Source organism: Ceratosolen solmsi, unplaced genomic scaffold (assembly GCF_000503995.2).
Source record: "Ceratosolen solmsi marchali unplaced genomic scaffold, CerSol_1.0 scaffold53, whole genome shotgun sequence".
Taxonomy (NCBI): domain Eukaryota; kingdom Metazoa; phylum Arthropoda; class Insecta; order Hymenoptera; family Agaonidae; genus Ceratosolen; species Ceratosolen solmsi.
Window position 1 is genome coordinate 1903737 of NW_011948441.1, and position 72089 is coordinate 1975825.

Here is a 72089-nt window from a genome sequence, read left to right on the forward strand (position 1 = left end):
GCATTTTTGTCTATATTCGATTGATGTTATTGTAATGTATAACACTTTTTTCTCAGTTGCATTTGCCCATTATTCCAATCAATTATGACGTAATAATGATATTATAATAGTCAAATGGGTATGAAGACCCTTTTATTGAAAATTTAACATTCAATCCAAGTTTTCTCAATAGTATAAATTTTTTAAGTGTAAATTGATGTTTCTCATCGCTCAATAGATATTTTCAGTTAGTTTTTAAAAGCGTATGCATTGTATTGGCAAATAATTTACATTTTGCATCTTACATACATTTAATTGATTTAATAAAATATTGCTATAAAATATGAATCATTAAATATATTTGGATTGTAAAAGTACTTATATGCAATTGATCATATTGTAATTATATTGAATTTTAAATATACTTTACTGCACAGTCAAATAATTTTTCAAAACTATCAATAAACAGTTAATTTTCCCATCAAGATTGCTTTAGATTAGATATTTTTATAATTATAAAATAAATTAGATATTTTATCTGGCGTAATTATCAACGATCTAATATAATAATAATAATAATAGTAGTAGTAGTAGTAGTAGTAGTACTACTACTATAGTACTATACATAATAATAGAAATCACGGATTTTTTTTATATAGCTGAGAGATATTTTTAATAGATTAATATTTGCAAATTTTACTTGACATTATAAACAAGACGAATAAATTCAGAAATAAAATAATAGAAATAATAGGTAGTGACGAGAAGCGCTATTATCTTAAACATAATTATATTAAGGTGATACGTTGAAGTATTTGGCATTAAAATATTTTTATCGAACAATAAATGGATTAACTTAATAATAATGACAATAAATATAGATAGCAATAAGTAACTAGTAGCAATAAGTCGCTTTCAGAATGATTTAATATCTTGATACATCGTAAATGATGTTATTTTTGTACATGTCCCTTTTATCTAACCAATAAATGTTTAAATGTTTGTTGTATATCGATAATTTAGCGTCCAATAATGGTTCTATAATATTACATAGCCTATATATAAATATATCGTTGGCATACAATTATTATACGATTTTTTGATTGAATTTGTTTAAAGTTGTTTTGTCACACCCTCGATAAATGGCAATTATACCATTATCGTGTAAAATTTATTATTGTGGTCGCAACATCTTCTAAACCTTTTTGATCGTTAATGTTTAAAATTTTAAGCAATTGTAACAAAATTTTATTATTTCAAATATGAATATGCGTGATTGCATATTAGTATGAAAATTATTTACTCATTACTTGATTACAGGACTTGCAATTTGAAGATGAAAAATGAATGGAGGTTTCAATAGTATGGCCTCGAAGTCCGATAACTCAGCATCAATGGACGACCCAAATGACGGTGAGATATTCAGTTTAAATTTCATTATATTTTTTTTAATTGTATTTATACCCGTGACTCGTACCTTTTTATGAATTTAAAAGCTATTTGTTACATAGAGTTATAATGAAGAAGCTGAGTGATCTGTTTATTATTTTTTAGTTTGTACAGATTCGGTTAACAGTAACGTTATATTAATTAATAAATTAATCGCCGCCGACTTGAGACAAGTATATAATAATTATATTATTAAGATTATAATTGAGTAGAACGGTAATTATGAGTAATTATAGGTAATTTAACTTGAACGATTCGTAAGATTAGTTTGAATTGTTTACTGGTTAAACACTTAGCTATATTTCATAGAATTTTATTATTATTATAATTATTTTTACTTTGCTGTTTTAAATTCTACAGCTAATTGAATGGATTTGAAAAATATTGGAACATATTTCAAAATTATAATTTAAAGAAGCAAATGTTTCGAAGTAAGAATTTTAAATTACTCATTGCAAGCAGTCGTAGTGTTTATAACTATTACGATACTTGGATAGTAATTTATAGGATATAATGATGAAAATAGGATTTACAATAACATACAGGTACTAGTCTATTAATTCTATAATTAATAACCATTACGGTAACTGTATATTTTTTTAATTTTACAAAGTTACATAAAATATTGCACATTAGAAAAAAGAAAATACAATATTGTCGACCTATCTCTAAATTGTTAGCCAAGTTTGACAAATCTACTAATTTTAAACATTTAATTCTTTTGATGCGAATCTGGTAGTAGAATGTTGAATTACTTTATTTCGACCATATTAAAACATTTAAAATCTTTTTACTTTTTGTAAAATTCATTTGCATATTTTTCCTCATACTCCAATTGTCTTAAATTAAATTTTAATTTATCCATAGTCTAAGATTGTCGTACTTTTATAAAACTATAATCTCATTTATTTTATTCCAATTTTAGTTATATACTATTTTTATCTCAATCACCGTAATTTATTTAATCATTGAAGTGCAAAGATAATCCTATGTTGTCTTGCAATTACAAGTTTCATGCAACTCTTTAGCATTTTACTTTTTTTGTTTAAACTTCTTTTTCTCCTTTACGATCATATCTATATACAAATATTCTTTATACGTTCATTATAAATTGTAGCCTTTAAAGTACGTAATTAGTAACTAATATTACTGAGATTTATCATTGAAATTTTAAATTCTAAATTACTCTACATCACTGTAAAATTTTATGATCGTGATAAAGATAGTGAAATATTTACAGACATTTATATTATTAATAATTCTAACCAAATTTTATGTTTATATTTTCACAAACTAACTTTAATCATTAAATGATCATACCTTCTATTTTCTTTCAGTTATCTTTAAACAATTACCATTCCAATTGTGGTTCTTTTACTATTTTGTACGAAGTATAAATTATTCGAGTACGTTAGTATTGAATTTATACGCTTTTATAATGCTGTCTCATTTTTCTTTTGATAACAGAATGATATTCTACATGTAATGTGAACAAGAGAAAAGATAACATATCGTTGTATTTGAATCTGTAATGTTTAAATTAAATTTTTATTTATATTATATACAATTCAATTGCATCTTTCAATACTTGTATCGTAATTGTGTCTTATAGTAATTATTGTTAAATTATTAAATTATTGGTATTTTATTATTATTGGTTATACTAATATTTTATAATATATCAATGTGATGCATCATATTTTTGTTGCTTATTATGTCGAATAATGTTTTTAAGTATGCATACGGATATGCATTTTACGTATAAAATATTACATAAAACTGTAATATGTGAAAAGTAGTGAAAGGATATTCTAATTTAATCTCTAATTCATTTTTATTTCAATAATATTAATCCATCGTGTGAAAAAATATTTTATTTAATAGCAAATAGTCGTTGATTCACGAAGTTAGTTATTTTTTACTTTTATAATTTTAACGAATATTTTAATTAAATTAGGCTCTTATTTATTCAGTTCATCTTTATATATAATTGCTATACTTAATGACTCGATGAATCGTATTTGAAAATAGTTTTTTCATTTACTAAAGATATCTTTATACGATAAAAAGCCATGACTGCAGTTTATTGCTATCGTTTTATAATTAATGTCCGTACTTACATTTATCTTTTGAAATTGTTTTTCTTTGCATTGCTATTTAACTGATTATTATTGTTTTAAATCTACTCCATAGCCAAGTGATTGTCATCGACATCGAATTTTTAATAAAATGATACTTCATTACTGTCTATTCTCTTCTATTATCGAAGCTGATTATTTAAGTATAACGTCACTTTATGCATTACTTTTTTAAAAAGCTATTGTCATTTTTAATACTCTCTTAAAGTATGAGGTGCTTCTTCAATCTGATCATATATTTCCTATATCTAGAACCTAATCTCACATTTACATTATACATTGACGTTTATTCAGATTTATGTATCAATATACTGCTATTGTTACGTTGCACTTCTGGTTGCCATTAAAAATATATTCGAATCGAAAAATGTATATTAAAAAATTCACCTTTAACATATTATTTGTAGTTTAAAATATTATCTTTATATTTATGTTTAATTTCTTTTCGTAATGTCACCATTATTATAAATGCAGTTATCTCGTGCATATCTTCGTATTTAAAACCTATAACATTTCTAACATTTTTCTAGTTGGTAAGATAGAGATAGATAGATCGAGAGGGTGAGAGAGAGAGAGAGAGAGAGAGAGAGAGAGAGAAAGAGAGAAAGAAACTTTGATATACTTTCACGTTGGGTTTTATATCCGAGCTCACGTAAACTTTCATTTCCCATTCTCACTCTGAATCTCTTCATTGACATCCTGAAAAGTCATTTTCTATTTAAATTTTCATCACGGAATCATCCAAAGTCGTAGCGATTGTTTAATATACGAAAAATGTATTAAATAATTATTTAAGTTTCTTGAAAGAATAAGTGATTTATTTGGTTTTCGCAGAAATATATTATAATAATATTCACATACACTTAAAATTAGCATTTTAAATAAACGAAGATCAATTATTTAAAAAAAAATGCTTTTAAGTACCTTGCGCCTCCTTACCTAACCACAGAGTTGAGATCATAATCTTCAACGTCTCGAAAAAGCATGTAAATTCAAATTACGCGAAGGAAGTCTCACGCATACATCGTAACGGACTCCCATTGCATCACAATTTTATATTTTCGTGTGTGCACATTGGTAGTTCGGATAGTTAACAAATTCTGAACAGAACTTTCTTTAATCTTCGACATTATATTTCATTTTATTAGAAAACTTGTTCCTCTAAGCTATTGTAATTCGCTTCACCTTCGGTAGAGAGACAATTTCAAGGCACACTCGTTCCCGTGGACAAATGTGTACCTGCTTCGTAGGAGCTTCCCAAAGTGCACCCATCTTTTCAAGTAACATTCTACGTGCCCGACTCGGTATCTCTATTTTTATGGTTCTAGTGTCCCGCAGGGCTCTTATCCTACCGGCGGCGGTTACTTTACCTCTCGAATAATTCATGTGAGCGGACCCCAAGCTAGCCCACCTAGATGACACCTACGTCTGTCGCTACCCATGATTTCTTATCTGTTGGCGTTCGTGCTGTGAGGCAAAAAGCTGCCGATCCCTCGTGTATTTTGAAATGCTATTACAATGTTTATTATTCGAACGATCGAACATCGATTGTTTTTTTTTTTTTTTTTTTTTTTTTTTTTTTTTTTTCTTTCTTTTTTTTTTTATTCCGAGGAAAGAAGAATAAATCGAGTCATCAGGCTTTGAAGTTGTCGATCAGACTCTTTATGTTTAGAATGCACGGGTTAATATTATAAATGTTTTTCTACTCCATTTAACAAAATTTATCTGTGTTTTTAGTAAAATAGGAAAATTTATTTTACTAATAGGGTAAATAGCATAAGTTATTTATAATATAATAATTTGGTAAAACATGATATTGCATTTTTAAAGCTCTTTGTAAATCAAGAGATAAACAAGTGCTTATAAGAATATGATTACTGACATTAATTACATAGCGGATGATATCAAAATATCGTTATTTAATTAATGAAACAAGAGCGGCGTTAACTTTAGATATTTCAATATACATCACATATTGTGACTAATGGTAAATTTTAAACATTTTATAAAATTTTTTTTAAATCTATTCACTTAGTTTTATATTAAAGACATTTATAAAATCGTTACAAAGGATATTATTCAAGACCCTAATTATAATTTTATATTGCAGATTTGCGTGAACGATAGCTCAATTTTATTTTCCATAAATCGATGTAGTCTTGTAGGTTTGCCCATTGCCTTAACATTTCACGACATCACAAAAAAAAAAAAAAAAACTAATGAATTAAATATTAAAAAGAAAAGGATATTATCGATTTGCAAATTTTGCTAATTTTTTTCATTTTATCAATCACGAAAGAAACTATTGGTAATGCCACTTTATTTCTAAACAGTGGACATCGTGAACCAGGTGGTCATGAGTACGCTGGACGGCTCCGAGAGCTCTCCCCAGCAGCAGCAGCAGCAGCAGCAGCAGCAGCAACAACAACAGCAACAACAGCAACAACAACAGCATCGAGTGCCGCCCACGTACGTGTATAGCACAAGCTCGGAACAGAACGGACGGAGTCATGAGGACGGAGAGCATCGAAGGATGGACCACGGGCATCGGGAATACCATCATCAGGCCACCGAGGACCAGCTCGGGCCGTTGCCCGTCAATTGGGAGAAGGCATACACCGAGTCTGGCGAAGCTTATTTCATTGAGTGCGTTCTTACGATTTTCTAGCTTTATGCGTTTTTGTTTTTCTCGCTAAATAGAATACGTCCGACTTATTAAGATAATTTGAGATTCCTTCGAAAATAACGAGGCGCCATCTATTTATCAAACTGTCTTGTCGAGTGTGGTGCAGGTGCACTCAAACGTCAATAAGCTTACAGACTCGTGAAATATCATGTGATTGTCAATTCATCTTTACGAATCGTTGTTATTATTATTAATTGGCTGTTTACGGCATGTGTTTAACCAATCTTATATTACTACCTTCGACGTAGATTTTAAGATAAGCTCCGACCTTGAACAACGAGGACCGGACGTATTATTGAAAAATTGATGATATTGCTCGGCTCTTTAATTAAACAGATCCTTATAAGCCAATTCTTATCCCACTTAATTGAAATAAAACTTTTTTAAAATCGATCCCAACCCCGTACGGTCACCTATAAGCACGCGCATAAAAAATTCAATTCGTCATGATATACTCGGGATCGAGGTAGCGAGATTTGCAAGATGTATGCAGAGACGATGCATTTATGACGAGTAACAAAAGGACGTTAAACGCATGCCCCGATAGTCACAACACTGGGACTTCGCATTGGCTGGACCCCCGGCTCTCCAAATTTCAAAAACGCTCCCTCGAGGAGTGTCTTGACGATGAGCTGCCTTACGGCTGGGAGAAGATCGATGACAATCTCTACGGAACGTACTTCATCGATCACGTTAACAGGCGCACTCAGTACGAGAATCCAGTGCTGCAGGCTAAACGCGCGCAGCAGTCAATGGTTCGTATTATCATGCCACCCCAATGTCTTTGACTCGAGTAGCGGAGATGAATTTCGCGAAAAGCAGCAATGCTACTCTTATTATTTCAAGAGCATAGCCCACTTGAGCAAATTCTTTTGGCGTAATGGAACTTGCGCGCTACATCTCAAATTTATCCCCGGCCTATTATTATTGAAGCTCGCAATATTTTACAACTCTATATACAATATAAATCAATATTTAACATGGCAATCGAAACCCGAGTATTTAGCATCGATACGATTTAATTGATCTCATAATACTTGGTAAAAATGATAATCATTGTGTCTGAGAGGACAGTGGGAATGGACAATCGATTAATTATTGGTGACAAATTGTATAATTATTGGTAAATTTATTTAGTCATTTTTCAAATTTCATTATTAAGTTACGGAACTGCCTTTATCTTAATTTCAATTGTGCAATCCGATGATCGGGTTGGCTAAATGTAACTCTCATAAAAGTTCCAAAATAAAAGCAATTCGTAGCAATTGTCCTCGGTATTTTTCATCGTGATTGAACTTACTTGTCATTGAAAACAAGAACTCACAACGAACCCAATTAATTTCTCGCAATTAATAGACTTCCTTAGGCGAACGCAATAAGAGTCCGAGTTTCACGAGGAATCCGGATGCGCTGAAAGGACAGCGGATAAGGACGAGCCTGATTAAGAGCTCGAGGGGTCTCGGCTTCACGATCGTGGGTGGCGATGACAGCGTCCAAGAGTTCCTGCAGATAAAAAGCGTCGTGCCCAACGGACCCGCCTGGATCGACGGCAAACTTCTTACAGGTATAAATTTCTTTGCCCGCCTCGAGCGCTTGCGCCGTTATGGCTTAACGAGATTCTATTTTCCTCGGCAGGTGACGTGCTGGTATACGTGAACGACATATGCGTGCTGGGCTTCACTCACAACGAGATGGTTAACATATTCAAGTCCATCGGCAGCGGTGAGACGGTCTCGCTCGAGGTCTGCCGAGGCTATCCCCTGCCCTTCGATCCCAACGATCCCAATACCGAAGTCGTCACCACCATAGCCGTGAACGCACCCGGTATTTGACGACGCCTGACAATTAACTCGGAGCTCATCGCAAGTGCCAAACAGTCACCTAATGCTTAATTTGCCTTACAGACATCCTAGCCGAGGAGTCAAGCCTGTACATGGATCTTGAGCGTTCGGGGATGCGCGCGGGCGAGCGATTCGATTTCCTCGATTCATCGTTCCTGCCAGTACACTCGGCACAGAATGGCGAAAGTCTCGTTACAACAGCCTCTGTTAATTCCATGCCCGATCTCTGCATATCGGAGAAGCTCAACGCGAATGGCACGATCAAGAGGCCAAGCAGTACCGACATACTCTTATCAAACACCCTCGTCGAGCATTCCTCCCAGTAAGATTAGTTAATATACCGATCGTTCCTCCTTCGACGTCACTTTCAATTCGATAATTTTTCTGATTGTTTGATTCATTTGTTTTGATTTTTTTGTTTGTTTGTTTTTTTTTGTTTTTGTTTTGTTTTTGTTTTTGTTTTTGTTTTTGTTTTTGTTTTTGTTTTGTCCACTTTGGGAATCATAGATAAGACATCTATACTTTAATAAATTGACAATAATTATTCTTAAGCATTAAATGTCAAAGTGACTGTTAAGATTATGTACCGTGCATGTCGGTGTAACTTTACCGAGGCAATCCGAGATAAATGAACACGTAGATTAATGGCGAATGTAATTTTTACATTTATACCTTGGAGGTTATTTTGTAAATAAGCTCAATATTTAATTAACTTAATAAATAAGATAATATTCATTGTAGTATTCACGACACCGCTCACTCGCCAGTACCTTCAAAACCGCCTGAATTTCTTAGTATACCGATAATTAAAGGTATCACCGGCTTTGGCTTTACGATAGCAGATTCTGCGCACGGACAAAAAGTTAAGAAAATTCTAGATCACGACAGGTGCAAGAATCTCATGGAGGGTGACATTCTGGTGAACATCAACGACGTTAATGTTAGGAATATGTGTCATCCAGAAGTTGTACAGGTATGATTTTCGGACAAACGATAGATTTTTATGGAATAAAAATATGATGTATAAAGTCAATACTGATCTAGCAGCATATTTTTAATCATTCGCTAAATATAACGAGGTCAGAAGAATTTGGTCATTTATATTGAAAACTTAATGCGACAGGTATTAAAAGATTGTTGCCGTGATCAGGAGGCATTGATTTACGTGCAGCGCTCGTTTGGCAAGTGCCCGAAATCGCCCCTTCAGGACAAGAATTGTCACAAGGATGACAAGGAAAAGACGGCGTTCGATTTGTTTCGTAGTAAGACGCCAACCGCGGACATATACAGTACTCAGACGAAAACGGTTGTACCCCAACGGCCAAAGACGCCTCTCATCGACACGCGCATCAAGCCGAGGTCGCCACCTCCACCCGCAGCCCAACAGCAGTCCAACATCGACCATGAAAACGAGCTGCAGAATGTTCTCGATAATCGATACAAGTATAACCATGATTTTAATCACGGGATTTATGATTACTCGGAGATGCCTTACAAGCCCAACATCTCTCATCTTACTGAGAACTTCAACACCATGAATCTCAGGGGTGAGAACATTATACTTCCTTTTTTTCTTCTTATTCATTCGATCGCTTAAAGCGATTCCTTATCTAAAATTGAAGCTTATTCATCAATGAAGTACATATAAGTATCATATCAATATTTAAGATTGCCAAAAAATGCATCTTTATTTATTTTTTTTTCTTTTGCATTCTTTTTGTTTTATTTTATTTTACTTTTAATTAACATATATTTTTCTGCAATTAAACTTAATATTAACAGTTTCATTTAATAAAAAATGGACAAGTAATGTTTTTTTTTTAACGTTAAGATTTTGAAGCATAATTATCGAAATAATTCATTTTTTGCAACGAAGGGCTGGATATGGAAGAGACGCTGCGCGATGCAATGAAGCGTGAAGAATGGCTCGCCGCCAACAACGAGAAGCTTAACTATAGTAGCGAGATGTACTCGATAGATGTATCGCAGCAACAGCAGCAGCAACAACAACAACAACAGCAGCAGCAGCAGCAGCAACAACAACAGCAACTGATGCAGCTGCACCTTTCCAAGCAAAACGGCATACATCAAGCTGGGGACTACTATAAGGACATCTACACGGTGCAGTCACCCGCATTTGATGGCGAACAAGCCGACTACTCGTCTTTTAGCGCTATGATCGGTCAAGAGCAGAACGTCGACACAGGCGAAATCTGGGATAAGAGGAAGGAGAGCACGAGTTTTGAACACGAGCAGCCGCACTCGAGCTCTACCGTACCTGGGTGAGTGAATATAAACTCCCAGCTTTCGATTGTTTTTTTATATATATATATATTTCATAATTCAGACAAATCAATAAAAAAAAGCTCGAATTTAAAAAATAATTATTTTATCCAGGCTTATAAGTGAAAGGGGTCGTGTAAGTTTTATCATGTATTTTATACGAAATAATATCAATTACGATACGTCATTTTATTTATATTTTAACAAATTTAATAAATCATTGATAGACAAGTTTGAACGATTATTAAAGTGAACATCCTAACTTCACTAAATTAATAAAGCAAATTCATTTCAAATTGAATATTTATATATTTATTTTTCCTTCTACAGATATCCACAATATGGTAGTGACGTTGGAAATGAATTGATCTGCCCGTCAATTCCGGACATCGAGTGGATCGAAACTTTGGTAACTCTTGTCAGACAAGATACTGGTTTTGGCTTTCGAATAGTTGGTGGCACCGAGGAAGGATCTCAGGTTAGTATCTCGCATTCGAGTATACACGTTTGTCACAGCTCCAATTGTTCTTACCTACATATATGTTTTAATTTCATTTAATATCAAATAAATCACTTTAATATCGTACTAATTTTCTCTAAATTGTTATAAAATACTATATTATTAGTCATTTATAAATCTTGTATTTATTTAACGTAAATTGAAATATGATTGAAAATGTAACCATTTAGTTAGCCAGTAATGGACGATAGTATTTCTACAGATCGTATTATATTCGCACAAATGTTTTTTCTTAGTACAATAAAATAATGGAATAAAAGAAATCGAATAATAGAGAATAATGTAGGGCTACATTTAATATTGGAAAATGCAATGTAGTAGGAATAAATAACGAAAGCGGGTGGGAAGCGGATAAAACGGTCGCGATCTCAATTTGCCGTGTGCATTTGCTTGGCCAGCAGGTTTCTGTAGGGCATATAGTCCCGGGCGGCGCGGCGGATCTCGATAGCCGCCTCAACACCGGCGATCTTATAATGTCTGTGGATGGCGAAAGTGTGATGAGCTCGTCTCACCATAGGGTAGTCCAGCTGATGATAGCTGCTGCCCAAAATGGCCGCGTCACCCTTGGCATACGCCGGCGCATCGCCACTCAGGACAACCATCACCATCACCATCACCACCATCATCATCATCAGATGCGCGACAACCTACAGTCTTCTACCTCTTCTTCTTACAGCTGTCGCCTCATCGGACATGCCCAATATCCTTACGAGGTTAGCTTCGATCCCTTGACTTTTTAAAGACGTAATTATCACGTAATTAAATTTATTTGAAATTTCATTACATTTTATTTGGATTTATCATTTATTGAGTGTCTTAAATTTTTTATCTAATACTCAAAATAGAATTTAGAATAGCATAGAATTATAGATTTCATAAACTATGCTGTACACTATATTATCCGTATCTTAAAATTACTTAAATAAAAAATAAACAGCTTACATCTATATGAGATTTTTCGTTAATTTTCTTATTATAATTGATAAACTAGACATGATGGAGTTAAAGTAATAGAAATGTAATGGATTGGAAATAAATCCTGTTCCCTAATTTTTAATAAAGACTGTGTTACTCGATCCCCTCTTATGTATGCATTTATAAATTAATTTAATTAATTTACTTGATTTTTGATTGTATGTTTTTTTTTATGTATTGATTTTTTTTATTTGCTTTAATGCGAACAATGATAGGTGACCGTAACAAGAATGGAGAACGAGGGCTTTGGCTTTGTAATAATTTCTTCAGTGAACAAATCCGGCTCGACGATCGGCCGTATAATCGAAGGCTCTCCAGCGGAGAGATGCGGTAAACTCAATGTCGGCGATCACATTCTCGCCGTTAATCACACAGACATTACCAACGCGTGCCACAAAGATATCGTTAATTTAATTAAGGATTCGGGATACTCCGTTACCCTCACCATCGGTTATCCTTTGGACGATTGCTGCAGTAATACCTCGTTATCTCAAAAGGTAGGAGATCGGATTTTGATAACACAGTCGAGCATATTATAAATCTTATATATTAAATTGTAAGGAAATTTGAATTTAAATTATCTTTTTAGTATATGAATGCTAAAAAATTTGTAAATATAATGTGGTCGGAAAGGCACGGAAATTCTTCTTCTTAAAACATAAATAATAATTATCTTGTTGCTTGTTGTCGTCATTACGACCTTATTATTTTTGTTTATTTTTTAGGATGAATTGCCAGGAGATGGAGATGGAGGACAGTATCATGCGGTAGAATTAACTAGAGGAACTCGTGGCTTTGGATTCAGCATCCGAGGTGGTCGGGAATTTCAAAACATGCCACTTTTTGTCTTGCAAATTGCTGAAAATGGGCCAGCGTCTATCGACAATAGATTAAGAGTAAGCGCCTTACGTATATGCATTTGTCGAAATCTAGGAACAAATTGAATAAATAAATTATATTCGAAACTTTATATTCTAGGTGGGTGATCAGATTATAGAAATCAATGGCATCAATACCAAAAACATGACTCATACAGAGGCAATTGAGATTATACGAAATGGAGGACCAACGGTTCGGCTATTAGTACGACGAGGCTGCCAAATGCCCTCAGTGGTAGGTCCCTCACACCTCTACGACATGAATATTTAAACCAGAATTAAACAAAAAACAAAACAACAACCTCAACAAAAATGAATAACAAAGCTAACACCAATAATTATATCATCCTCTCAGCATTATTTCGTCTCATCATCATTGTTTTCTTTTGTTTTTGTGAAATTTTCTTATGCTGATAAGGATATGAGCTGTCGTGTATAGATTTTTTTACGCAATGAGTCATAACATTGGTATGTTAACACCCATCTTAAAACTAGTCACGTTGCCCGGGGGCAATCGCTGGGAAACGTTTGTCTACCTATGATCTTCCTGGCACGCTCCATTCATCCGATATCTTTTTATTGCCATTCTACCTGTTCGATACCACAATGACAATGAGCATCGGATCCCCCCCCCCCCCCGAAATCTCAATCACGCACGTGAATATTCATGCGAAAATTAATAAGTTCATTATTTTTATAGCTAAACATTCAGAGTTCATAATTATTATCAGTCTTTTAAGTATAATAAAGCCAAACAACCACGCTGCTTCTCACTATGCGCCTACTGCATGCAAGGACGCGCGAATTACAAAACATTTCTTTAGCCCCGAGTGGCGCGAGCGTCTCTAGTGTGTTTAAAACCTTACCTCCTACCCACTTATGTCTCATTGTCGCGCGTTGAAATTAATAACGGTCTGTATGGAATTATTTGCCGAGGGATTTTTATAAGAAATTGATCCTGTGGCCCTCGACACCCACCCAACTTCATAGCTGACCGGAAAAAACGAAGTGAAACTATTTCGTATGCGTGTCAAAATCTAAAACGGGACATCATAGCTGTTTCTCGTATCGAGAAGTGTGACGTAGGAAGGCGGTGACCAAAAACCTGATATAAACCAGAAGATCTTAGTCGCTACTTTGAAAAGTCATTCTTCGTATAAAGCCCTTTTGGCTATCCGATGCAAGTATGAAAGATTAATCAATCGTCTTTGCCATCTCATCTCCGATTATAACCGGAATTCGGGGGACACGTTCGTGACAATAGTTTCATTTCTCGTTACATAACGCGAGAGCCTAAATATTTGTACAATTGTTTTATATTATTTTTTGTATTTCAATGTTGATTATATTAATTCGTTAATTACTTTTTTTTGACGCGTTGTGCAAAGTCTCCTTGCCTTAGGGGTTTATTTGGAGCGTACGGCCGTATTCATAATAGCATAACGCAAACGCCCCATCATGAATCTTGCACCAAAAATAAAGTATCGATGTTACGAAAACATTAAAAAAATATATATATATATATATATAAATGAAGCTAATCAATCAATAGACTGGAAAGAAAAAATAATATTATGCCCATTTTATCGTCATGAGCCTATTAACAGTTTGGCAATTAATCGCATGATATTTTAAAAACTAAAAATTTAATTAAATTGGTAAAGATTTAAAATAAAAAAATTCTGTTTTACATTAAAGTTTTTAACTGTATTTAGAATTGAGAAATAATTATTAACTAATTATATCTAATCTTGCCAGAACGAATTCTGTATTTAACGATGAATTACAAGTCAAACGACCAAGTACAAGTCAAACGACATTTGTGTTACGATTATTAATTCCGACTAACCGTGTGATAAGTAATGAAATATTGTGCCTTGCGCGTGTTTTGTTATATTAACATAGTTCTTGCGTCTCGTGCGTATGTGTGTTTTTTTTTTTTTTTTTTTTTTTTTTTTTTTTTTTTTTTTTTTTGAGTATATCAACTATAGGACAAGAGCTTATCCAGTGAAAAAGTTTCCTCGACAAGTGTCAGTTATTAAACAATGAATTTAAATTTAGATTAATGTTAAAAAAAAATTATCATCATATACTATTTAATATAATAATATAAATCTATGCAAACGCCCCACAATTATCTCTTACGTTATTTATGATTTAAGTTTCATTTAGTTAAGCTATTGAAGAAGTCGTTAAAATTTGCAAAGTTTTAATAAATACCTTATTAACTAATTCTGATTGAGGTCTCATAAAGATAGCATGTAATTCCCATGGAATTGCGCTGGATTCGCTTGGCATACGCGTGGTTTATCGATTATTTGCCCACTCGTTATCGATTTTCAAATTAACGTCCCATCGAATTTCAAAGAAAAAAAAAATAAAATTATATTCGATAAAAATTGTCCTAGTAATCATCTTTTTTCTCTCTCTTTCTTTTTCATTTTTTTTTTTGTCAGGGAAACTTTTTCCTACACTGTCCTAACAATTGAAAAGTACGAATCTCACTTTTTGAAGCTCGATGAAATTCAAATTTATAGAATTATGTCAGGCTCGACCAAATAAGCAATCGTTTGGATGATGTGAGCCCTACTCCGGGACCGCCGACATACGAGAGGCGTACGAAAAAAAATCGGCTTTCCCTGTCTCTAGACTGCTGTTGCTCATCAAGGGGCAGTCGTACGTAAAAAGGCCCGTAATAAATGGGAACGAACTACGGCCGCACGTGCATCACGCGTTGAAACGCTGAATTTATTGTAATTAACGGGCTGTGAATGTTTACGCGTGTGAATGACAAACGACGAAGTATTAGTGCTATTGGCATTAGTACCGATCCGATCCATAAATTAGAAGCAGTTGTCGAGCAATTTTACCTACCTTCGTTCCTTCCGTTGATTTTCTCTCTTACATATGCGTCACAGTGGAATATGTCGAAGTAAAGTGGTACTACGTATTAAGTATGTCAAAACTGAAGAAGCTCTATTCACATTCCTAAGCCTGATGTTGCCCCACGTATTTACGGGATAACGTAACATTAACTGCATTTATATATTCTGATTGATGGGATTTATAATTGTTATGCCCTGTTTATTACGTTAATACACGATTAGCGAGTGAATGAGAAATAGCGAAAGTAAACTCACGACTTGTACTACTATTAGCACATTCGAATAAAAATATACGTATATTGCTTTGTTAAATCAACGTTTTAACTGTTAAAAAAAATATTTAATAAATATTTTAATCATCTTGATTGTCGTGTTCTTTGATACAACAGTGCAGCTGAACGTGTTATTGGCTTAGATCCATGAACGATAGTCGCTTAATACACATATAATGTGTTTGGTTTGAATTCTTTGGTTAGATCGACCGTTAATATTCGCCAATAAACGAATACAAATATTAAAAAGATCGCCAATAATGGCGAATATATTAGTTTCTCTTGCGATATTTCCGATTCGTTCGCAGAATGTATAAGATGTTACGATTATACGTGGCCCATCTAATCGTCAATCATATTAGTATTAAATTTTACAAAGTACTAGTTCGGGCTTTTCGTTACGTCGTTACTGATGCCATAAAACCTTTGTTGCACGTTTAGATTGCATAATGTCAAATCAAGCTTGTGCAACAACAATAAAGTTGCCTTGATTGAGAATGTAAAAACCATTTTTGACGTTAAGAGAATGGCGCAGCCTGTAAACTCTTGGCAATCACAATTCTTGCACTAAATTTTTCAAGTCTAATTTACAAAGACTCTGACCAAAGCAAAGTTGCAAGATAGCATAGTAAATTTATACAAAGTTAAGATAACCAGTAGGGCCATGTCAAGCTTGTATATTTATGTAAAAAGGATCTTAAAAGATTTATGTACGGCATGAACGAACATCAATCATTTTACTAGTAAGCTCAAAGTACATTTTATTTTCAACTTCTTTGATATAGATGTTTCGCTTCGAAGATATTGATAAAATTATGCATATTTTTAATCGTAATATATCGGTTCGTGAATATGTTTTTTTGGACTTGCACATATCAAAGTCAAGTACCTTAAGTTTAATAAATTTCCCAAAATCAATTGGTTGATTTGATCTATTGACGAAGTCTTAAGAAACAATGTATATAAGATCAGTAATTTGAAATACATGATTCGTTAGACTTTTGGATTTGTATATGTTTTGTATTATCAATATTCTCCTGATTTTTAAAAAGCCCATTGAAGTAGGCTCATCTGTTTTAATAGATTTTCATTGAGACGAACTTGAAGATAAATTTTATAGTTCTCAAAGCCTATGTGTGTATATATATATATCTTACTATTATTGTTTTTCTTAGAAATATGAAATAAACTTCAGAAGGTAAAAGAAATGCCGGAGAGTGTAAAGTAATACGTAAAATAATTGAGCGTGAAAACACAAAATTTTATCTTTACAAGACTTTTAAATTACATTAATTGTTGTAGTCTGAGGATTTTTTTTAATCTCTCTGCGAGTTGTGAATTGATAATCCGAGACCGAGGCAATTATTTGATAAGTATTTAGTAATTTTACACGGCAATTATTAAAGATTATGATGAATCATGTTTTTATAACGACTTGAAGAGAGTCGAGTGCGTGTGCTAAAAGAAAATTGATACGTCGAAGCAACTTGATGTATACCGATGTATTCGCCTTTATAATATAATAAATTCGTTGATGCATTTACACGAAAGAGCTGCATTCTTTGAATTAATTAATGAGAGTGCTGTGTTTTTATACAAAAAGTGAATTTGAAGCGGAACTGAACGATAATAAAATGTTTTATATAGTTATGCAATAATGTATAAGTGTACATAATGGATGAATTAATGTCTAGATCTTGAAAATTAATTGAAAATAGTTAATAAATTTAAAATAGTCTTGTTTCTCTTGGGACACTTATTAGACCATCCCATTTTATAAAGTAAGATTCGAAATTAAAATGCCCTTTACGTATTTATTTAAATATAAAATAAAAATAACGTTTGAGAAATTTGTAAGAGAAAAATCGTTCAGTTCTAAAATGACCAAAGAATGCAGTCAATATTTACTTTGAATGCGACTGTTTTGATTATGGTAAAAAAGAATTTGATCGATTTATAGAAATAAATTTGAATATATAATGAAGGTATTAGAACCGTTTTGAATAATCGTTATAGAGGACAATTTATATTTTTATATGAGTAATAGAAAATGAAGAGCTTAAAATAAAGTGTGAAAATAATAATACAATATACCGAAAACTGTTGTATTTTTAGATCTCAATTATTGAAAGTATCATTCTTAAGAATAAGCAGCTAAAAATTAATTATTAAATTAGTCGAGGAGTTTTTATTATATTACTTTCTTACTGACGATTACATTTGTTAATGGGTGTCGAAATATTTTTATAAAATAAATCTTATGTAACAAATAAATGTAAATAAAAACATCTTTTATAACAAATAATTATTGTAAAATGCTTTATAGTATTAATGAGAAAGCATTTAATTTGACGATGAAATAAAATATATATATGAGTTAAAAATAATTGCTGATATTAATTCCGATCCAATCATATTGTCTTATTCCTTAATTATTATGTACTAAATTAAACAATAATACATAAAATATATTAAATTATCTTCTCATATAGATTTACGACAAAAAAAAATAAGACCTTTAAAAATAAATAATATAACGTTAAAGATAGTGCATACTGAGTTTCTATTTTATTGATTAGATTAGATTTCATTCAATTAAGTTATACCAACTCCTAAATGAATATCTGTATAATTATCTATTAATAATACTACTTAATTACATTTATCTTTTATCTGTTCAGTAAGTTTTTATAAAAATATTTTAAAACTATCATTTATTCCTACACACGTGTTTTATTTATTATTATATTCCTGCAGTATCAATCAATCTATAATTATTGTAGTAAATATGTCTTTATTATAAAATTTTTTAATTTTATATTTAATTAAATATTGTAATTTTTTAAGATTATATGCTAAAAAATATTGTATATCCAGTTTTAAATTATTGTATCTTAAATTACTATAATTGTCTTATATTCTACCTTTTTAACAAATAACGATCATCCAAACATACCGGGTAGACGTCCCATTGTACATCTTACACATCCAATTTGCATACATTATTGTTGAACTAAAGATTAATATTTAATTGCGTTATCCAATTTTTTTATTAAAACTGTAGTTACATAAGAAATCAATGAAATTTATATAAGCTATTTAAAATATATATATATATATTTATATATATTTATAGAAATTCAAAAGCTATTTAAAAAAGATTATAAAATTCTATTTTCATAGATTTTTAATTTATAGATTTTAATTTCAAGTTAGTTATAAAAATAATTTTTTAAATAAACTGAATCTTTGCAAATCTGTTTTTGAGCACTTTGACTATTCATTAAAATAAGAAATATGTTTTTAATCTTATAAGAATGTTGACTCGAAGGTGTACGTTAATTAATGTAAAGATAAACTTTATTTTTTAAATTTATTCTTCAAAATGAGAAACTTTCCAGGGTGAGGTTTAATATTTTATATCGAAAAATCACTAAAGTATTCTTTACACAACGATTTTTTATTGATTACATTATATTTTAAGTGAATGCTTAAACGTAAACATTTATTATATATAGTAATTTTCTTGATCTTAACAATTACAAACTTAATAATTTTTTAATTCCTCATAGAATTAGATTAGGCGTTGATAATGAAAAATTTAAACAGACTATTAAAAATGTATAATTAGTTTAAATACATTCAAGCAAGGATATCAAGTTGTGAAAAATTTGATGGTTTTTATACAAATAAATGCTAAATTGAATTGATTTTTTAAATACAATTTTATTTTGGTTCCTTTTGAATGAAACCGTTTTTTACAATTTTTATTTCTCGATGGTACTGCCTCTGACGGCAACATAGCGAACTATTATTATAATCATATAAGATTAGTGTGCGTTGTATGCAAGCAAGTTAATAATAACAGTTGCAATATTTGAAATTGTATTTATTATTCGTTATTTTGTAATTTGTTTTAAAAAAAAGAAAAAAGAAAATGGCTATCACGAAACTTATAGCTGAATTGGAACTTGATGACGAGTCTCGTCGTCAACAGAGTGACAAAGTTGCTGTAGAACGAGCCAAAAAGTATGAAAACCTATACAATGAACTGGTATATCTTAAAGGTGAAATAGCTAACATGCGATGAAAAACCTATAATATATTTTTAATTTGCATGTTTCTATTTTAGATGGATCTTCAAAATGTATGAATAGTATAATTAAAAATTTAGAGCAACTATTAGCTAATAAAAGTACTATTGAGACGATTTTTGATCAAACAGATGATCTCATTGGTTTACCAATACCTTATGAATATCATGTGTATGAATTAATTCAATTATTGAAATTTTATTTTACTGAAAATTTTATATATATTTTTAATATATTTTATAGAGCTGCTGTTGACCTCGTATCTAAAGTAACAGAATTTATAAATAATTCTACTAGTCATCTTAATACATCAAATTCGATTTTATCCAATGAAATACAGGAGAATATTGTAAGTATATTGGTAATCATTTGTATTGATGAAATGGTTAGCGCTACATAAATTTTATACTCATCGTATATCTATAGAAATATTTTTCAAAGATTTCTTTTTTAATATTTATTATGCATTTTATATATTCTAAATAATATAGATAAATGTTACCAACGGTGTTGCTGCTGATTTCAAAGAGTGTCATACAGAAGCTGCTCAAGCACAAGCACTTTATTTCAATACAATGGCATTAAAAAATTTGAAAGACATATCTAGCAGTAATTTTAAATAAATTTCTTTAATAATATATAAAAAAAATCTATAATTATCTGAAAAATTGAACAATGTTTTTAGGTAATGAAGAATTTAACAAGTTTGATTCGACGTATACAGAAGCTTTCGATTAGTTATTAAAATTTTATATGTTATTCAATTGTATATAAAGTAAATTTTTTCTAATGTTACAAAGTTTAATTTATTAAAAAGCTATATTTAAAAAATTAATACTATTATACAATTAATCTATATCAATACTTATTTATTATATTATAAAAAAATTTCTTTATTTTTATAATCCAATGTTTATTAAACTTGTAAATAAGAGAAACCTCATTAAGAATTTTTGTATAATCTTGTGAATAAATGTACAATAAAAATTGCGAAATACTTTATGAAAAATAAATTTTATAAAGTTATTTAATTGTAGTATATAGTTCATTATTGAATGCTCATAGCTCTAGCAGTAAAATATGGAATTATTGAGATTATTTACGTTGTTGTTTCTATTTCATTTTATATTCCATTGCTTCCATCTTTATAATATGTGAACCGTAGAACTTTCAGACTACCCGATATACATAAATAAATGTGTATACTAATGAAATTAAACACAATCTTTGAGGAAACTGTTTTTAAAACCATACATAATTTAAATGTGTTTATTATATATATATATATATATATATAATTAAAAACACAAAGTTATTAGATTTTTGTGAAAATACAGATACTTTATAACCAACTACCGTGAGAAACATTTAATTACATATTTAAAAATATTTGTATTTCAATTCATTGAAACACTAACAAATGAAAACAATGTGCTTTTGAAGATTCCTTAATATACATTTATTTTATTGTTGATATTCATACATTTTTATAGTATAATAACTATTAGTAAAATTTACATTTAATGTCGAATATTTTTTACACAATTTTAATGAAATTAATATTATCATCAGAAAAGCCATTTGAGTAGCGATATTAAAAATAAGTTCCGATTTAAATTTACTAAATAGAAATTTATAAGACACTCTGGAAAAGAAAAGTAATATTAAGCTGATTTCTTGTTAATGGCTTGACAAATGTAGTTTTTCTATCTACCAGTACTTTATTTGCCCACTATCTTTGTCCATTTAAAAGGGATTATACTAGATCCAATAATGATAATAACTTGTTTTGATAGTAACACGTATTTTGCTTTTTTTCAATTTGACCTTGCTATTCTGCTTTTTGCTTTAATATATTTCACATTGCCAGTATTTAATGTGATTTATTTCTAAGCAAGAAACATTTTTGAATAAAATAGTAAACAATCTGTTATCCTTTAGTTTAATACTTCGATTTAATAATATTTTCTTGTTATTTCATTGGCTATGATTACGCCAACTAATTCATTACGATAATAAAAAATATATTTGTTAATTTACTAATACTATATCAGATTTCAATGCAAATATTATTATTGTTTATTTTCTCAAAAAATTCCATTAATTATTCTGTTATTTAAATAATGGAAAAGACAAGATTAAATATAAATGAATTCACGTTTATACAGAAAATATAAGACCCGGATTATAAATAAATAAGATATTATTTGATTTTATTATATTTCCTTCATACTCTAAACCTTTTCAATTAAAATAATATTTTAATACCTTAAAATCAAGTATGTGTAAATAAGTGTTAGTCTCTTGTTATATTTATTTATCAAACATACAGACAGACAAACACTCTCTCTCTCTCTCTCTCTCTTCTTCTTCTTCTTCTTTTTCTTCTTCTTCTTCTTCTTCTCTCTGTAATTTATATAGACATTATAAATATTTTCCTAATAATAAAATTTTATTATTTTACTGGTCATAGAACTTTAATAGACTCAATTCCTTATAGTTTATGCCACTATTTTTCCATTAGTGTCGTATATCTACACTAGATACACTAAAATACACTATCATAAACAATAAAATTATATTCTTAATCATTATTATCAAATTATTTTCAAATTTATGCACATATTTTATATAAAGATTTCAATTAAAAAGAATAACGATATCCTTCAAAATATATTATGTAAGTTTAAAATAATTAATAGAAATTAATAAAAGTTTTAATATACATGTAATGTATCTTGACTTATAATGTTAGCCATTAAAACAAAGGAACACAATGCATTAAAAAAATGTTTATTAATAGACATATACTAAAAAAAACTGTAAGTAGTTTAAAAATCATTTTATTCCTATTATTATATAATAATTATAGATTGTGACTACCATAATGCTACAATAATTTAAAAATAAAAAAATTTTAAATATCAGATTATATTTGTATTATTTTAAATCCTCGTTTCTATATAATGACGAAAACTCATTTCTATAAAACGTAAAATTTATTAGGTGGAAATAATTTAATATATTAATTTAATATATTAATAATTTAATATGAAATATAATAGAAAGAAGATGTATGCTACAAAGTTATTTTTTCTTAACATTATGGAATTGAAATTTTGTGTGAATTAAAATGTATAAAAATAATTGTTACACAGTTTTTAAAAATAAGTATTTTATTTTCATAATACAAAGTATTTTTTTTACATAATTTAGTTTAGATAATATTTCATTAAAAAATTTTTGTAATAGTAGCGTTTAACTCATAAAAATATAACAATAATAGCAATCATAATTATTATATATTATTATATTGTATAATTACACAAAATTTTTATTTATAATTATTAAATACTATTTTAATAACAATAATAATTATTGTTATAATTATTATTATAGCGACAATAGTCATAATGATTGTATGTATGTTTATATAAATATAATTATATTTTGAAATAATTGTTGGTTAATTTCATGTAAAAAATGAAATCGAATTTATTAGTATATCATCTCCAAAAAAATCCATATCTCTTCAATATTATGATAAAATGCATTTTTATTTTACCTGATATTTTTTCACCTTTTATTAATATATAACGTTTCTATCTAATAATGCACAAAGGCGAATCTAAGGTCTCTTTGTATACTATAAAGAGTATTACATACAAAAATGCATAAGCGAATTAAGAATTTACCATTGGTATTATTTATTCAAAGCTTTCGCCTATCACCTTAAACATTATTGCTATAGATTGTGAAGTTATGTAGTATGACAAATAACTAAATATATGTAAAAATACTAGCTATTATTCTTTAAATATTTACGAGTACAACGCTGAACTTATTTATCAAAAAGTGAATGCGACAAATTTTCATTTTTAAATATTTATTATTCTATTCATTTATACTAGTCTTTAAACGGAAAGAAATCAATTTCGATTCATAGTTATATAATATTTCAAGTAAAAAACATTAATTGCTGTAAATTAAATTTGCATACACGCCGAACTGAAATTAATTGAAATATTAAGTTTATTAAAAAAATTTTCACAAAATTCTTGTGAAAAATTCGATATATTTATAAGTCAACAAAAAATGGCAAATAATAGAAAAACATTCGTTTCTCAGTTCCCTACTAAGGATCGCGACTCGTCATCATTCTACACCGAAACGCATATTAACATTTTAGTGTTTAAAGTAATGGGACTAGTTGCTTTTAAAAATCAAGACTTTAATTTTTTCAAAACTAGAATTGCATCTATCTGGTTTCATTTATCTTATAATTTTATAAATAGCGTTTACGTTTACTTGTTTGTACAAGATGCGTTTAACTATAAATATAATGTAGAATTGATTTCGGAAATGATTATTCTTTTATGTTATCAAATTCGTTTTATAATATTTTACTTACGTCGAGCTGAGCTGTCATCGTTAATAAGCTATTCTAAGAGTCTTTGGCAATATCTCCAACCATTTGAACAACAGTTTGTAATAAAATTCATCACTAAAATCAAAATTATGATTTCGATCTATTTAACCTTATGCGTAATGTTATACGGATGCTTCTTAATAGTGAATCAGCTGCTTCAATCTCCAGAAAACGGTTGGAATATTTAGTATATTAAAAAAAATTTAATAATAAATTCAAATTTAAATATTGATGGCACTTTTAAATGAGACAATTTTTTTTTTTTTAAATACATTTTTAAAATAATCTAAATTGTTTTGTACATGGTTATGCTTTTATTCTGAATTATGTTTTCCTCTTTTAGATTATAGTTATATATATATATATATATACATAATTAAGTTTGTATGTTACAATTAATATATTTTCTATAAGTGCATGTGAATGTCTTTTATAATTCATAAATTATAATGTCTATTTGTTTAAAATTGTATAGTAAGTTTATGAAATAAAATATACAAACGTGCATATTTTAAGAAGCAAAAGAATAGTGATTGAAAAATATGATGTGTTTATTAATACATGTAAAATGAAATACCTTCTTTTATAATAATTGATAAAATTCAGAAATAATTTTTCCTTTCGTGTAATATGCAAGACTGGAAAAATAATGTAATATTACGTAATATAGTACATTTTACATAAGAATGCTAGTGTTTAATAACATTTAATTAGCATTACAAGAAAAATCTAACAATAAGTATTGTAAAATATTATGAAACATGAATTTTCGAAATAATTTATAGCTTACAAATATATCATTTTAATAGATAATAATACAGTTATAAAAGAGCTGCCTTTTCACTTTTATGTGGATATTCAAAATACGTCATTGTTTAAAATTATGTACATTATACAATGCTTGATTGCACTTGGAGTTGGATTTACAAATTATGGCGTCGATACCATTGGCATTTTTTTAATCATGATGGCTTGTGGATATTTGAGAGTTCTTCAATATAGGTTACAAAATATTTCAATAACATATAACACTAAAAAAATAGGAACGAAAGATTTTGTGAAGAATATATTGGCATGTATCAAATTCCACCAATTAATACTTGAGTAAGATATCTCTTTTTATTAATTACATTATGTTCTTCGAATGTCTGAGCAAATTTTTTATAATTCTTATCAGACATAAAAGTTATAATAAATTATAACATAACAGTTTATTATAAATTAAAAATAAATAATAAAATAAGGTATTCTATTTTTATATGTTAATTTTAATATTAAAATGAATTAAATAAAACTGCGTTTAATTATTTCAATATATCTCCAATTTTTTTTATTATTTAGAATCGAATTTATACTTAATTAAATTTTGATTTTTATGCCTTTTTTAAATCATACATATAAATTATTGGTTTTTATTAAAAAAAAAAAAAAAAAAATGCAATAAACACCGTATTTGTTTAAAAGTGAAATATTCTATTATAATAAATAAATTTATTAATTTTAAATATTAATTTTAAATATAATCTTATTTTATTTCTGGTTGATTCAATTTTTTTTGTAATATAATAAAATATATAATCTTCTAAAACATTAATTATTTCTCTTGTAGTCTTCATATTCGAGTACTTGAAACGTATCTAATGACAGATCTAAAGATGGAATAATAGTTCTTGTTTTATTCTTAGAATTCAAACAAATGAGACAAAATTATTAAGAGCATAAAAATAAGTAGTAAAATTTATTTCATTTTTCTTATCTGTAAAATGATTTTCGAGTGATAATTAAAATTCATTTAAACTAAATCGTTATTTAAAATTTAAATGGTAGTAGAAAATTAAGATATGTTTACGTATATATAAAACATACATTAAGTAGTTATTTGAGCAAAAGAATTTTAAAGTTGAAAATTGTAAATAAAACTTTTAATATAATTTAGAAGTAAGTTTAATATAATTGTAAGTTGCATTCAATTAACTTAGCCGCTGAGAAACTATTTGAATAAAATTTATGTATTTTCTATGATAACATATCATTTATTTGTACAATTCATATATAAAACTAATAATATTATAAAACAAACAATAATTGTTTCTTTATTAATTTAGATACTGTAATAAAATACAAATTTTACTGAATCCAGTATTCGTAACGCAGTTAGTCGGTTCAACTTATATCATGTCTATAGTAGCATTAAATCTTATTGGGGTTAGTAAAAATGTCTATTTACAATAAAACATTTTCGTGAATAATACAAGTAAACATTGTTAATAACTTTAAAAAAAAAAAAAAATAAAAAAACAGGCAAAATCCACCAAATTTAAATGCGTAACGCTTCTTTTTTTACTCTTGATCCAGCTGTTATATCTTGAAAGCTCACCGCAGATACTTATAAATGAAGTGAGTCATTTAAAAATAAATTGTACAATTACTTGCGTACTTCGTCCAATATTATTCGTAGCAAATTCTTGGTCACGTCAATAATATTTAGCATTATTAACAGTAGAAAATACATTTAGTATTTAGTATATAATTTTTGTTTTACGTTGAAAACATATTATACAAAACAACTTTTTTTGTCAATTTTATATTTCATCGTAGCATCTCATTTACTTGCACTTGTTAAAAAAAAAAAAAAATATCTCATAAAATCTTATATAAAAAGAATATTTTGTGAAATTATATTTATTAGTTATTATTGATTACGATATATTGATGAATTGCTTCAATTATTATATATACTTCCATAAGAGACAACGATAAAAAATTTTTGTAACAATTTTCCATTGATTAGAATTCATTTTAATGCATTCGAATTATCTTATTCGTTTGGCGCATACGCATAATATTTATTCTATAACTAAAATATTTCAATAATCTAGTCTGTTACGCAGTACAAATTTCGTTTAATAATAAACATATATTAAGTATTTTAATTCACGTTTTTATTAAAAATAGGAACTTCATTCTTCCACTTTAGCTAATGAGATTACCTGCAGTTTTAGCTGCATTTTGTAGTTATATAATATTTTGAAATGCTTACTTGGATATTTATTATTAATGTTAACTGTTACTGCTCAATAAGTTTGATATAATTTCCGAAATAATTTTCAATATTATCGAATTTTCATACCACCCTAATTTTATTTCACCTTATTTTATTAATGTTTGTCTCTATTCATAAAACTGAATAAGTCAATTGGCAATCTGCATCAATGATAAAATTATCAAAGATATGAATTTCGATTTTCCATGGTGGGAAATTAAAGAATACACTTGCATTATCTAATGAGCTATATATTTCCGCACTTTATTAATTTGATTTCTCAATTTAAAGAATATTTCACATTTACTATTTTATATTACTATTCGAATAATTTTCAAACGGTCATTATCCCCAATTGTTTGCGAGCAATTTGAAACTGGAATAATAATGTTTGCAATCTACCAAGAAGCTGATTTAAAAATAAAACATATTCATGTTTATAAAAACGAAACACAAATATCTATTTACTTTTATAATGTATAGAAATTTAGTTGTAAAATCAATAATGTATGATAAAAGTAAACAGAAACCTACATTACTTGTAAATTCATGCATTTTGATAAATTTTTTCGGTGTCGCAAGAACATGTGAAAAATGCAACAAAATTTTAAATTAATTTAGATCGTTTAAACGGCACATGTATACATTTATTTTAACGTTGTTCTACAAAACTTCATTCTAGTACTTATCGTACATAAAATAACATCTATCAAGAAAACATTTAACACTTTCATTGAATTTAATATCGAACACATCGTAGAATTTTGCTTTTCTAAAACTTTGTACATCTCCACTATCTCTTTTTCATTATTAATTTACTTTAATTATTCAATAATTTATCTTTCATTTTTATTCTATTATGGACATTTTCAGTTCTTTCATTTTATTGCTGTACATAAAAAAAAAAAAAAAAAAAAAAAAACTTAAATAGATTATTAAATATCAGTATTTTAAATTTACTAACTATTGATATAAATTCATGGATGTTATTTCTAACTAAAGTGTATAATTTTCAATCGAATGTTCAACGAGCCTTGCAGAAATATCTTATAATGCATTTTAGTGTAAAGCCGTGGCGAATGAGACATTTATAATGCCACCATTCGGCTATAAGGATCGTCAAGCTAACGTACTGTTGTACATTTTACTAATGAGGACACAACATCCAGTTGAATTCAAGGCTGCTGGTTATTTTAAACTTTCCATGGAATCATTTGGTTTGGTACATTATTACATATATTAACATAAAAATAAGAATACATTAAACTACCAATATACTTCTTTTATTCAAATAACACATTTTTTTCTTCTTTTAGCTAATCAGCGACATTGTATCTTTCTTTGCTGTTTTTTACAATCTATAATTTTTACCACATTCTATTTTAATTCGATTGATTTGGTAATAACAAAATTTATTATATAAATTTTTTAAAATATAAAGTAATTTTTAACATCATTATAATCTTCGTTTTTTTTTTTTTTTTTTTTCTAATCCAAGTACTTTGTTGTGAGATTTTTCATCATTAAAATATAAATAAAAAAATTTTTTACTTTATTATTTACAAAGAAAAAAATATTATATACCATTTTTTGCTAAATTAAATTATTATGTGCATTTGTTGAATATAGATAATAAAAACAATTTAATATGTTTAATTATTTGTATGCATTATTTTCGAAGCCCCAAAAAAATATGATATAATTGGCTGGAGTATAGATTCATTCAATAGTCTTCCATGTAAGTGGTATAATGCATATAAGCACATCAATTATTGTAAGTTAATTTGGATAAGGTGAAAATCAGTGATTATACAACATATATTTGTATTATTTTTTTTTCAAGTTAAATTTAAATAAATATATTTGATTTTCTTGGACAATGGCTATATTATCTCCATTTCTCATCATTGTTAAAAAGTTATTTTGTAATTTTATATCGGTGTAAATAAATTATCGAATCTCTTTATTATTTGTATATAAATTAACGTAAATGATTGAGAATTAAATTTTTTTTTGTATTTAATAGTGAATAAGATTAAAATACATAATAATAAAAAATTTCTAAAGACTTAAATGTCAAAATTAATGAAAATATATTAATATTATTTCGTGATAATATTTATATGTTTATATTTTCTGTTTTCTGAATGGGACCATTGTTCTTGTAATAGGGCAAAAGAAAAACTAGAAAAATGTCTAATAGACGACATTATTTCAATATTCTTTACATATTTTCGACTAAAATTACTAAAATATATTGTAATAATTATATTTAAATAAAATACTAATACGACTGAATTATGATACGCTTTGAAATCTTTGTTTATTTTCTAGTTGGAATTTTTTTAATAATATTAAACTAATTTAAATAAAGTATATGTTTATAAATGCTCAAAGAGATTCTTTTTTTTTGCTAAATTACGAATTTTGGTAAAAATCATTTTTTTTTAGAGTATAATAGTATAAAAAAAAAATTATAAGATATATTATTGTATTATTATACAATCAAAACTTTGAAATATATAAGTTTTATATAATTTAAAAAGATGAAAAATTTCTTTAATTGCTTCTTCTATTAAGTATTGTTTTTTCATCAAAATTCTTCTGCTTATAATATAGTATATTATATTATATATGGACGTTTCTTAAAAGATTATGCATAAATATTTTATTGATACCGAAGGAGTTTTATGTTTACATTATTGATACGAAACAACATATTTAAAAATATATAAACATATTTTTAGATTAAATTAACATTGTTGAATATAATTAGGTTAAACAAAACCATAATGATTTGCAAAATGACAATAAATAACTTAAATAATAATTATTGGAGAAAATAATACGTATAAATATAACTTAAATTTTTTTGTCAGATCATTTAAATATCTATTTGTTATAAGGCATGCGATAAATAAATATTATTATAACGTTGCAACGTGTATATTGTTCAATATAATATCAGAAGTTGTAACAAATTTTATTTTGTTTTTAATATATAAATACAGTCGACGATCAATTAATATACAGTAGTTTAAAAACGTTAATCAAACACATTATACACATCATCAAAATAACTCTCCCTTTTCAAGCTCCAATAGTGGAAAGCTATGGCCTTTAACATTATCGTTGCACAAATTTTAACTTTTACAGTGTATTCAACAAAGGTTCGTTATTATTAAAAAATCATTAATAAAAATTTAGTTATAAAATTTCCGCTGTTTCACGATTTAGATACATCTTTTTTTCTTATATTTCTCTTACATTACTTATTCTTTGCATTTTCATTATTATTGAAACAATTTATTTGCAAATTTAAAAAATTAGAATTTAAAATCATACAATATATAGAGAAGATAATGAAGTGTGTTAGAGCTTTTTAAAATCTCTTTTCCATTCTAATTATCATTTTAAAATTATTACATTATAAAATAAATTATCTCAACCATGATTGATGGCATACTACACGTGACGTGTATTGTTATAATGTATTTAATAAAATACTTAATGTTTAATGATTTTCTTAAGCTTTTCAGAAAGCATAGTCAGATAAAATTTAATTTGATCCAAGCAGATCTTTCAAATACTCAATTCGGTATTATTTATTTATTTATTTGTTTTATTTGTTTTTTGATTTTTTGATTTTTTGAAAATCACACTATCTAAAACGAATACTGCTTTATTGTGCTAGCATGATGGCTTCGCATCTTCTCTTTCATAATTTTTTTCTCTCTGATATATTTACTGTCTAAATGATGTCTTTTTATAACAAGAATGTTTAATATACAGTTACCCATTCATGACTAGGTTAACAAATTCAAAAGGCGATACCCGCTTCGGAATAAGTCGTAAAAATCTTTTCAATTGAGTTAACGTAAGCCGCTGTCCTTAAATCCAGACCAAGGTTGAATTTCAATGCCGTCTTCATAATGGCCTGCAATTGAATCACAATTATTGTTAGCACGCACCAGGTACTACAAAAGCATTGAATTATATTTAGTATTTATATGAGAAAATACGAAATATAATATTAACATCAATTTTAGTATTTATAATAATTATATAGAAATTTAGATGAGTGTAGGAAATAATGTTATTTTAATAATATAAAATGGATTATCCGCTTCGAGAAGAATGATATGATGTTAAATTTGAATTTACAATCTTTTTAATCGTATACTCAGTGGTTTTAATAACGTGCGTTTTAAATAGCTAATGAATCGAGCATTTTAATGCGTTTTAGAATTAACATTATTAAAATAACTTTTTAACTAAAAAATTAAATCAACTCCTCTACCCAATAAACAATAGCATGAATGTTAAAATAATTCAATTATAAACAAAATTTGTTATTAGTAATTGAATATTTCTTAATTATTATAATCAATATTAGGAGGCAAATTTATTATGAATAACAGATTTCAAACGAATGTTTTCTTCTTCTTCTTCTATTTTTTTTTAATAATTAGTTAACATTATTAATCACAAGCATACCGTTTATTCTTTAATATATCGAAAAAAGCAATTGAGTAACTTTTAAATGAATTGAATTTGAAGGAGCTATTTATGAGCAAGACTTTGACAAATAAATAGATGTATTATTGAGGATATTTATATTTAGATAAGCGACGAAGTGTAATATTTATACATCTAATATATTTTCACATTTTCAACTTACTATTTATTTATTCATTTAATCGTTACTAATTAACATGAGTATGGCAATACAAAATTTTTTGTTACCATTATTATTTTTAATTAATTCTATCAATAATACTGTTCTTATATTCTTTTATAGAAATTGCTTTTATATTATTAATTTTTACTTATTAAAGTACTATTTTATCAAAGCTATTTCAATAAGAGTTACATTTTTCGAATTGGTAATTCAGTCATATATATATTAATATATATATCTATATAATATTAGATTTCGTATGGCAATTCTATTAAATGAATCTTTGAAAGCTTGACAAAAGCGTGCCATTGCACTTGTGCCTTTAAAGCATTAAAATAACACTTTAAATTGAAGCATAAACCGTAGTACGCGATCATCTAAAAAATTAATAATCAATTTCAAGAAAAGATAACGATTGTATTAAATGTACTTGGCATTTATGATTCTCACATTAAAGGCATGCGTACAAATAATATAATAATTATGTTGTTTACGATTAAAAGTTATGCATATGCTGTAATGGCTTAAATAAAAGATTTTAATGAAAAGATGAAGAGACATGTTACTAACCTTAAACTTAGATATCACAAAGTTCAAATTATTAATGAAAATTGCATTGAATACATTAACTTCAATGCTTTGAAGTTATAATAGTATTTTTATTAATAGAATTAGTAATTGCAAATAGATAGGGAAATTAATGTAATACAAGTATTCGTACTGTAAATTTTCAAATTAAAAAAACCTAATAGAGTAAAAAATCGTAATTTAAAAAAATATTAATTAAGAATAATATTAAAATATTGTGCCTTTAATATATTTTATTTCACTTACTCTAGCAGATCTTTCCATTGTATAGTCCAATCCGGAATGTACAATATCTTTTTCGGATGCACCAGAAATGCGTTTTTGAAAAGATTCAGATGGTGTAACTGGGATGCGTCCACCAACTCGCCCAAATCTGCGTTCTAGAGATTCCTGCACAGATTCTGTAACATAATTGGATAAATTGCCCTTATAATTGCTGTTTTAGACAGTTTGATTCAAGTAGTAGCTAAGTTAACGCAAGTAACAAATTATATTTTGAGTCGATATTATGAGAAAAGATTTTTTGTTAAAATTACATTTAATTCTATTTTATAGTTAATAAAAATTCCAAGGAAAAATGAATTGTTAATTAAAAAACTTCTATACGCTCATTTGAAAAGTATTAATTCGAAATGTGTTTATATACATATTTCTTACCCAGAAGGTGATAATTTGATTCTCTTTCGTATTTGAATGTTAAACGACCATAAGATACGTGATTAAGATCCTTTAGCCATTCGAAGAAGGAAACGGTTACACCACCAGCATTATTATACAGATCCGGAATAACAAGGATATTTTTTTCAATAAGAATTTTATCTGCCGCCGGCGTTGTTGGGCCATTAGCAGCCTCGGCGATAATCTTGGTCTAAAAATACGTAAGATACAACTCTTTTATTATATTAATTTCATAATTTATGATAATTATGTTGTAGTTTTGTAATAACTATTTATATATAAATACAAAATTATTTATATGAAAGTAAGCAATAGTTATTATGAAATTTCAATTTTCATAAATGAAGAAGTAAACGATATAACGGTAAATTATATTAATTTAAAATAAAAAAAAAAAATTAATTATTTTTAATAATTTTAATACAAATAATATTTTATATTAGTGATCAAATGTGCTACATTTATATTAATTACTTACTTTTAACTATTAAAAATTAGTAAAATATCTTCATTTAGGATGAATCGTACGTTACGGTAATTAAAAATTTTTCGGAAATATTTAAGCGATGTGAAGTACACTTTGCTTAAAGAAAATTTCTTAAGCATATATCAATATTAAATAATATAGTGCAAATTGTATAATTACATAAATACATTAGAAACTACTTTACTTAGAAAATAAAAATTCATGTTTTCTTTTTTATATGTAGTTTAACATTTTCACATTTTCCATCATTTTTAATCGAATTTCATTATATGTTATTTTTATACTTGTTTTTATACTAAAAAATAATAAGCTTATAACTCGCATACAAATTTCGTACCTAGTACTTTTGACAAGAGACTTCATTCGAGCTTCTCATAATAAAACTGTATAGTGGTAACAAATTTAGACCGATGGAAGATGAGTAAATAAGTTAATGAAAGAATAAAAATAGGAAAGGGAGTTAAACGCAGAAAGAAAATAAAAATGGATTCATTGTATTTATGTTTTAAAAAATGTTATGTAACGACACAAAATCATTCATTTCATCAATCAACAATTTCATTTTTCATAAGCATTTAGAAGTGTTTTTTTTATTTTGGATCTGTGTAAATATAAAAACACAAATCTAAAATATATATAATAAATATCGTATTATACTATATATAGTATAATAAATGTATAGAAATAAATTAGTAATTAAATATAGAAAAATAAAATGTCTTTATTAGTAGTATTGTAACTATTTACTTTTATCTAAAATACATTGCAAAGAACACATATTTTCAAACATTATTAATCAGAATGTAATAGGTATGATAATATTTCATGACAGGCAAGCTATACTCATAATACACAAACACACAACCATACACATTGAAATATAAATTTTTACAATTAATTATAAGTAAATTTATACTTTTATATAAAAATTTACAATAATATTATATACAAAAATAAAAATACGAAAAACAATATAATTAATTTTTTAGTAATTAAAACATGTTAAAAGCTTCATTAAAATTATTCTACATACTTCAAATTAACTAATTAATAATCCAAATTTAAATAAATACTTCGTTATTGAAATTTTATAGATTTTTAAGTTGTTGTAAGAAAAAAATTTATGGAATTTTTTTATGAAAAAAGATTATTGTTTATTAGTATTTTTCATTTATTATAATAGTAACATATTGAATATATTACTAGCGTTTTTGTATATTACTATATATATATATATAATTTATTTGGATTTCATCCGAATTTCATTATGAACATTATTAAAAAAAAAAAAATAAATAAATAAAAAAATATAACGAAAAAAAAATAAACTTACTTGAAGGCGACTGGCGTTTTCTTTCGTAATAACTTTTTCAACTGCTGCAGGAATAAAAATGTCACAAGGCTCATACATAAGATTCTCACCATTGTATGGCTTTGCATTAGGAAATCCAACAATGCTTCCATTATCGAGTCTATAATCTTCAAGTTGCTATAAAAAATAAGTTTATATTACAAAGTTATTAAAATTGTATTCGCTTTTTATCAACGTACGATTTTACGTACATAAATGAAAAATTTCAAATATTTCTAAATGATATATTTGATATCATATACTATATAATAAATATAACATGCTTGTACTAAAGTTTAAAAAAATCTTAGTTCAAAATTTACAGCGCTGATTATGTAGTTTACAGCGTTGTATTATCTGAAATTGCAATTTTTAACTAAGAGTAAAGCATTATAATTAATTTTACATTTTTCATTTGCAGATATATCCAATCGTACCTTCTTAAAAGTATAACAAATTAAAAAATATTTAAAATTTTTATTTTTATGCTTTTGTGTTACATAGTTGAATTGTTTATAGATTATTTATAAATAAAATCAGAATTTTATATAATAAATGAACGATTGGTTTTATCGCGTAACGTTTTTCTTTATATCTTAAAATCCAAATAAATATTTATGTTCTTAAATAAGTAAACGAGCGCGTCAATTTTTGTTAATAGAATGTTAATGATACAATACTTTACATAATCTTGAAGTTATATTTATGAAAAATTATACGGTACTAATTTTGGAAGTCTAAACCAGCTGTTCTAGATCATATTGAAGCCAAAGAAATTTTAAGTTATGATGTATGACTTAAAGCAGTTAGTCGATGCTTGTGCTGACTAAAGTACAAGACATTTATGAAATTAGTTTTGTAGTTAGTAAGTCATCCAAGGTAATTAATATAATGCTTTAATTATAAAAATTATTTATAATATTATAATTATAATTATTTAACAGTTGGATATTAATATTTTACTGTATTCACAATTGACATCCAAAGGAATGTCAAATGTTATCGATTATTCGATATAATCGATATAATTAATTAAAACTTTTTTTTATGTTTATTTTTTTAATTTTTTGTTTCTTTATTACGAAAAATCAAAGAAAGAGAGATCGCTCTGTATGTTTAAATGCGTGTATGTTTGTGTTGCGTGGTGGCAGCGTGCTTAGAAAAATTGTCCTAATTAACAATATATCGCCCTCATTTCTGTTTTTCTGAAGCTCTTGGCACACTGGTATTAAGGTACAACTTGCCATCGAAATATCCATCGTCACTGAGTCTAATTCTGTGCACAAGAGATGCATTATTCTAGTGAGCTTTATTCGCACGGATATCATATTAAAAATTCTTCGAGTTCATGTCTAGCGATAATTATGTATTCGATCATTTATTTATCAAAAATATATCGTATATTTATGCTATTCTACGTGATATCATAACACATTTTTTACTTTTACACGGGCAAATAATATTTCCAAGAATACATTTGTCATTGTTAATTATTGCTTATTTACGTTTATTTTTTAATGTTGACATTATTTCTTTATACATGTGCATTAAATAGATCGATACGCGGTAAATAGTAAATGTAATTTATGCACAATAAGAGGCGGAAAAATTATATTAAGCGGATATTCACTTATTAGCTTTTCCATGCATCTCTAATTACTTTGACGATGTAAGATGGAAGCGAGTGCTTATTTAAGTGTGTTAAGCAAAATGCATTCGACGTTATGGTGGTGGTGTAACTAAAAATGTTGCTGGATTGTTAAAAATTTAAGGGAAATGTATTTCGATAATTGAAAATTTCGTATAAGCTTTATAATATTCGACGATATATTACATTAAAAATAGATATTTTATATTATATAATTAAGACATAGGCGTAAAAAGTGATATTTACAAATTTGCTTCTAAAGTAACCTTGAATAACTGGAAAATTTCTAGTATATGATTAAAGAAATGTGTGCAACTTTATTAACGTTCTATCTAAGTACTATTTTTATTAAACAACTATGCGAATATGAAATAAAATACGCATTCTTTAAGATCCGGCATTCTAAAGTTAAAAATCGATCTATTTAATGTAATATTACAATATAAGTTTAAATTTGCAGGGATACCGATCATAAATTCATCATATTATTAGAATATTATGTAAGTAAAAAAATAAACTAAGTGCTAAGTTAAATTAACACTTTAACTGCATAATCGAGTCGTCAAGTAATGAATTATTGTCCGTTCATAATTCTTTAAATTATTAGTTTTATTATTCTAAGCTAGAGTAAATGATTAATTTATATCCAATTTGTTCGGAGATTCTTTTACCGATATTTATGCCCGATTTCATCAATTGTCTTGATTGTTTATCGTAAGTAGGTGAAGTATTTAAGTATGTTACAATTCAATGAATGTTGTCACTTATATTAAAAGGAGTGTCGGGTAGTCGCTGAAGTAAACGCGCACGTCTACGTCATGCGTACGGTATTATCAATTTAAATGGTGGTAAGTCGATTAAGCGTAACAGTATCCCGGCATTCTTAGAATGATTTTATGAAACATAAGTACATTTGAGTGAAAATGGTATTGAATGGGGCACATACGAAACCCATTCGCATGTGCGAAACCATCAATGTTATCATATTTACACTTGAGAGGTATGTGAAAAAAAAAACATACCTTAGGATCAATGCCGTCGGGATTGATGATGGAGCCATCGTGTTCGATAACGCCGATGCACGTAGCCCCAGCGCGATGCAAATAGCGCATTGTGTGGAGACCAACATTACCGAAGCCCTGCAGAATAAATGTTTTACCACCCCAGCCTGGTGTTGTACCTGTACATTTTACACGAGAAATGTTTCGTATATATAATTAACAGACTTACCGTCTTAAATTCCTTATGAATTAATGATATTCGACACTATATCTAATAATTTTATATATCTAATAGATATTAATATATATAATAGATCTAATATATCTAATAGATTTTAATGTTAATGAAAGAAAAAGAGAAAAAAAACTAAACAGTTATGACAAAAATATAAAAAAGAAGAAAAAAAAACAATCAATCTTGCTTACATTGAAAATCGTTACAATTCAATATTTTAAAATAAACTGTGCTAAGGTTAGCTAATTGATGGAGTACAGACCGATCATGCTCATGTAATTCGCCTCGTTGATGAAGTTCTCGATACCGTGGAAGACACCACGTCCAGTTGCTGAAACACGCCCGTGTATGCCACCCTGGTTGATCGGCTTACCGGTTACACAGGCGTGAGCATTGATGTCTAGGTGCCCGATCGTTTTCGCATACGTATCGGCGATCCACGACATTTCACGCTCTCCCGTGCCCATATCAGGAGCTGGTACATCAACTCCCGGTCCTACAATCATTGCTCTCCTTTAAAGTGTGGAGGAACACGGGCGCTAAATATCGATTTATGGGCTATTCAAATGAAAGTCTGTCTCGTTGCCTAATGGCGCGCGAAAATTCATGTTACAGACCTGAATGCGCTTCATTCATTACAAATCTTTAATCTTTCGAACTTGTAATTACTGATAATGCTAATTGCTTAGGACATACATATTTATGAGTTTGGCATAATGAGAAAATAGTATGATTTGTGAAAACTAGGAAAAAAAGAAATAGAAAGAAGTATAAAATTGACATAATTGCAAATTCATTTCGAAATATAAAAAAAAATAAATTAAATAAAAATAAATTTAAAAAAAGAAGAGGAAAAAAGAGGCATCATAAAATACGAAAACATTTTCAGAGAAATATATAGATGGAATAAATTCAATTTCATTAAAGTTACATTATTGATTTTAATGAAATGGAATATAGTAGAAATAGTAATAGTATCGGTGATTTATCGATTTTTATGTTTTGCAAACAAATTTTTACTTTGAACAGTTCGGAAAGTATGTCATGAGAAGTTATAATAATTGAGACAATAGGCCAATAAGTTTCATTATCATATTACGAATTAGTCGTTCAATTTATTTCGATTATATTCTTTTAAAATGATAATCAACACAAGCACGATTGTACACATACCTCAGACATAGAAATATTTAATATTTTTTGCTTATATAAATTACAGTAAATTAAAAATACAAAATCTTAGATAATCCACGTAATTCAGTATTCAGTATTGACATTAAAACACTACGAATACTATTAGAAGATACTGAAAAAGAAAGAGTTAAACAGTAGAATCTATTGACACCAATTTAACAAATTAAACCCATTAAATATACAATTCTTGAGATTAATTACTTCAAATCTTACAGTACATCATCCAAAATAATATCATAATGCTCGACAAAGTATTATGTTAAATATAAAAATGTAGGTATTCAGCGTATAAAATATACGAATAATTTCGATTTAATATATTATTAAAGACATAAAGCCAAAAGGCCAATAAATAATTAAGATTAAACACCAAAGTATGAAAAAGAACGCGAAAAGTGTTTTTTCTATTAATGCAAATCTCTTCATTAAGTTGGATATTATTTTTAAATCGTTTTCTAATCGATCATATTTTATACTTTTATATTGGGCAAAATTGAATATTTTTGTTAAAGAAGGAATAGTCCATTTCACGGCATCAAAATTTTTTCTAAGTAAGAATCAACATTACATTTAATAATAGCGTCAACTTACCGATAAATCCTTTTTTTGCAAGTTCGAGAGTAAATCTGCGAGTGATCTTCTCAAGCTCGTTGTCCGAGTATTCTTTAGGATTGATCTTAATACCTGCTTTAGCACCACCGAATGGGACGTCAACACAAGCACACTTAAAAGTCATGAGAGCGGCCAGAGCTTTAACTTCATCTCGACAAACATCCATCGAAAAACGGATACCTACAACATCGACAATTAAATTGAAAAATAACTTTTATTCGCCGCTATTATAACCATCATAAAGAACGTACTTTATCACATAAATATTCGAATTCATTATAAACAATATTCGTTACTCCAAATAATATTAAAAAATACATATATAAATTTATTATCAATAGTTTCGTCGTTCTATCTCTAAAATTCTTCTCTAAACTGTAGTTTATTGCAGCTACGAATTCGCATTTATTTGTCATTCTTTAGACTGACAACTTCTACTAGATCAATAATTGATATATATATATATATATATATATATATATATATATATATATAATGCCATAACTGATATTATGTGAAATTTTTATTAACTTAAAACATGGTTGCCCACACGTGTTAAATATCTAAATCTTATATTTATAAATGAAATTAATAATAGCTCATGAAATTTAATTATCAACTTCGAGGAATGCCTATACAATTAAATTTTTATACATTTATATAACTTCATCCCGTATTGAAATCTCATATCTTTAATTCGAATATACATTATGAAATAGCATTACGAATTTCTTAAGTAGCAGGAGCAAATTGTTGCTTATTAAATTATAAATGTGAAATATTGTTATATTTTAATCATTTATCAATGACAAATGCGTTCATATATAAAATATTATTATATAGAAAAAAGAACCTAATATACAATATATTTTTCCATGTTTGAACAAATAATTAATGATAAATGTTAAATATAATTATATATATTTTTTTTTAATTTCATCATTTCATAACGGTTCGAAAAAAGCTATTACTTCTTTTATATTTGTTTAATTTTTTCAATATTATTTATCAGATTCTTCTATAAAAAATAATTGTAAATTTCAAGGATTTAATTCAAGAATTTATAATAAATAAATTTCTTTTTTTATTTAATGGTTGTATCTTAAATTTATCTATGCAAAAATTCATATTAAATAAAGCTATATTTATTTATTTATTCTTATATTTATGAAAATTTAATTATATTTATTTAATTCATTAATATCGTAATTAAATTAATTCTATATAACAAAATGGAGTAATGACTTCGAATATATTATTACTTTATTGTGCTATTAGTGTATGCAAAGAATCTTATTATTTAGCAATGTTTTTGAAATATGTTTTTTAACTTTAAATAGTAGATTATGGCAATATAATGATTTAAGGTTTTATTAAATGATTTAAATAATATAAAGTTTTCTAAATACGATTTTTTTTAACGAAGCTATATATATTTAGTTAGGGAAACGAATGTATAAACTCAATATTTGAAATCCGATCGACGATTACCTCCGGTTTTATCCTTCTTCTTCTATGTTTTATGCAACTTTTTATATGCGTTAATTGTTAGTTTGATATATTTGCTATTATATAATTTACTTGAATTTTTTGAGTATAAACATGATATATTGAAAATAAAAGGCTATTTTGCCTTATATCAATTTGTGCTTGTTCAACGCGATTATAAGATATGCAAGATCTAGATTTGCAAGAGTTTTAAATCTATTACATATTCTTTATATATATATATATATATATATATATATATAAAGATCTATATTAAATATTATTTTTTTTTTTTTTTGTTAAACCACGTATCATAATTTTATAGAATGTTATACATTTAGTTTATTATTTTTATTTAACGAAGAATTGCTATTAAATGTTTGTTATAACAATTTCATTCAGATTATTCTTGAATAAACTACGTGTAAACCGCAAATCTATTAATCAGCAATAGCTTATTCAGTTTTATCGATTGTGTTCGTTATAACGTGTATTTTCGATCATATATTTCAGGGTTACATCTGTCTATATTATAAATGTGAATAAAAGTCAATTTGTATGAAATGTATAAATAGTAGATATACTATCAATTAATTAATATTTTATATAGACATTGATTTTTTTTGTCAAGACCGACAGAGTATACTAACTAGTTCCATATCAATATTCCATAATTGCACATGTTAAAATATTTCTAACAAATACAAACTCTGTCTGTGAGTATGTGAGTTACATATTGATCAGGCTCATTAAATAAATACCAATCGAAATTTAATAATCAAAACGCGTGTTTGCCTTTTGTTGTGGCACCTTTTACAATCTTACAATTATTATAAGGTAATATGCTACCCATAATATAATTACTTGAATTTGATACGAATTTAAAAATTAAAAAGTTCATATTTTATATAAACATCTGTAATAAATAACAATTTTATATTATATTATTCTTGAAAGCAATTATATATATATATATATATATATATATATTTTTTTTTTTTGTTTGTTTTATTTAATTAAACATTTCATTTGGAATAGTAAAGATGATAATTAGCTATTATATACGTGGCTTTATAATATTAATTATAAAATAATTGTTCTAAATTTGTAATGTTTTAATACGTTCGGATATCACATTACAATAGTTTAATACGTTAGACTAGTGTATTACATAGAATTAGAATTTCCTTATCTTTTAATAATTGATTCGAATAATTTATTAAAAAATTCATATTCTTTACACGTTTTTATTTATCGTATTTTAGGTGTCTATTCTTTACTCATTATATTTAAATTATAAAAATATTATGGTGATAATTTGGTTTATATCATAACTTATTAGACTATGGCCTCTAATACAGATATTGCATAATGACTAGTAATATTAATTGATGAACAAAATCAATTTAGTAAATTTAAGTGATTATAATTTCTACTTCTGTGATGGTATCATCTACATTTATAGTCGTTTAATCTATTCGTCAAATCATGAATTTAGTATAATATTTGGTGGTATATATTATTTTTTTTTTCATTCATAGGTATTATGTCATCTGCAGATATTCATCTTTATTTTCTTTTATACAATGATTAAGACATTTATTATTAAAATTGATCAAGTTCCAGCGTATAAAATGATAAATCGAAGTAAAGATGGTAATATATATATACAAATAATTCAATATCATTAAAAATAAAATAAAAAACTACATTATTCTTTTCCTCATACAATTATTACATCTATATTTTGCATGAATTGTATTTCACTTATGTCAATATTATTTCTCATAAGATATTTCAAGAGGATATATATATATATATATATATATATATATATATATGCTGTAGCTTTATTTCTCACAGCAATATTATAGCAAAAATAATTGTTAAGAATTGTTAATTATATAAATTCATTATATTAACAATAATTATTAGCACAAACATATTCAAATTTATTTGAATACTTAAAAATGCATTGAATTGTTTATCTTTATTCCATATTGATGTTTATGGTTCAATTGCATTTAAAGTATTTTTATCGAATAGCTTACAATTTCTGTTCCATTAATTTAGTATAACGAATAAAATGAATGTGCAATATATTTAAAATCATGGATTAATTTCATACTTCATTGAATGCATAAAATATTTATTACTAAATTTTTAAAGTTATTAATATCCATTTACCGAAAATGAAGCAACAACGATATCATAATAATAAGAACTATAAAAGATATTATTTTTAATATGATAATTTACTATATTTTTTATTTAATTTGTGAAATTATGTACCAAAGCAAATTATAGTATAATACCAGACAGTATTTTGAATAAAAAAAAAATCTACAAATCTTTATATCAGTTGAAAGTAAAAAAAAACGAATATATTAAATCGATTTCATTATAAGGTAAAATTAAATTGTGAAATCATTATAAAATAACTGAGTATCATCTGAATGCATTAAAAATTATTAATATTATTAAAGATGTTAAAAAATTATCATTACTGTTGCTGTTATACATAGACGTAGAATAATCAATAATTTTTTTGTTTTAAATACAAACGCATATTATCTATTGTATTATCATTACTAAAATTTATTTAAGAGCAATTGTTTTTTTTTTTTTTTAATTTATGGATTTTCTGTAACTATTAAAGTTTTATAAATATTATCTTCAAAGAAAATTTAACAATAATTTTTAAATGCCATTTTACCTCCTTTACATGGTGTTCGATGTGCTGAATGCTGAGCCCTGTAACCAGTGATCATCTCATAGTCACCAGAATCACGTCTTAAAGGAAAAGTCGTCTCAAGAATATGATCACAAGGCTGCATAAGCATGAGAATGCCTTTAACTTTTTTTTTACGTTCCTCAAGGCTCAATCTTGATCGCTTTCCCACATCTTCTACTAATTTATCTTCAACAATTTGACATGCTCGATGAAAGAAATATTCTATCATATCAAAAAATTTAGGGTTAGGGGCAGTAGGAATATCTTTAAGTCTGTCAGGAATCTTATGATCAGCATAATTTCGATTATTTTGCAGACGTATTATACTGGCTGATTGTATTAGTTCTTGATTGAGTTTTAATGTGGCTGCTGTTCGTGTAAGCCCTCTTATGTGAAACATTTTTACTTCTGTAAATAATTGGTTTTTTCTTCAGCTCCTATTTAATCTGTTATTAAATAAAGAATTAAAATTTTCTATTTCTCAAATTAAGTATTATCAGTTTGTCAATACATACTACGTGATTATAAATAATTATTTGAATTTAGCAATTATAAAATAAATAATAATATAAAAGGATTTTTCATTTGTCCAATTCTATTTTTATGATTATAAACATAAACTCAAAGTTAAGAGAAAAATTTATTGTAAAGAAATAACCATTTGAATATATAATATATAAGCGCACGCACGCGCGCGCGCGTGCACACACACACACACACACACACACAAATATCACCTTTATAATGCATATAAATATTACAGTAGTATATGACATTATTCATATAATATAATAATTGATATTATCTGAATTATAATTTAAATAATGAAAAAACATTTTATTCTATATTTGCAAATTTCTATAAAATCTACAACTAGTATTAAATAAGTAAAATATTTAAATTATTTATTATATTAATAATTATAATATGAAACTGAGATTAGAACTATTTTTAACAAGATAATGTCATAAATAATTATATAAAATTCTTTATCGTAGAATTATCTATTAAATCATGTAATAAATTTGTATAGAAAATATATTTCTTATTGTATATAAGATGGATTAAATTCAGATTAAAAGATTATAGAAATATGAATAGAAGAACGACAATTTATTAATACTATGCAATATACTTTGAATTTTACATGTACTAAGAGTAACAAGATAATAAACAAAAAAATTTTTTATTGTTACAAAATTCATTTAAAATTAAATACATTAAAAAAAAATTTAATTAAAATTAATTTATGATGTAATATTATATAGTGGTTAACATCATTTAGCCTCAGTATTCTAACAGTGTAGGTGATAAAAACCTCTAAAAAGTATGATAAACAGGATAAGAATTACGAAACTAAAGTTGACTATCTGAATTAATATTTCTATAACTTTGAAAAATAAGTTAATCAGTTCTTGTGTTTCCCTTCTGTAAATGGGCTAAATCTCTATTAAAAATACAAATCATTTACACTACGAAATCGATACGAAATAAAAATAAAAAAATATAAATGAGTGGTTTATAATAAACAATAAGCAATATTTGTATATATTTAATTCTGTAAGTAATATAACTCGGTGTTTCATCAACTGAAAATAAATAAAATTAATGATCCATTAATTAATAAATATTCAGACACTAGTAAATTGTTATATTACATTTGAGTATAAAGTTTTATAGTTTTTAACTTTTATGTAAAATAAAACTAACTATATATATATATATATATATATATATATATATATATATATATATATATATATACATACATATATAATACCTTATAATGAATTTAAATATGAATATTTTTAATTGAAAAATATTCAAAATATACCAAACTAAAAAATGGATTACTTCTTATTTCAATAAATACTATAAATAATAAAATATGATATATAAATTATGTTAAAATTTTTTAAAAATAAAGTAACAATATTTTTTAACTTAAATTTTGTTCACAATGCCTGTATTTAACAAACAAAATTATTAAATGTGCATCAATAACCATAACAATAGCAATAACAAAAATTACAAATTATTCGGTTACAAAAAACAACAAAAAAAAAAAAAAAACAAACAAACAAAAAATCAAAGATGAGAAGATAAAAAAATTAAAAAGAAGTAAATGCAATTAATATTAAATTAAATTTTACAATACGACCTTTTCGCTTTTTATTAGTCTAAATAAAAAGAACTTAATTATGTCAACTAAATTTCGAACAGAACCATAAAAAATTGCTCATTTACCTATGCGGCTTCTTCAACCTTTTTATGCAATGGAGCACAGGCTTCGGCACCTCTTATATTTCTTTTCTTTTTGTCGGTATCTACGCGCGTACTGACAGTACTGTAATGGAAAATATAAACCAGACCGCTGAAATGCGGAGAAAAAGACAAAAACTTCTTCTTTCTCTCTTTTGCCGAGTAAATAGTCTACAGTATTTAAGTTACTAAGTAAGCCAAACACGGATCTCCGAATTATAAGAGAGCACGATACAACGGCGAATGAAAATGATCGCCCAGGAACGTGCAAATTTGATGAAGAAAGGAAACTAAAAATTCTCTCGTTTAAGCTAAAGTAAATGCTGCCCTTGTAAACATTTGATGGGTGCGTGCGTCGTATGTTAATCGTTATGTGCCGTGTAAGGAATATAAGCTGTGTAGAAGTTTTATTCTACCGTCGTTGCAATATTACGCTTTCTATACTGATTTACCATAATAAACAAATATATATATATATATATATATATATATATATATATATCATATATGTGAAGGTTCCTAAATTATAAATACAATAACTTTTAGTGTAAAGTGTATAATTTAAATTTATAATTTTTGTTTTTAATTTCTGTGCAGCGACATAAATAATAAGCGGTTAATGGTTTAAAAATATGTAAAATAAAGAATTTTTATATATAATTGGTAAATGTAACGAATGAAAAATGTGTATAACTTATAAATCATTTACATTTTTACCAATTTCAGTCACTCTTATATATTTCAATTTGCGTGGTTTAACTTTTCATTCATTGGTTTTTGTTATACCGCCACTTACAAATAAGTGAACAAATGATTTATTTCATAAAAAATATTATATTTTCTACAAATACTAAAAAATATAATAAAAATACTATATAAAAAGTATAAGTTTTTATAAATAATTTATATTCTTATCGTGAGTGTATAAAATATTTGAAATATTATAAAAATTTTATATTTTCATTATTATTTTAACGATGGCTTGTAATTAAAATAATACTATTTCTAATAAAACTTATTTATAACCATATATTTTATTTGTTTGTAATATTTACTGTAATATTTATTTGTTAATTACGATCGATTATTAATTATTGATTTTAATAATCTTTTCAATATTTAGATTAAAAAATCATAATTAAAAATGTTGTTATAGTTTTATTAAAATTATTTTTTATTCATATTTTATTAGCGATATAGATCATTTTTTATTTGTTAATTAGTTAAAAATGACAAAATAGTATTTAAATAATTTTAAATTGAAATAGAATGTCAAAATTATAAAGAAAAAAATTTTATACAATAGATATTACATTTAATTATATGCTTATTTCTATTATAAAAAAGATATTCAGAAATTAAGCCTTATAATTATGATATCATTATGTATGATTTCTTCATATTATTTGTTCTAAAGGTATATCAATGCTGTATCCATAATAAGTAAATGAATTTTCTTTTAAAAAGGAAATGATACAATTACGAAAGATTACTTATTTTTTAATATTACGATTCATTTAAATCTTAGATAAATAAATAAATATATATATATATATATATATTAAGTTTTAATAAATAAATAATAAAACAATTTTTAATTTAAATGACCTATGTTTATTGAGACAGTTACATTATATTACTTTGTTGATATGAATATACACACAATCAATGGTTTTGTGATTTACATAGAAATTTAGTATAAAATTATATAAATTTATTTAAACTTTACTTTATTATTTGTAAGCTTTTTAGAATTTTCACGCATTCGTTACTCAATGATCGATACATAATACGATCGACTACATAATTTTATACTTTGAAAGTTTTTTATGAACTTCATTAATATCTACATTTTATATATAAGAAATATTCTTTACTTTCGTTATTAAATCTTTATATTTATTATATATAATTTATTATTTTATGCTTATTTATAATGTAATTTATTGGTGCTCAATGCAATTTAAATTATCTTTAATGATGGTTATCTTTAATATTGAATGGATCATATTAAAAATCTGTAAGTAATAAAAAATTATGTAAACCATATTCTACTCATTTTTAAAATATTTGTAGAAAAAAATTAATTATTTTAGTTGGTAATTTTGCATAACTGTGGTTGCTTAAAAAGTCAATCACATACTACATCCACAGCGATTATGTTATATATGATAGTTTTATTTCTCTAATTAAGTAGTAGGTAATAATATTTAATAATTAAATTACTATAAGTATTTAATAATAAATTTATGTTTTCAAGTAGTAATTAACGTGACTAACAAGGTATAATATTTTCTATTAGACAAGGCTATTTCATATTTTAATTTTCATTCTATTTTTTTTTTTATAAGTTTTATTGAAAAATATGAATTAAGGAACTATAATGAGCATACAAACGAGGAAGAAATATCTTCTTTAAACTTTATGAAGTCGTTTTGTATCTATCAAAAATAAAAATTAGCTATACATTATCATCGACAATTCTGTACAATAAACGTATTAGTATGTTCTTGAGATAATTAAAAAAAAAATTGATCTCAATCGAACTGAAATTGAAACGAATTCTATTGATTATTGACAAGGGCTTTCCTAGTGATTTGATGTGATCCACCGACTTATAAAACTCAATGCGAATTAAAATTAAAGTTTTTCGCGCTGTAGCTTGATGACCTAAAATCTTTTATCTCAACAAAGCTACAATTTATGCACATTCGAGCTAATGAGAGTAGACCTGCGCATGCCCGAAAGCTAGTTCCTCGTCTAACCGTTTTAACGTTCATGTCAAGTATCCAAACTTCAAAGCACTGCTTCTAAGGCTCCAAAGCTTCGAGCACTGCTTGATAATCGAGGCTTCAGAGGACTCCAAAATATAGACATTTGTTTATAATTCGTCGCTGATTGCCTGTTAGTTCAGTTGGATACAGTATTAAATACCGGAATAGTCGTCAAAGAAGTAGCAGTAACAACGTAAAGACAGGCGCTGATGCGTGTTTATACATTGTTTCTGTCTTTTCCCGATGGCGTCCAACGTGCTCGGTCTTCATGGTTCTGCCCTGTCGACAAGTTACGTCCACGAGCTCAACGAAACGTTCTGACCAGATGAAGATGAAACGCACAAAGCTCGACGTCATCAACGCGACCGTTGAATCCTATCTGAAGCGTCGACGCTACCAGGTTAGGCTCGTCGTTAAATCACAATCCCAAGCAATGCGCCGCAACGACAGCGGCAGTCTCGTACAACATAACCTCTAATGTTGTTTACGCCTTGTAAAGGATCTGAAGCGGCGCGATATTGATTTCTTAAGCAATTTTTCACTCGATGAACTTTTTTGAACTCGTGCATTCATCAACCATTTCTTTAGAAAATTCCATCATGGTTTTTGGATTTTAACTTATCGACGTAGATGCTACGGCAGTTCTCGCGTGTTTCCACTTATGTATATTTTAACCGGGAATGGATTTTAAACTGGTTAGTTGGCTGTAAAGATACTTTTTGTTTAATTTTTTAGAGAATTTTCACGTAAGGTACATTGTAAAATATTGTACACACGAAGCAGCTCTTAAATTTCAATACTTTTAATTAAATGTGATAATAGTATATATAGGTTATCCGAATGCAAAATTTATATTTATGAATGGAGCCTAGTTTTTGTAAGTTATTATAATTGTCAATAATTCGTCGATTGGAAGTTATAAACCTGAATTTTAGTCAAAATCAAAAACTGAAAGTACAGTTGCAATGTAATAAAATTTGTCGTTTATTCTACTTTTAAAAGCAAGGAATGCCTTTGATATAATTAAAGTTTAATACGATTCCAGACCAAACGCACCTAAATCTTTCTATTAATTAAAAATATTTAAACTTATCTGGAATCTTTATTATACAGACAAATATATCCAAATAATTTTTTTAGTACACGAGCGCTAATACTGTTTTTATTAATAATATTATTAAAAATAATTACTTGAATTTAGTAAATCTTTTATCAATTTTATTGTATTTTGATATTTATAAGAATAAATTAACAATTTTGAAGTAATTGACATTATTTAAATTATAATTGCTTAATTTACATTATTTTATTTGCCTTGGTTAGAATTCAAGGAGCAGAAACTTAAGTTAAATTGAAAATATTTTGTATTTTCTTGAAATAGCTTTCATTTATTAACCATTCATAAAAGTAAAATAAAAAATATAGGTTATAGTTTCTTTATAATTGTTTATATATATAAATATTTATTAATTCCAGGACATAGACATATTTAAGAAACCAGAAAAGACTTACTGTCGCAGTAGTGAGGAGATGACGTTGAGTGTTACAGCCGAGTGTAGTACTTCCAGAGATAATTCCATAGTTTTCAGTGCAATTTCTAACGATGTAACAGCAGCAGATCAAGCTTATCAAAAGTTAGTTGCTCCTTTATATTCTACTTTTATTATTAATTTAAAAGGTTATTATTGTAACAAAACTCTCATGAATTTTTCAGGCTAAAGCATTGTATAAATGGACTGTCAAGTGATAAACTTAAAATGGAATTAAAAAGTATTTTATATCCAGTGTTCTGTCACCTATATCTTGAAATGCTTCATGCTGGCAATCGGCAAGCAGCTGTGCAGTTTATGAAGAGTCATCAGGCAGACTTTAATTCTGATACAGAGAGGGATTTCTTGGAAGAACTATCGAGTGTCTTTTCTATACAAGATATTGAACTGCGACCTTTTGTTAATGCCTTTAGAACTAGAAAATATAAAGTTGATTTGTCAGATGAAGCCCATATTATCTTACAAAAATTCTTGACTAAGCATGGCCATGTTATTTTGATGCAGGTAAGATTAAAAAAATCTTGTTTAAATATGTTACTTATTTAAAGAAAATGGTACTTCCTTTAACATTTATAATGCACTTTATATTTTTTAAATTTACTAAATTTACTAAAATCCCCAATAATCGAAACATTCATTAAAATAATAAATTATTATATGTATTTTAAACTTAATGTGTAAAACATGTTAATTGTATTTATTTACAAATAATATTTATAAATAATAATTAAAAATATTTTACTTTTTGTTTTAACAGAGAGTATTGCCTAAATGTCACTTAATAACTCTAATTTCAAGTGTCAATCGATAAAAATCGCCATATTTAATGTTCAAAATTTGTGAATAGACTGCTAATATATAAATATATAATAAATATAAAATTCATTTTTATTATATACTATATATTTTGTTAGATACATTTTACTCCATAATTTTTCAAAGTAATATTTTATTTCAAATGAAACGCAAATTTTTAATAAATAACTATTGAGATCAAAACTCGATTAAAAAAGAAATTTGATAGTAATAATTTAAGCATAATCCATGTCCTGTACTCTGTTTGGCATTGCCAACAGTTTAAATTACTATATACTAAAAGCAATAAATTTGTTAATAATTATTTATCTTAATTCTTAGGTAATTAATACTCATGTTACGGTGATTAAAAACCTATCGGACCTGTACTCCGTGGTCGATGAAAACAAAGAGGAAAACGAGAAGAAAGGTGACATAACGATAAATGGCCACGTCGAGCAGCCCTGTGGCACCGGCGTTGATCGCGAGATGCGCGAGTTACAGGAAGCTATCAGATTGATGCGAAATAGTGCTCACCAACCGCTTCGGATATTCGCGGTTAATAATGCCATTGAAAAGTAATGAAACTTAATGGATTTTTTTTATATATAATGTCTAATAAATTTCTTTTAAGAATTTCTGGATTTACCTTTGTTTTATCGATTGCTCGCATGCGTTACTTTAAAAAGCATCATTTTTTTTCATTTTTTTTCATTTTTTTTTTTTTGTTTTCGTTAAGTTCTTTTTAAATGGTAACAGCAAAATTTGGAAAACAAATTTTATACAATTGCACAATGATAAAACGCTAAAAATAATTGTAGATAAAATTTATTTATTACATAATGGGCAACTAAACGTTGCTTTTTACTTTTACAGTAACCTAATATAACATAATGTATTCTCAATAAAATAAGCAAAGCAAATAAATCGTCTTTGAAAGTTTATTTAAAGAAATAACTAAGTTTTCAAAATAACATGATTTTTATTTTAAAGAAATTTTACATTACTTTAAAGTGCTAGTTGCGGTATTATTACATCGAGTATGGATAAATTAGCTGCAGGCTTCAGTACAGCAGAAATTAGACTTTGGGGTATCGGTGAAACAGTTCTTACAAGGCCAAGGTTTAGAAATCCGAGTATTAAATTGGCTTGTAATCATTCGTCCACGGTTGAAGCATTAGACGACGATGAAATGTAAGTTATTAAGTACATTTCTTTGTATTCATATTTATAAGATATTTAATAGATTAGAGACAGATGGAATGGTAAATTATCTTTCATATTCAATGGTAAATATTTCAATATATCAATTTTTATCTTAACTTACAAATTTGTTTACAATTAACACGTCCGGATTTACTCCTTACGTGGAATTTATCTTCTTTATTTTACAAAATATTTATTAAAAAAAATAGAAAATCGTAAATTCATTACTTGCTTTATAATGATCTATCAAAATTGTATTATTTATTTTAAAGAATTATTAGTTAGATCGATCGATTTAAAGGGTAAATATTATATAAATTATATATAAATATAAATATACATAAATATAAGTTATGTATAAATACTTAGTAATTAATTTCTAAATACGAAATGTCTTTAACATAATATTGCAGCGATGAAGCTGGTGCAGTTGTACTCAGAGGTCACTCGGATGTTATCCATGACATGAGATTTATTGCTGAGCCTGAGGTTCTTCTTTCGGTATCTAGCGACAGAGACATGAGAGCTTGGAGACTCAACGATTATACTTGTGCAGCTGTTTATAGGTGAATTATATATTTAAAAATATTGTTTATTTTAAATTTTATTTTTGAGTCTTGATATTTACAACGAATCGATCTACTTAATTAAAAATGAATAATAAAATTTGTTTACTTCAATATTGATATTAATGTAATTTTAATAAAGCTTGAAGTTAATAATTTAATAAATATTAATATATAAAATAAAGTTAAAAAATACAATATTATTTGACATTATTGTGTATTATTGTATATTATAAATTGACATTATTGTATATTATAAAAATATAGTTATTAATGATATAGTTATGAATTTTATACTATTTCATTGTTTTCAATTTTAAATAATGAAAATATGCTTAATAAGCATTATTGAGTTACTGTCAATAAATGAGTGCATTATTATTAATTTGTTTTTTCAGTGGTCATAATTATCCTATATGGTGTATGGATACAAGTGTATTTAATTTGTATATAGCAACTGGTTCGCATGATAGGACAGCCAAACTATGGTCGTTAGACAGAACTTTTCCACTTAGGATATATGCTGGTCATTTTATGGATGTGAATGTAAAATAACAATGACTTTTCTTAATCTACTATCGATAAATAGTTGAGATTCTAAAAATTGGATGTATCATTTCAGTGCGTAAGGTTTCATCCAAATACTCGGTACTTGGCAACTGGTTCATCTGATAAAACTGTTCGACTTTGGGATAAAGATGATGGTAATTTGAAAAGGGTATATGTAGGTGCTCAGTCAACGATCTTTAGCCTTGCCTTTAGTCCTGATGGAAAGTACCTGGCTTCTGCTGGTAAGTTTTGCCATACCTGTGCTTGAGCATGTATTTGAAAGTATATATTCATATTAAACATACTGAGATTTACAAGTTAATCTAAATATATATTGTCCGTTAGGTAAAGTGTAATTATATTGTCTCGGACATATGTTAATTATGAATAGTTCAATAATATACATTGAATTAAATTATTTTTTTAACGTTAATATTGACCAAGGTCCGAATGAATTAGAGTTTATATAGAGAGGGTTTTATGTACCTTCGATAAATTATAAATTGAAATTATTTATTAAATATAGCTTCAATGTTTTTTTTAAGGCGATGATAAATGTATATCGATTTGGGATTTAACAACGAACGCGATGCTTACGGAATTAAAAGGTCATCAGGACTCAGTGATGAATTTAGATTGGAGCTCTGATGGTGAGTTTATAGCTAGTTCTAGTTTGGATGGTGTAGTACACTTATGGTCAACTCAGGAGTATATCAAGACTGGAAATACGTGAGTTATTTTGAATTTTAATTGATATATTATAATGCAGCAAAAGCTATTATTCGAAATGTAAAAATAGTAAAATAGTGAGATTTTATCTGCACATCTTAATGTCATTTTTTTCTTATAAATTACCAGAAACATAGATAATAGGCTCACATTTTACTAAAAGTTTACTTTAGTAGGTAATCCGCATTTTCGAAAAAGATACAATAAGAATCAAGCACAATTGTAATATTTACTTTATTGTAAATATCACTTACAATACACTCAGAAAGCTTTTATTGCAGTCTCACTTAAATAAATATACTACATGGATTATTATATAAATGTATTTGGATGTTAAGAAACGATAAAATTCAAATAGCATATAAATTAAACACAATAAAATTAAAAAATTGTTGTCTGTTATGAAATACAATGAAAGAAGTGTAAGCTTACAGGAACAATTAATTTTCTAAATTAATATAATCTAATTATTAGATGGTTTTTCATGTTTTTGTACCAGTTTTTCAATATAATACTCGAATTTTCAAGTGATTCAAAATTTATAATGTATTACATATTGCTTTATAACCAAGACATTAATAATTCATAATTATTAAAAAATAATGTAGTTTTAAAATATTTCGACATATAAAAATAGCATATATATATATTATATATATATATATATATATATATATATATATATATATATATATATATATATATATATATATATGTTTTTTTTTTTTTTTTTTTTTTATTCAAATTAAATCGAATTCATTTATAATTTTCATTTTAACTCGATCTAAATTATTTTATTTAATTGTCATATCATTAATATTTCAGTGGCTCATCGAATCCCACATCTACTGTCAATCCTCAAGCATATGCAACAAATTGCTCAAGCATTCTTTCGCTACGTTATTACGGCAAAAATAATTCATTTGTTTGTATCGGCACGACGTAACTTCTCGCGTAAATATTAGCAATAATAGTTCTTTAAACCAAATATAATTAAATTCATTAAAGAATTGAAAAGCCATGTTGACCTTTCTTCGATCGATAGCTCAGTGGGGGTTCCGTAATTCTATTGAAACTATGGTACCATTGTGGCTGTGACAAAAACTCAATTAGTATTCTCATCATAAACTACTTACTATTAAATGAAAATGTAAATAAAAATCTACGACTTTAAAGTATACATGTGATGAAAAAAGAAAAATGAACTAAAGTAAGGAAGAGCATCATCAAATTTTAAAGTGTTACTTCCTATTACTAACATAAGCAATGAAGAAAATTTTTGTATAATTTAAGTTAACATGTATGACAAAAATCAATATCTGTGGGCATGCGATTTTTCAGTTTCATTTGCATGTAGATCAAAGTCGTTTTATATTTTAAGCAACTTTTTAGTAATAAATTGATAAATTATTTTAAGAAAAATTTAAAAACAAACAATTTATTTTTCAAGCAACCTGAAATTATAATTTGTATCTACTACATTTTATGATTACTTTAATATACAATTTTGTATATATTAAGATGTTAGTGCTGTTTATAATGACAACAAATATTTAGTTAATAAATCTTTACAAGGGTGTCATAAGGGTTTAAGATTTCCAAAATATAAAGCGACAAAAAATTTTTTGATATTAAAATCTAAAAAAAGTTTATATCTATTAGTTATAGTTAAGTAATGTCACAATTTTATAAATTATATGTTGTAAGTATTAATACATGTACAAATGAACTGTAAAGTTATTCAATTTTAAGGTTGATCATTAATCTTTGTTAAAATGTTTACTATTTTAATAGTAGTTTAGTAATTTTATCTAATAATTTTAGTTTATTAAAATAAAATTTAGTACGTTAAAGTTAACAATGTTCAGTTTATAAATATTACTTTAAAAATTAAGTAGTAAAACTTATTAAACTTATTGATAACATTTATAAATGTAAAAATGTTTTGATGTAAAATAACTAGTATGTGGTAATTAACTTATATTTAATTGTTAGTATGTAATAATTAAGTTTTATTTCACTAAGTAGTATATAATCAATGAGGTTATACTTAATTAGGAAAATTATTCTTATACAAAATTAATTCCTAATCAGTAACATTCTTTTACCGAAACAAATATTTTTATCATGTTATATGTACTGTGTACAAAGATAAAATATTGATATCCATATTTTCATATTGACACGAAGCCTTAGTATTACATTCAAACTATATTTAAAGATTTTTCAATTCATAACTCATATTGATTCATTTATAACAGGGGTTTTCTATGCAAACAAAATTATATGTCTGTACTTAAGAGTTAAAATTTGAAAAAAAATATAAATCCAATGGGCTTTGGAAGGACAAAAAGTAATTAATTTTTTTTTTTATTAATGAGTTCATATTTTTAAATAATGTAAATATTTCAATTATAATTAGATGGGTTTAATGTAAAATATAAGTAAACAAATTATATTAATGAAAACTTTATTTAACAAAAACTAACGTAAAATATGTAATGTTAAAGTCATGTTATTATTAATTTATAAGTTTGAATTTTATCACACAGAAATAAAAGTAAGACAAATGCTTATTCTAAAAATATATAATGAAATACAAAAAAAAAAATTAAATATACAAATAAATCTGTATAGTTAAATATTTTATAATAGATCAATTTTTTAAGTACATGTTTTATTATAAATAAATATTATGGAACTAGCTTTCCTGAACATGAATTGAAAAATATTTATTTAACGTGTGAATAAATAGTACCTGCAAGTAGTTAGCTAATTTTAACTTCAACTGTTTTTATACAAAAAATTAAAAAATTCATGTATTATTTATTGAAACTTCTAATTATATTACATACTTAGAAACGTAATTAATATAGTATTTGAAATTTAATTTTCATTATATATTTTCCAAATTTATTTAAATTCTTAAAAAGAAAAAGTCAATATTTAATATTTTTAATATAAAATGTATTACGAATGTATATAAGTAAAATTATCACAGTATATTAAATTATATAAATGATTTTAATTAAGTCCATTAAAATTTATATTTAAAAACTATTACAAAAAATCTCGTAATGTTAATTTTAAAAATAATTTTTTCTAATTAGTTTCATTTTAATCTTATAAATTATTAAATTTTTAGTTGTATTTGAATGTATGAACGATAAAAATGGATGTAAATACAAAAAATTTTGTACATCGTATTTCATTGTGTCGTAGGAATTTGATTTCCTACTAATCATCGTACTAAGTATAAAATCGAATAGAATATAAATAATAAAAGCTTAACTCTAATAAAGTGCACAGAAATATACTATTAACTCAGTCGAGTTTAATATACGTCGCGAAAACAATATAATTCAGATTAGATTTTCAACAGAATAAAATTGCACGTGCTTTTAAGATTTTTTTTATATATGTCATATTTTTTCTATAATTAATCATCAATTTATTTTTTAATTCAACATAAGGCATTTTTTTTATAGATACAATCCATAATTACATACATTCATTTATTCTTGTAAAATATATTTAAAAACGTAATACCTGTAACATTTGTTAACAAAATGTTAAAAAATAAGTAGTAAATACAGAAGCAATATTTCTTGTTGTAAATCACAACGTATTTTATTTAAAAAATTTACGTTTGTATATTTTGTATATTTTCTCCTTTCTCCCTCTCTCTCTCTCTCTCTCTCTCTCTCTCTATCTCTCTCTCTATCTCTGTCTTGTTCTTTTGCTTTCCTCTCAAACTCTTTATCTTTTTATTCAAAGATCTGCATAAAAATTTAAGTTGCGTATAGTAAAGGTACACAGTTTACAATTTTTATCTCCACAATGTATATAGTACAATGTTTGAAGCACATTTTCATAGAAGTATTTTGATAACGTTTTAACTTTCTATTTTGCTTCCTTTACTTTATAAATTGTGAAATTGTCGAAACAAAATCGATTTTGTTACATTTTATCGACACTATTAATGCTGTTCTGTTAGCAAGAAATTATTACGAAACGTAATAAAAAATATATATATAAATACGCGATTGTTGGACAGAAGAGAATCAATTCTGTCAACTAATTTTCATAAATATGTGCAACTTTAGGTACTATCGCTTGTATCGACCTTTTATTGCCTGAAGAGCCTTTGCCATCAAAGGAGCCTTTGTTTTCTTCAGTGTAGATGATGCTAAAATTAAATATTATACAAAATTAGTTAAATTATAAATAGATAAAAATTGAAATTCCAAAAAATAAAATACTTTATATAGATATAATAGTGACCGATAGTAAATTATATATACATTGCAAATATCATAAGTTTTTAACTTATTTTGAATTTTATGTTTTTAAATATAAATGCTCATTTATAAGTATGAAATAGTATAAAGATTATTTTTAAAAAACTCAATATTATACGAAACGTATAAAGTTAGAAATATTAATTATTACATTAGATTCAACATTCGGACATCGAAATTATTAATGTATTAATAATGTAATTAAATTAATTTTATAAAATAATTTTATTATGATGGCATAAGAACTCACAAGACGATCGGATTCTTGCGACGGGCGGTGGAGGTACGGTGATCCTTTCTTCTAACATGCTACCGCTATTTCCACTACTACTGCTGCAACTTCCAGATGTTGCTATTAACTTCTTTTTAAGATCTGAGACTTTACTTGAAGAATTGGCTGTGCCATATTTGGCCTGTTTTCGTAACACGTTTCGAGGTGGTTTTACTACATTATCTACATATGCTAGTTTTGTTGATCTTACAGGTGTTGATTTATCTATTGATTGTTTTATATTGGCTGTTAAAGCTTTAAGTTTTGCTTCGCGTTCGTCAAGACATCGCTAAAAAATCATTTTATTGATTTAATTTCAGGAAATTATTTTAAACTTAAAATTGCGAGATAAACACTAATTGAAAGAACTTAGTATAATTAATCTATAATATAGAATAACGCTTCTTATAATTTAAATACATTTTTTAAAGTAATAATTAATAAACTACTTATATTTTTGAAATTATGGGAATATATTATTTTAAATGAAAATTACGATTACAACTACCTTTATAACAATTTAAAAATAGATATTTCATTTACCATATACATTTCACGCCATGTCTCCATCTCTTCTCTTTGCTTAGTTCGAAAATCTTTGCTGCAATGAAATTTCCAAAGAGGATCCGAATCTTCAATTAAATAAGGATTATGATGTTCCAGTATGAATAACTGATCGGGTGTAGCACGCTCGAGTACAGGCTTAATTATATAATAAGGTACGCCACCAGTGAACTCAAGAGCTTTAATAAAAATCGATGTTAATAATTAGTCCTTTTCATTACTTTATAAAAAGTGTTTTAAATTACTTACCATCAATATTTTCAATAAGTACTCGAATACACATTTCATAAAGACTTGGTACGTTCGTGTAACCGATCTTATTGCCCGAATATACTTTTGTTCTGTAAAATTATAAAATTATAAAATTTAGTTATTAAATAATAATGTAAATTAATGAGAAACATGAAAATCAACATTTATTTATAATTAATTTTTTACTTAAAATTATTAAAAATTTAAAAACTATTTTGTTAAATGAAGTAGAAACCATTACAGAATATTTTACATCACAATAAATATGATTAGTTTTTACTTTTAAAATTTAAAGTTTACATAACGAACTTTTTAAGATATAATTAAAGTATAAGTATATGCTACAAATAATAATTTAATTATAATAAGAAATTTCTTAATACTAAATTCTTACATCGTAATTTTTTAATTAAATCGTTTATTAGCTAATAGAAAAGTTGTAAATAAATATTATGCTGTTGAACACATATCCGCAATATATATTCATCATGTTGCTTTTAATATTTATTATACACACTTCAATGGAATAAATTTAATTTACATTTATAAAAAAAAAAAAAAAAAAAATAAAAAAAAAAATAAATAAATATATATAAATACAAAATTTAAATTTAATTATTAATAAAAAATTTCATTCAATTTCAATCTTCTTTGAGCAATTGAAAATATTTCTGAATTTTACTTAATAAATTATCCGTTCAAGTACAAACTGCAATAAATGTTACTTAAACAGGGTAATATTCTTTTATTAAGTATATAAAAAAATATAAACATTCTTATATAAGTTTTATTGCAAGCTGGTTTTTAAAAGAAATTTCTTATATTTAAATCACCTTTGATTTTTAGCATAAATTACTTGAGATAACATATTATCTTCGTCTTGTCTACGCTGAGCATGATTCAAATGTGGCAAGGGTTTATAATGTGGGCTAGGTTCTGGTAAAGTTGATGCTAAATCAACTTCTTCGTCGATTCTACTAAGTGGCTCTAATTTAACATTAGACGACAAAAGAGGTAAAGACTGAAAAAGTTGTATATTTAAAAATAAATTAAATAATATTGTAATGATGAAAGTAGTTATACAATTTTTCAATACTTAAATAAACAATAAGGTAATAATAAATAATTTATGATTTATTACTTCTGGACTATCTGGTTCACTCTTCACTTTATGCAGTACACATTTACTACTGGAAGGTATAACTGGACTTGACTGTGCACTTGGCTGGTCTATTTTACTTGATTTTGATAAATTTAAAGAAATACTTTCTTTTTTCTTTTTTGACGGTGGCAACATTGTACACATACCAAGAGCATCAGCAAAACTTGTACCTGAAAGTAAAATTAAAAATAATTTAAAACTTTTCGTCATACTACAATATTATTTGGTTTTTTTTTTTTCAATGAATAGATGAATTTTCCAATAAAATGAGCAATGACTTTTAAAAACTAAAAATAATGTTTTATATAAAATATATTCATATATGTAATAATTAAATTTAATAAATAATTAAATAACTAATTAAAAATAATTAATAATATAATTAAAATCATTCTTAAAATTGTAAATTTTTTGATTCTGTACATTTTAGTTTTTTATTTAAAGACTACATTTAATTTAATTTTTTAATAAACCAAATTCATTAATTATTATATTTAAAGAAATCATGCATAATAAACAAGTTATTATTACATTTATAATTAGATGATTGTTATTCTATCAAGTAAAAGGGATTTTATTAAATATAAATCTTATAAAATTTACCTGAATTACAATCTATTCCACCATAACCGCTTTTTTTTGTTTTTTTTTTCTCTTTGTGTTCCTTTTGTACTTTGTGTGACTTGGATTCTTTATGTTCTTTGACTTCATTATTTTCCTTACATTTTCCTCTATCATCTTTAGTGGTATTTTTTTCTTCTTTATGACTTTTACTATTTGATTCCTTTACTTTATCCTTATTGTGTTTATCTTTATCCTTGTATTTTATTTTAGAATGATCCCTATTACTGGAGGAACTTGATGTTAATTTCAATGATTCCTTATTACACTGTTCATCATTTTTATATTTTCTTTCCTTTGCACATTCATTCGATTTAGAACTCGATTGTTTTTCATCCTTTTTCAACTTTTCACTGGATTCGTGCTTTTTGATTTTGCTGAAAATTGCAATACAATTTTATTTTACTTCATAATTTTTACACTAAAATATTTTGATATAAATTAATCTTTCATTAAATGAAAACAATTGATGCTTATTTTAATTTTATATATTTTTAGTAAACATACATTAAGTTAACATTCAACATTTTTGGATTTAGATTTACGTATATTGAAGTTTTAAAGAATTATACTATTATTATTAAGTGCTATTATGAAATACTTAATCATATAATAGTTTATAATTTTAGTAGGTACTTATTTAAAGTAGTATTATAAAAAATTAATTTTTATGACTAATGGATTTTATTTGTATATGTATGTATGTATGTATGTATGTATGTATGTATGTACGCTTATTAAATATCATTCATCAAATCGTCATCTACTAGATTATAGAAAGCTAATTTTTAGGCTTATCATTATAAATTATAAATTTATAAACTTTGAGAAATCAAAATTGAACCATTAATTTGAAAATGTAAGTATTTACATGTAATAACGTGTATGATAACATCTGTAACATTCCACAAAAATTTTAAAGATCATTATATAAAAATTTATGCAGAAGCTTTGATTTAACTAATAAAAGATTTTTTACTATAACTAGTGATCATCTTTTTCTATAAAAAAAAGGATTTATAAACGTTTGTAATATTAAGTATAAAACAATATAAGTAATACTCTTATAGAAGTCAATGATTATATATTCTATTTAAATAAATTATATGCTGTAAAAAATAAACCAATTTGATATACACGAGAATTTTATAGAATTTAGATTTACTTTCTTTGAATATATGATTTATTGAATCATGAATATATTGAAATAAAAATGATATATATATATATATATATATATATCATGTGCCTCAATTATTTTTACAATCTTACAAAATTACAATTCTTTAAGCTACTTTTTTTTATTTTCTAAAACATTACAAAGTATTGTCTTATTTTATTTGGTTATAAAATTATAAATATTTTTTCAAATATGTAAATCTATTTTAATGAATCTGTGATATAATTTTTATATATATTCAATTAAATTATAAAATAATTTTACTAACATTTTTTGTCAATAATTTAGAGCAAATAGTATTCCTTATAGAATAAATTTATAATAGAAACTATGATGTAATTTATTTTAATAAATTATTTTTATTCATCTTATATATTAATTACAGAGAATACAAATTTATAAATAGTGCATATTTATATAGATATCATTGTTAGAAAATAAATTATTGTTGACATTATTCTATTGTATTTATGTAATAATATAAATGTAAGCAAATTTTTAAAATAAATTAAAAATTCAATAGTCTATTATGATTTAGATTAACCAAATTAAATATAATATAACATACCCATGGCTGGAACTATTGCGATGCTTTTCTTTCAACTTTTCTTTATCACTCTGGCTTATACTTTTCAGACTAGACTTTTCTTTTAATTGACTGTCTAATGAGGGCATTCTGCAATTCTTTTCATCCTCTGATCCCTCATCATTTATCACATATTCTTCATTATATGCATTTTCTTCTTCACTTTCCAGTTTTTTTTTTTTTTTAATATCATTTTCTGCATCGCTCGAACTTGAGTCATATGTTCGTTTTCTGTGTTTTTCATCATCTGAGAATTTTTTATTTTTACTTGAAGATGAACTTGTACATGATTCGATTTTATTTTTATCTTTATCTTTTTTTTTGTTTTTAATATTTTCTGGATCTTTTAAGTTGTTCTTATTGACCTTTGCAGACTCATCTTTATGTTTGTCTCTTTTAGATTTTGATTCTTTTTTTGAACCTTTGCCTTTGTGGCACAAGTGTTTAGAATTCGTAAATTTTGAATTAATATCCAATGATTTGATTTTACTTTTAGCCTTTGAGATATTATGGCTGTAACATAAAAAATAAATTGTACAAATTCTAGTTAAATTCCTTACATAATATTTATTACATAATAATAATACATTATTATATATTCTTTAGTACTGTTCAATCTTTATTAAACTCAAATTTTTATAAAAAAACTTTATTTTACATGAATTAGCATATTACGTTAAGCTCCTATAATATTGTTGTGAATATATTATAAAACTATTTAAAAATAATAAATCACTATTAATATATTTAGCAAATAACCTACACTTTTTAATTAAATTTCATTCGTTTTTAATGAGCATTGTTACATATATTTTATTTGATTCATTAAAATTAACAAATTAGTCACTTATCAATACTTGTAATTATGATATAGAGCTATATGCTATAAAACGGAATAATATTATTGCTTCTTCTTTCACCTATTACACTGTTCTATTTAACTTTATGTAACTTTTAAAATACTCCTACTTAATTTATATAAACATTTATATAAATACAAATGGAATGTAATTTTAATACTTTAACAATGCAATAAATGTCAGGTTCCTTTATTATGCATTGTTGATTTCTTTTGTAGGTATAAATTAAATCAATATGAAATAAAATAATATGAACAAATGAAAAATACCTTGTCAATTTTTCTTCATCATCAGATGCTATGTGATTATTTGATGTAGAAGGAGAGGTGTTTGACAAAATATCTTCATCTAAAATGATAGAAGGGGAAAGTACTGGTCTTCTTAAAGCCTGCGAATAGTTATTATAATAATAATAAAATTAAAATGTTTAAATAATTAAATACAATATTTATATTCAACATTTTACCTCTGGTGGAATAATGTTACTGCCTCTGCTTTCGTTTATTATATTTTCTGATTCAGAATCACATTCTGGTGATTCATAGCTCTCGGGAACATCTGGCACACAGGCCTCATCTTCCTCTTCACTAGTATCAGTATTTGCTACCATTATTTTCCATTTAGCTACCAAGCGCTTAGCTGCATCTCCAACACCATTTTCAATTTTACGAAGAGCATTTACTGTACGACCGATTCCAGTTACCTGTAGATGCTGTACTGTCACTGGTAATTTTGATAGTATTTCAATACAATGTAATAACTGAAATTATTTAAAGAAATTTTATTTAACATTTCTTTATGCACGTAATAACTTATTTATAATTATAATGATAGTTTTTAAAATTAACAATAAAACATTTGCATAAATAATAATTGTGATTTTCTAACCTACTTTTTTATTAATCAATAAACTAATACAATTCTATTTTATTTTCACTTCTAATAGAACTATAAAAACAATATCAAAATATAATAAAGTAAAATTAAAATAGTATTTACTAATAAATATTTTAAAAATTGAAAATTTTCAAATGTAATATTTTTCTAAAATTATATTTTAATATATAAGTTGATTAAAATTAATTTCTTTTACATCCAGATATTTAATTAAAAATGATATATATATATATATATATAAAATTAATATTTTATATCAAATTTATATAGTTTACAAAGTGGTAATGAGAATCTTTTATTTAAAAGAAATGATACAATGTAAAGCTTTTTTTAATATCGTTAATTTTATAAATGAAAGATATATCTAGTTATTAATAAAAGCTATACATATACGGTATATTGAAAATAAAAATATCAAGAAAAAGTAATTGTTTTGAATAAACTTTTTTATTTTAGCTAAATCTATAAATGTCCATAAGAGCAAATTTGTATGCAAAGAAGAAAATATAAGAAAATAGATAAATATTATGTTATCAATTTTGATAATTTATTATTGAAAAACAGAATTATTAATTTATATGTAAATTTCACATTTCTCAATGAGTTATTAAATTTTTAGCTTATGCAAAGTATTTAACAAACTTTTTTCTATAAACGAAATACATAAAACTTAATATATGCCCAAAAAAATTAGAATTTAATATTTTTCTCAAACATATTTTTTATTCTATGTATATCAAAGGTTTAAGAGTAACCTCAAATGTTAAGCCTAAAATACTTTACTAATATTTAATTTGACTTCCATAAGGACGGAAAGATAATATTTAAAAAAAATGAATATTAAATAAGCCCAGTCATAAAGGAAAGACATTTTGTTATTTATTTAAATGTATTAGTGGACGAGATTTGAATTTGCTTACTCTTGATTTGTCAAGAATAGATCTATCGATGCTTCTCTGATAGTGGCGAATCTTTTCTTCCGTTGACATCGACATGTTCGCAATTCAGTAGTCAGTAACAGTCAGCAGCAAAGTGCTACAGATGTTTTGTGAGACTGTGACACACTGGTTTCTAGTTCCTACACACTAGTCCTGTTACACACACTACCTTCGCAATAATAACGTCTTACTCTTTTTGATCTTCTTTCTCTTTAACACGCATACTAATGCTAGTGTGTCTTTCAAGCTTCAACGCTTAGATTATCCTCGTTCGTTTTCTCCCCCCCCCCCTTTTTAGCACATGGCTAATTCCCATTTATTCCCCCCAAATGTTCAGTTATACAAAATTGAACGTGCACGATAAGGATCTATTAAATAATTATCTTCTATTGTATTCTTCCATATTAGATGAAATTTAAGTATATGTGAAGTTTTAGGTAGCTAGCAGATCATTGTATTGTCAGATTGTAGTATCTCGATATATATATGCTTTTGTAATATAAAAATATATATTGTAAGTGAACTCGATACTGTCTTCGATTTATAGCTAATTGTATTAATATTAATGGAAACAAAATATCGCCATTTTTATGCCCTAATTTTCTTAAATTGTACTATATTTTCCCTTTATTATAATTTTTGAAAGATAAACCTTATTTTTTTACGAAAATTCTATAATGCACATTAAACTAATTACAAAATTTGTCCATTACTTAAAAAATTCAATTTAAGAACATGAGATGAATAAATTATTTTTATCGGTGATAAATAAACGCTTAGACTAATCCTAAAATCAAAGTGATCAGATCCTGTTGAATCGTCCATCCACTAAGAACAGATTCACGATGATTGGATGTCGTATATTCGTCTCGATAAATGGATGAGAAACGAGGCACATTGATTATCCATGATTACAGACTTATTTTTTTTCATAAAAAAATCAAATAAAAATGCATAATATACTTTTATTATTTAAAAAATATATAAAATGAAATTCATAAATTTTAGACTTTATAATACTTTCTCTTGTTTTGCAAGATAATAAAAATAAGACTTTATCCATTCTTTAATTAGTCAACAATTTATACAATAATTAACTAATGGTTATTTGAATTTAAGACAAATTTTTTTAGTGTTTGATTTAAAAATATATCAGCAATAGAATAAATTAGGCATTATTATTACTGTCTGAAAAATATAAATGAATTTAAAAATAAATTATTTAAAATTTAATATTTAAAGATTAATAATTCATGTTGTATTGTTACATCATTAAAGAATTTACATTTATTGTATACTACTTCAAAAAATTATTGTAATCATATAATTATACATAATGCTATAATAGTAGATAAAGTATTATTCAGTTAAAAAATACCAATACTAAAATATATAAAAAAATGATTTTCGAGATTCATTATTTATTGGTTCCAGGAGTTTTATTACTTTATCTTCAACTTGCAGTCGCTAGTTATTTCTTAATACTTTAAAATATTGTTTTAATTGTTTATTACTTGTCTAAAACTATTTGTCACATTTTCACTCACATATTCAGAATGTAATTAAACCTACAAAGTAATGGAGTACATGTCGTAAGTTCTTTAATGTACAAATCATTTAATTAGATATAAATTAAACGATATTTAAACAAGGAATTCAGTACTATTAAATACGTTAATTATTATATAATTCATACAGTTCACATGGAATAATTGAATGGATTATTAGCGTTAATGCAAATTTACAGATAACTTTATAAAGTAGAATTCTACATTTTATATACACATATATATATATATATATATAGTCAGAAAATAGTTACACTAGAGTTTACACATTCAAATCAAAATAAAATATTTAATCATGCATTTTATATTACACCTAATTTAGACTTTTATTCTAATATTTTTTCACAAAATAAATTAGTAATGTGTATTAATAATACGCCGGTGTACAAATAAACAATCTTTATGAATACAAAAATTAAATTATTTTACAGTTTATAGTTGAGCACTTGAACTATTCAATATTAAATATAAATATATCATACAAAATAACATTATAATTTGAAAGCTGGGAATTTATTTACCAAATGTCTTATATGGATAATAGTATGACTTAAGTAGCTGCTGAGTATTTTCTTCTTTAACTTTCTGTTAATATACAACTATAAGATCCTTAATGTATTTTTACAAGGTACTTTCTAATTGTTCAATCATTCTTAGATCTTCTTCTGGTGTACGATTATGTGTAGGTATACTTTTGTTTGACAAAATTTTTTTGGCACTAATTATTTACAATTAATTAATACTTTTTTCGGTTTAATACAATACAAAAATAACATGTGTATATGATATTAAAAATAACTTACAAAGCACACTCTCCAATGGATTCATCGTTTGTAATTGCTGATGTATTTCTATTATTTTTTAATCTATAAATTATGGTAAACAATTGAATAATAAATTCTGTATTAATTTTTTAATAAAGTATACAAAAATGAAATTGTATTAAGTATTTATACAATTACCGATAATCTTGTAAATCTAATATTTTATTTTTTAAAATACAATCTCTAACATATTTAATATGAAAAATGTTTTCATCCATCGATTCATCATTAAATTTTTGTGCTAATACAATACATTCGTCGTCTCTTATATCGTAAGGTACTTCTATACCACCGTGATCCTATTAAATTTAAAAATCAATAAGTATTATAGAATGTTATAATAATATTAAATTTACAGCGATGTGGATAAAATTTTACTACTCAGTATAAATTGACATAAAACTTATACTGAATTAATATAAACTTACATTAGGCTAAATTATAAAGCTGCTTTTATCGGATAATTTTTAATAAAAAATAAAGTATAATGATATTATGAATAATATTAAGCTAATTTATTTGAGAAAAGTAATAGAATAAAATGATATTAATCAAATGGTTAAATAATATTCAGTATACCAAACTATATCAGCAAATGTCTACAAATATTATTAAATGAAATTTGTTCAAACACTTTGTATGACAGATTGATCAATGTCTTCTTTACCACAATCTTTTTGGAAAGTTGATTTTTCTTTATATTTAGCATAGTATGATTATTCACAACAGTAAATTTCATTGGCTTATCGGGATTAACAATAAATAATTCTTTGTTTTCGACCATTTTTATAAATACGATTAATTTGTAGTACAAGTGGTTAGATTTACAAATCTATTTCAAGTAAACGAAAATTTTTAAATTAATACTTGATGGGATGTTGTCATGTAATTGTTAGATAGAATTTATTTGCTTTCTAATTTTAATGCAAAATTTTCAAATGCATTTTTGGAAGCATATTTTTTAATAGTTCATTTTTACGGTATCCTGTAATTGCGCGCAATAAGAATATTGAATTATACAGTGTGTCTAAAAATTATCATCGAGAGTAAATAATATTCTTTTTCGATAAAATATCTGTTTTGATTTTTTGAATTTATAAAATGAAATTCATTCAGACTTATAAAGATGAAATAACAAATTTCCTCATAAAATAAATATATTATCAGCCTCGTAAATGCTCGATGTTGATTGATCCAGATATTAACCTGGGACAGAATAGGAATTACGAAAATAATTTACGTCTCCCATTGGATGTTATAACTCAAAATTTGCACATGCGCATGATATCTTATTCTTAAATGCAATCGGATATGCATCTTCTGGCGTCTCTGGCAAGTCGGGTTTCACGTCACGAGCGCGCTAACATTGAATCGTTGGTATCCCTCATGATATAAATGCATTACACTTATCTATTATTCCTTACAAATTATCAAATAATAAGTTTCTATGTATTAATTAATACTTTATTATGACTGAGCGCAGTAAAATTAATTTTCTACAATGATTCTAATGATACTTGTACTTGATTCAAAATCAAATTTATATGTCAAAGTGTATTATTATTAAAAACATACGAAGCCAATTGAAAGTCGTTAAAAAAAAAAATAAATAAAAAAAAAAGTGATTTGTAATTATTTGAGTACAATTTATTATTGGATTTAAAAAATTGGAGTGTATGAATGAGACAGGATAAATAATAGTTAGGATCATAAAGAAAGATAGAGTTTCATAAATTCTAGCATAATTTATTGCATATATAAACATTTGATACATTTTTTCAATTTTTCGTTCACGTAGAGCTTATTTTTATTAGTGGATTTAGTATATCGTAGTAGTAAGATTCTATATAGTATAATATAATTTTTGAGAATGATTTAATGCTGATCAGAGAGAAATTTGATAATATATAGAATGAAATTATTCGACTTTGTTATGATTTGGCATGACGCGATTTGCGTTATAATGCATGGCGTAATAAAGAATCGCTTAGAGAGAGATTAGATTATAACTATTTCGTCGAAAAAAATGTTTCAAAGCCAAGATGACGTTCGGCCGAAGATACCGAACTCAAAATAGACAACCAGGGCGCAATTGTCGCTGGGATTATGGTCGGAAGGACGCGTGCACATAACAATACTGGCTATCGCGATAATCGCGCAAAATATCAGATTTGTCGATTGAGTAGGAGAGAGCGGAGTAAACAATAAAATCGACTAAATATCGATATAATATACTAGTACGATAGGAGATAGGGTATCGCATACGTCAATCGATCCCTTATCGTCTTTATTATTTTTTCATATGTTTTGTATAATACATGTATTACAGTGATATACGCAATATATGCTGTAACTGTGAAAATGCTCTCGCTGGCTTTTTTAATTTTTTAATCGATCGCCCCTCCTTTGGACTCGAGCCCACGTCTGTAATAAAGCGTGCTATATTACACAAATCGAATCAAACGAAATATCTTGACAGACACGACCTTGAGTATTATTGCACTTGTTGCAGTGCATCAGAGACTCGTGGGATCCCAATCGATCGCAACTTTCGTTCGATGATACTATCCGTGTGCGCATGCATATGTGTCTCTAAATGCGCATGCATAGATGTTGTTTTTTACGTACGAAAGGGAGATGCGTTTACATTCATGCAACCGTGTGCATGTCTATGCATGGCTCTGTACAATGTACAGCTAATGATGAATTGCTATTAAATCACCTAAATCATTATTGTTTAAAATATTATCGTCGATTGTTTCCATTTCGCTTACGCAATGTTCAGAAATTACACTCAATTTCAGAGATCGCCCATCGATATTAAAAAGTTCAAATATAAATGCTATAGCATCGTTTACCCCCCCCCCCCCCCCCCACAGCACAGCACACGCACACACGCACACGCACACGCCACACACTATTACTCATTGTTTCACCTTTTTATAGGCTCATCGAGGTTACGCATGACAAAGAGATGATTAATATTGCATGTAAAGATGTGAAATACTCCGAACGATGGTAATGATTTTTTTTTACTTATTTAAAATATGGGTGGATCAAGGTCAATATTTTATGCGTGATCTTTTTTCTCTTTTTTCTCTTTTTTGCTCTTCAATGAAAACGAAACCTGAGCTAGCGAAGTGGAAATAATAAACGTGGGTTCGATGAAGGGGAGAGAAACACGTCAGCCGGATGAATTCGGAAAAAGACGGGCACAAGCTAATATTTGCAAAAGTGAGCGAGCATTTTATCACAGTCTAAGCATGATAGAAGGGTAATAACTTTTGCTTTCTTTCTTTCTTTCTTTCTTTCTTTCTTCGTATGTCTTGTAATAACTATCAAATTCGCATCGTACGAGGACTAGATTTGAGTACTTATCGTTAATGGGCTATAACATAATAATACATTGGATTCCCCGGCTCTTTACATTTGTGTATATACCCTGGGAAACTAACTCGCGAGATA

General features: G+C 26.1%; 5 protein-coding genes across 6 annotated transcripts; 3 read left to right on the forward strand and 2 right to left on the reverse strand.

The window, feature by feature from the left end:
- Positions 1 to 5904: 5904 nt before the first annotated feature.
- LOC105365752 (membrane-associated guanylate kinase, WW and PDZ domain-containing protein 1) lies at positions 5905 to 15477 on the forward strand. Its single transcript, XM_011503986.1, has 14 exons — positions 5905 to 6212; positions 6800 to 7007; positions 7609 to 7816; positions 7888 to 8076; positions 8157 to 8415; positions 8835 to 9066; positions 9217 to 9640; positions 9970 to 10375; positions 10707 to 10854; positions 11298 to 11609; positions 12087 to 12368; positions 12597 to 12767; positions 12850 to 12984; positions 15287 to 15477. Exons 1-14 carry the CDS (start codon positions 5923 to 5925, stop codon positions 15431 to 15433), a joined length of 3411 nt encoding a protein of 1136 aa, XP_011502288.1. The 5' UTR covers positions 5905 to 5922; the 3' UTR covers positions 15434 to 15477.
- A 4355-nt stretch (positions 15478 to 19832) lies between these two features.
- LOC105365710 (uncharacterized) lies at positions 19833 to 20783 on the forward strand. Its single transcript, XM_011503941.1, has 5 exons — positions 19833 to 19973; positions 20039 to 20171; positions 20244 to 20349; positions 20492 to 20609; positions 20686 to 20783. Exons 1-5 carry the CDS (start codon positions 19844 to 19846, stop codon positions 20736 to 20738), a joined length of 540 nt encoding a protein of 179 aa, XP_011502243.1. The 5' UTR covers positions 19833 to 19843; the 3' UTR covers positions 20739 to 20783.
- Positions 20784 to 30758: 9975 nt separating this feature from the next.
- On the reverse strand, positions 30759 to 46687 carry Gdh (glutamate dehydrogenase, mitochondrial). Of its 2 annotated transcripts, none has more exons than XM_011503943.1 (9): positions 46417 to 46687; positions 44152 to 44577; positions 39927 to 40127; positions 38404 to 38637; positions 37928 to 38085; positions 35240 to 35395; positions 33399 to 33609; positions 32988 to 33142; positions 30759 to 31409 (listed from the first exon to the last, which is right to left on the reverse strand). In XM_011503943.1, exons 2-9 carry the CDS (start codon positions 44567 to 44569, stop codon positions 31293 to 31295), a joined length of 1650 nt encoding a protein of 549 aa, XP_011502245.1. In that variant the 5' UTR covers positions 44570 to 44577; positions 46417 to 46687; the 3' UTR covers positions 30759 to 31292. The 2 variants fall into 2 exon arrangements, with proteins under 2 accessions (XP_011502245.1, XP_011502244.1); XM_011503942.1 differs by having other exon boundaries at positions 30760 to 31409; positions 44152 to 44615.
- Positions 46688 to 49189: 2502 nt separating this feature from the next.
- Positions 49190 to 55976, forward strand: wda (will decrease acetylation). Its single transcript, XM_011503944.1, has 10 exons — positions 49190 to 49605; positions 50682 to 50839; positions 50920 to 51259; positions 51893 to 52128; positions 52565 to 52744; positions 53170 to 53322; positions 53721 to 53868; positions 53945 to 54113; positions 54417 to 54600; positions 55426 to 55976. The coding sequence occupies exons 1-10, from the start codon at positions 49474 to 49476 to the stop codon at positions 55544 to 55546; spliced, it is 1821 nt and encodes a 606-aa protein (XP_011502246.1). The 5' UTR covers positions 49190 to 49473; the 3' UTR covers positions 55547 to 55976.
- Positions 55977 to 58319: 2343 nt separating this feature from the next.
- Positions 58320 to 66467, reverse strand: EloA (transcription elongation factor elongin A). The gene is made up of 11 exons (XM_011503946.1): positions 66215 to 66467; positions 64864 to 65157; positions 64667 to 64785; positions 63520 to 64050; positions 61754 to 62148; positions 61130 to 61320; positions 60822 to 61009; positions 59986 to 60077; positions 59716 to 59915; positions 59152 to 59461; positions 58320 to 58789 (listed from the first exon to the last, which is right to left on the reverse strand). The coding sequence occupies exons 1-11, from the start codon at positions 66287 to 66289 to the stop codon at positions 58710 to 58712; spliced, it is 2475 nt and encodes an 824-aa protein (XP_011502248.1). The 5' UTR covers positions 66290 to 66467; the 3' UTR covers positions 58320 to 58709.
- Positions 66468 to 72089: the final 5622 nt, after the last annotated feature.

Excerpts from the sequence above, each read along its gene's own strand:
- LOC105365752 (XM_011503986.1), top strand. The coding sequence starts at position 5,923 with ATGAGTACGCTGGACGGCTCCGAGAGCTCTCCCCAGCAGCAGCAGCAG. Across the intron at positions 11,610-12,086 it reads ATGCCCAATATCCTTACGAG|GTGACCGTAACAAGAATGGA; the intron begins GTTAGCTTCGAT and ends GAACAATGATAG. Across the intron at positions 12,768-12,849 it reads CTATCGACAATAGATTAAGA|GTGGGTGATCAGATTATAGA; the intron begins GTAAGCGCCTTA and ends TTTATATTCTAG.
- LOC105365710 (XM_011503941.1), top strand. The coding sequence starts at position 19,844 with ATGGCTATCACGAAACTTATAGCTGAATTGGAACTTGATGACGAGTCT. Across the intron at positions 20,172-20,243 it reads ATACCTTATGAATATCATGT|AGCTGCTGTTGACCTCGTAT; the intron begins GTATGAATTAAT and ends TATATTTTATAG. Across the intron at positions 20,610-20,685 it reads TTTGAAAGACATATCTAGCA|GTAATGAAGAATTTAACAAG; the intron begins GTAATTTTAAAT and ends CAATGTTTTTAG.
- Gdh (XM_011503943.1), bottom strand. The coding sequence starts at position 44,569 with ATGTTTCACATAAGAGGGCTTACACGAACAGCAGCCACATTAAAACTC. Across the intron at positions 40,128-44,151 it reads TCGAACACCATGTAAAGGAG|GTATCCGTTTTTCGATGGAT; the intron begins GTAAAATGGCAT and ends TCGATGTTGTAG. Across the intron at positions 31,410-32,987 it reads CAATGGAAAGATCTGCTAGA|GCCATTATGAAGACGGCATT; the intron begins GTAAGTGAAATA and ends ATTCAATTGCAG.
- wda (XM_011503944.1), top strand. The coding sequence starts at position 49,474 with ATGGTTCTGCCCTGTCGACAAGTTACGTCCACGAGCTCAACGAAACGT. Across the intron at positions 49,606-50,681 it reads TGAAGCGTCGACGCTACCAG|GACATAGACATATTTAAGAA; the intron begins GTTAGGCTCGTC and ends TATTAATTCCAG. Across the intron at positions 50,840-50,919 it reads GCAGATCAAGCTTATCAAAA|GCTAAAGCATTGTATAAATG; the intron begins GTTAGTTGCTCC and ends TGAATTTTTCAG.
- EloA (XM_011503946.1), bottom strand. The coding sequence starts at position 66,289 with ATGTCGATGTCAACGGAAGAAAAGATTCGCCACTATCAGAGAAGCATC. Across the intron at positions 62,149-63,519 it reads CGCAATAGTTCCAGCCATGG|CAAAATCAAAAAGCACGAAT; the intron begins GTATGTTATATT and ends TGCAATTTTCAG. Across the intron at positions 59,916-59,985 it reads ACTTATTGAAAATATTGATG|CTCTTGAGTTCACTGGTGGC; the intron begins GTAAGTAATTTA and ends TTTTTATTAAAG.